At 37.0% G+C, this 64,963-nt stretch overlaps 2 protein-coding genes across 2 annotated transcripts; one reads left to right on the forward strand and one right to left on the reverse strand.

Moving 5' to 3' along the window:
- The first annotated feature begins 2,153 nt into the window (after positions 1–2,153).
- Positions 2,154–7,701, forward strand: si:rp71-1g18.1 (uncharacterized protein LOC559922 homolog). Its single transcript, XM_062068813.1, has 4 exons — positions 2,154–2,211; positions 2,254–2,342; positions 2,426–2,492; positions 6,593–7,701. Exons 1-4 carry the CDS (start codon positions 2,154–2,156, stop codon positions 7,558–7,560), a joined length of 1,182 nt encoding a protein of 393 aa, XP_061924797.1. The 3' UTR covers positions 7,561–7,701.
- Positions 7,702–23,262: 15,561 nt separating this feature from the next.
- LOC133665116 (TOX high mobility group box family member 4-A-like) lies at positions 23,263–59,340 on the reverse strand. Its single transcript, XM_062070331.1, has 9 exons — positions 58,821–59,340; positions 58,698–58,763; positions 54,998–55,279; positions 42,233–42,475; positions 39,444–39,743; positions 34,872–34,952; positions 31,255–31,923; positions 24,292–24,431; positions 23,263–23,543 (listed from the first exon to the last, which is right to left on the reverse strand). The coding sequence occupies exons 1-9, from the start codon at positions 58,926–58,928 to the stop codon at positions 23,486–23,488; spliced, it is 1,947 nt and encodes a 648-aa protein (XP_061926315.1). The 5' UTR covers positions 58,929–59,340; the 3' UTR covers positions 23,263–23,485.
- Positions 59,341–64,963: the final 5,623 nt, after the last annotated feature.

The following is a 64,963-nucleotide window of genomic DNA, read 5'->3' on the forward strand; positions in this document are numbered from 1 at the left end:
ATATATACTGTATATATATATATATGCATACATACTAGAGATGCGCGGTTTGCGGACACAACCGCGGAGTAGGGATGTGCGTATCGATCCTGTGGTATCGATATATCGATACTCACACGCTACTCATTTGGCATCACTTTTCTGAAAAAAGTATCGACATGAACCAAAAAAACGGCGTGTGGGGGGTGTATATTTCAGCCAGGAAGAGTTAGGACTGCAAGGTGTTCTGGGTATTTGTTCTGTTGTGTTTATGTTGTCTCACGGTGCGGATGTTCTCCCCAAATGTGTTTGTCATTCTTGTTTGGTGTGGGTTCACAGTGTGGCACATATTAAGAGTGTTAAAGTTGTTTTATACGGCCACCGTCAGTGTAACCTGTATGGCTGTGGACCAAGTATGCCTTGCTGTCACTTACGTGTGCAAGCAGAAGCCGCACACAACATGCGGGTGGGCTGTCATGCTGTCTGTACATGTTGTAGAGGGTGATAAAGGCAGTCCATCACAGCACGCCCTAATTATTGCTATTAGGGTGCGACCCCGGGTCTATATTGTATATATAACAACGGGCGGGTGGCTGTGGTTTTGATAAAATGTTAGTTCGGTTGGATGGCGGGTGGATGACGACTTTTGTGATGCGGATGAAATAATTGCCTATCCGCGCATCTCTAATACATACGTATGTATATATATATATATATATATATATATATATATATATATATATATATATATATATATATATATATATATATATATACACACACACACACACACACACACACACACACACACACACATATATATATATATATATATATATATATATATATATATATATATATATATATATATATATATATATATATATATATATATATATATATATATATATATATATATATATATATATATATATATATATATATATATATATATATATATATATATATATATATATATATATATATATACACATATATATTAGGGCTGCAACTAACGATTAATTTGATAATCGATTAATCTGTCGATTATTACTTCGATTAATCGATTAATAATCGGATAAATGAGACAAACTACATTTCTATCCTTTCCAGTATTTTATTGGGGAAAAAACAGCATACTGGCACCATACTTATTTTGATTATTGTTTCTCAGCTGTTTGTACATGTTGCAGTTCATAAATAAAAATAAAACATTTAAAAAGAAATAAATAACATTGCCTATGCGCATGGCATAGATCCAACGAATTGATGACTAAATAATCGCCAACTATTTTTATAATCGATTTTAATATACTATATATATATATATATATATATATATAATAAATAAATACACAGCATGAACTCTGCTTCACTATACAAACTTTTCGGTTGGCGAACATTATCGAAGAATCGTATTCATATATATATATATATATATATATATATATATATATATATATATATATATATATATATACATACACACACGCATATATATATCTATCAAACCAACATAACAAGGGAGTAATAGCTCAACAATCTATTTTTTTATCCAAACAACATTACAGCAAGCTTAAATGTCAACACTGAATGCGCGCACACATACACGTCTTGTTAGGGCGCTCCAAAAAAAAAAAAAAAAGGGAAAATAATTTTACGTCGTGTCTACAATTATTTGAGGTGTTGTTGAACACTTTGGGAGTTTCGGACGAACAAACGAGCAGTAGCCTCACGTAGTCTCCGCTAGCGTTTGCACAAAGTAGCCGTGTCAGGTGATCCTTCATCGTCTTGTGTCCCGGTAGTGCCTTCTCCTTCGCTGCAATAAATGTCTTTTTCGGGCCCATCACAATTAAAAACTTGCTGCGGAACATAGGCCCCTTTGCTGATAAAAAATCCTCGAAGTGAAGGTGCCGGACGCTAACTAGCTAAAATGCTAGCTCAGTGGTTGCCTAGCCCACGGGAGCTATGCAGCAAGACTGAGTTTGGACACCTTTTAAAGCGTTTTGGATCACACAAAGTGATCCCTAAGACAGGCTGACAGGCGCAGGGTACGACAATTGTGCCCAAGCCTTGAAGTTCTTCAAAATGTCCGCGTCCGTGTGTACAGGAAGGGATGTCATCAAAAGGCAGCCCCCATAGGGCTTCCAGCGGCACACAGAATGAATGGATAAATGAACGAAGGGTTGGAACGCCGAGACATAGTCCGCTACACCTGTGCAGAGCACCTAAGTCAAGAAATGTGACCATGACTCTTGTCTTTGTCTTTTTCAGATGGAGATTGTTCTTTAAAGTACAAAGAGGAGGAGGAGGAGGCGCACAGAATATTCTGTCCTCTTCGTCCTGCTGGAGACGATACGAAGGTCAGTGGAGTTCTTCTGTACTGTGTAGTCGTTTTTAGCTCGTCTGTACACACCTGACAAAGTTGTGTACTTTTCCTTTGAAGCAGGCAGCGGCAGAGTCCAGCGTCCCTGAGACGGATTGTGGGCAGCAACCTGATTTGACTTTGAATGGTAAGAAACCACAGCAGGTGGTCCTCGGGTCGCAAACGAGTTCCGTTCTGTTCACAGACTGTAAGCGTGAGTCGGGTCTTGCACCTAAAAACGGGGGCTGCGACAATTAACTGAGTAATCTGATTAGAAAAAAGATTTAATAAATAAATAAATAATTTTTATAAATTAATTAATAATAAATTATAATATTATTATAATAAATTTTATAAATAAATAATTTGATTTCTATTTTTGTTGTTTTGATGAATCATTTAATACAGACCTGACAACATAAAGAGAGAACACATCAAATAAAGTGGCGGACCACGTGAAATAATTTAATTGACCACAATAAATAATGCGTGGGAACACATAAAATAATGTGGCGGACCACTTGAAATAACGTGGGGGAGGGGGTCGCTTTAAAACGTGGCCAACCACAATAAATAAAGTGACAGACCACGTGAAATAATGTGGACGACATTAAATAATGTAGCTAATCATATAAAATTAGGTGGCGGACTGCATAAGATTATATGGCTCATTACAATGAACAATGTGGCAGACCACACAAAATGATTTAGCCAGCCACACAAAATAATCTAACCGACCACAATAAATAAAGTGGCGGACCACAATAAATGTAGCTGACCACGATAAATAAAGTGGCGGACCACAATAAATAACGTGGGGGACCACTTTAAATCATGTGTGTGAACACATAAAATAATGTAGCTAACCATATAAAATTATGTGTCAGACCACATAAGATTATATGGCTCATTACAATGAACAATGTGGCAGACCACACAAAATAAAGTGGCGGACCACATAAAATAATTTAGCCAGCCACACAAAATAATGTAGCCGACCACAATAAATAATGTAGCTAACCATATAAAATTATGTGGCGGACCACAATAAATAACGTGGCAGACACAAAATGTAGCCGACCACAATAAATAAAGTGGCGGACCACACAAAATAATTTAGCCGGCCACAATAAATAATGTAACTGACCACAAAAAATAAAGTGGCGGACCACTTTAAATAATGTGTGTGAACACATAAAATAATGTAGCTAACCATATAAAATAATGTGGCAGACCACATAAGATTATATGGCTCACCACAATAAATAATGTGGCAGACACAAAATGTTGCCGACCACAATAAATAAAGTGGCGGACCACACAAAATAAAGTTGCGGACCACATAAGATAATTTAGCCGACCACAATAAATAAAGTGGCGGACCACATAAAATAATTTAGCCAGCCACACAAAATAATGTAGCCGACCACAATAAATAAAGTGGTGGACCACATGAAATAATGTAGCCGACCACAATAAATAAAGTGGCGGACCACAATAAATAACGTGGGGCACCACTTTAAATCATGTGTGTGAACACATAGAATAATGTAGCTAACCATATAAAATTATGTGGCGGACCACAATAAATAATGTGGCAGACACAAAATGTAGCCGACCACAATAAATAAAGTAGCGGACCACACAAAATAATTTAGCCGGCCACAATAAATAATGTAACTGACCACAAAAAATAAAGTGGCGGACAACTTTAAATAATGTGTGTGAACACATAAAATAATGTAGCTAACCATATAAAATAATATGGCAGACCACATAAGATTATATGGCTCACCACAATAAATAATGTGGCAGACACAAAATGTTGCCGACCACAATAAATAAAGTGGCGGACCACACAAAATAAAGTTGCGGACCACATAAGATAATTTAGCCGACCACAATAAATAAAGTGGCGGACCACATAAAATAATTTAGCCGGCCACGATAAATAATGTAACGGACCACAATAAATAATGTGGGGACCACTTTAAATAATGTGTGTGAACACATAGAATAATGTAGCTAACCATATAAAATAAGGTGGCGGACCACATAAGATTATATGGCTAACCACAATAAATAATGTGGCAGACCACACAAAATAAAGTGGCGGACCACATACAATAATTTAGCCGGCCACACAAAATAATGTAACCGACCACAATAAATAATGTGGGGGACCACTTTAAATAATACATAAATAAATGATAAATGGGTTATACTTGTATAGCGCTTTTCTACCTTCAAGGTACTCAAAGCGCTTTGACAGTATTTCCACATTCACCCATTCACACACACATTCACACACTGATGGCGGGAGCTGCCATGCAAGGCACTAACCAGCAGCCATCAGGAGCAAAGGGTGAAGTGTCTTGCCCAAGGACACAACGGACGTGACTAGGATGGTAGAAGGTGGGGATTGAACCCCAGTAACCAGCAACCCTCCGATTGCTGGCACAGCCACTCTACCAACTTCGCCATGCATAATGTGTGTGAACACATAAAATAATGTAGCTAACCATATACAATTAGGTGGCGGACCACATAAGATTATATGGCTCACCACAATAAATAATGTAGCTGACCACACAAAATAAAGTGGCGGACCACATACAATAATTCAGCCAGCCACACAAAATAATGTACAAACCCCGTTTCCATATGAGTTGGGAAATGGTGTTAGATGTAAATATAAACGGAATACAATGATTTGCAAATCCTTTTCAACCCATATTCAGTTGAATATGCTACAAAGACAACATATTTGATTTTCAAACTCATAAACTTTTTGAAAATGATAATTAACTTAGAATTTCATGGCTGAAACACGTGCCAAAGTAGTTGGGAAGGGGCATGTTCACCACTGTGTTACATGGCCTTTCCTTTTAACAACACCCAGTAAAGGTTTGGGAACTGAGGAGACACATTTTTGAAGCTTCTCAGGTGGAATTCTTTCCCATTCTTGCTTGATGTACAGCTTAAGTTGTTCAACAGTCCGGGGGTCTCCCTTGTGCTATTTTAGGCTTCATAATGCACCACACATTTTCAATGGGAGACAGGTCTGGACTACAGGCAGGCCAGTCTAGTACCCGCACTCTTTTACTATGAAGCCACGCTGTTGTAACACGTGGCTTGGCATTGTCTTGCTGAAATAAGCAGGGGCGTCCATGGTAACGTTGCTTGGATGACAACATATGTTGCTCCAAAACCTGTATGTACCTTTCAGCATTAATGGCGCCTTCACAGATGTGTAAGTTACCCATGTCTTGGCCACTAATACACCCCCATACCATCACAGATGCTGGCTTTTACACTTTGCGCCTATAACAATCCGGATGGTTCTTTTCCTCTTTGGTCCGGAGGACACGACGTCCACAGTTTCCAAAAACAATTTGAATTGTGGACTCGTCAGACCACACAACACTTTTCCACTTTGTATCAGTCCATCTTAGATGAGCGCAGGCCCAGCGTTTCTGGGTGTTGTTGATAAACGGTTTTCGCCTTGCATAGGAGAGTTTTAACTTGCACTTACAGATGTAGCAACCAACTGTAGTTACTGACAGTGGTTTTCTGAAGTGTTCCTGAGCCCGTGTGGTGATATCCTTTACACACTGATGTCGCTTGTTGATGCAGTACAGCCTGAGGGATGGAAGGTCACGTGCTTAGCTGCTTACCTGCAGTGATTTCTCCAGATTCTCTGAACCCTTTGATGATATTACGGAGCGTAGATGGTGAAATCCCTAAATTCCTTGCAATAGCTGCTTGAGAAAGGTTTTTCTTAAACTGTTCAACAATTTGCTCACGCATTTGTTGACAAAGTGCTGACCCTCGCCCCATCCTTGTTTGTGAATGACTGAGCATTTCATGGAATCTACTTTTATACCCAATCATGGCACCCACCTGTTCCCAATTTGCCTGCACACCTGTGGGATGTTCCAAATAAGTGTTTGATGAGCATTCCTCAACTTTATCAGTATTTATTGCCACCTTTCCCAACTTCTTTGTCACGTGTTGCTGGCATCAAATTCTAATGTTAATGATTTATTTAAAAATGTTTATGAGTTTGAACATGAAATATGTTGTCTTTGTAGCATATTCAACTGAATATGGCTTGAAAATGATTTGCAAATCATTGTATTCCGTTTATATTTACATCTAACACCATTTCCCAACTCATATGGAAACGGGGTTTGTAAGAAAACGGGTATAAAAACAGGAAGTTGTAAGTAAATATTGTGTGTGCAGGTGCGACTCCAGACGACCACAAGCCTCTAGTCCTCCAGCACGACGCGGTCCCGGCAAGTCAGAAGTTTCCGCTAATCCTGCACTGCGAGTCTCTGGCGCCCGCGGAAGCGAAGCCTCAGCCGTCCCGCGTGAGCACGGCGGAGGGCACGGCCTACAGCCCCTCCCCCAGCGACGGGGCGGCCACGCTCTGGGAGCAAGTCCCCGTGCCAAGGGGCGGCGACAACTTCCTGCAGATGAAGCTGAAACTCTCCTCTCCCGACCAGAAGCTGGCGAGCGGCTGCGTGGTGCGCCTGGTCAACCTGCTGACCGCCGCCGAGATGGAGGCCAAGATGCAGGAGGGCGGCGGCAAAAAGGCGTGGCCTCTGCCCAAAGACCTGCGGCGCCACCAGAGCGTCCACACGGGGCACCGCCTGTGCTGCTTCGCGCCGTGCGGCGACGACGTGTGGCGCCTCCAGAAGGTGGTGGCGCGCTCCCGCGACGGCTACGCCTGCGCCGTCTGCGGCAAGGCCTTCCAGCGCCGCAAGCTGCTCCGCCGCCACGAGCGCTTCCACACGGGCGAGAAGCCCTACGCCTGCGCCAAGTGCGCCAAGACCTTCGCGCTCAGGAAGAACCTCCGCCGCCACCTGCGGTTCCACACGGGCGAGCGGCCGCACAGGTGCGCCAGCTGCGGCAAGAGCTTCCGCCTGCGCGAGAACTTGAAGACGCACCTGCGCTTCCACACGGGGGAGAAACCCTACGAGTGCAGCCTGTGCGGCAAGACGTTCCGCATCATGCAGAACCTGGAGAAGCACAACCTCAGCCTGTGCGGGGACTTTGTGCCCTCCTTCAAGACCATCGCCGGCTTGCAGCGCCGACCACCACCCGCACCACCCGCTACCTCGGACCGGCGGTTCTCAAACCAGGTACCACCTCAGAGAACACTCGGTTCTCCGAGTGCCACCGCAGTGACCAACATTCAGCTACAGTAGCGTAGTAGGCCCACGTGTCCATCAAGAACAAGGCAAGGGTTTTCTTTAACAAGTAACACTATACCCAGTTTGAACAGTCACACTGTGTTAAGTAGGCCCACGTGTCCATCAAGAACAAGGTAAGGGTTTTCTTTAACAAGTTTGAACAGTCACACTGTGTTAAGTAGACCCACGTGTCACTCAAGAACAAGGCAAGGGTTTTCTTTAATAAGTTTGAACAGTCACACTGTGTTAAGTAGGCCCACGTGTCCATCAAGAACAAGGCAAGGGTTTTCTTTAACAAGTTTGAACAGTCACACTGTGTTAAGTAGGCCCACGTGTCACTCAAGAACAAGGCAAGGGTTTTCTTTAACAAGTTTGAACAGTCACACTGTGTTAAGTAGGCCCACGTGTCCCTCAAGAACAAGGCCAGGGTTTTCTTTAACAAGTTTGAACAGTCACACTGTGTTAAGTAGGCCCACGTGTCCCTCAAGAACAAGGCCAGGGTTTTCTTTAACAAGTTTGAACAGTCACACTGTGTTAAGTAGGCCCACGTGTCCCTCAAGAACAAGGCCAGGGTTTTCTTTAACAAGTTTGAACAGTCACACTGTGTTAAGTAGGCCCACGTGTCCATCAAGAACAAGGCAAGGGTTTTCTTTAACAAGTTTGAACAGTCACACTGTGTTAAGTAGGCCCACGTGTCCATCAAGAACAAGGCATGGGTTTTCTTTAACAAGTTTGAACAGTCACACTGTGTTAAGTAGGCCCACGTGTCACTCAAGAACAAGGCAAGGGTTTTCTTTAACAAGTAACACTGTATACCCAGTTTGAACAGTCACACTGTGTTAAGTAGGCCCACGTGTCCATCAAGAACAAGGCAAGGGTTTTCTTTAACAAGTTTGAACAGTCACACTGTGTTAAGTAGGCCCACGTGTCCATCAAGAACAAGGCAAGGGTTTTCTTTAACAAGTTTGAACAGTCACACTGTGTTAAGTAGGCCCACGTGTCCATCAAGAACAAGGCAAGGGTTTTCTTTAACAAGTTTGAACAGTCACACTTTGTTAAGTAGGCCCACGTGTCCATCAAGAACAAGGCAAGGGTTTTCTTTAACAAGTAACATTATACCCAGTTTGAACAGTCACACTGTGTTAAGTAGGCCCATGTGTCCATCAAGAACAAGGCAAGAGTTTTCTTTAACAAGTAACACTATACCCAGTTTCAATCAATCAATCAATCAATGTTTATTTATATAGCCCTAAATCACAAGTGTCTCAAAGGGCTGCACAAGCCACAACGACATCCTCGGTACAGAGCCCACACGTTTGAACAGTCACACTGTGTTAAGTAGGCCCACGTGTCCATCAAGAACAAGGCAAAGGTTTTCTTTAACAAGTAACACTGTACACACACAGTTTGAACAGTCACACTGTGTTAAGTAGGCACATGTGTCCATCAAGAACAAGGCAAAGGTTTTCTTTAACAAGTTTGAACAGTCACACTGTGTTAAGTAGGCCCACGTGTCCCTCAAGAACAAGACAAGGGTTTTCTTTAACAAGTAACACTATATACCCAGTTTGAACAGTCACACTGTGTTAAGTAGGCCCACGTGTCACTCAAGAACAAGGCAAGGGTTTTCTTTAACAAGTTTGAACAGTCACACTGTGTTAAGTAGGCCCACGTGTCCCTCAAGAACAAGGCCAGGGTTTTCTTTAACAAGTTTGAACAGTCACACTGTGTTAAGTAGGCCCACGTGTCCCTCAAGAACAAGGCCAGGGTTTTCTTTAACAAGTTTGAACAGTCACACTGTGTTAAGTAGGCCCACGTGTCCCTCAAGAACAAGGCCAGGGTTTTCTTTAACAAGTTTGAACAGTCACACTGTGTTAAGTAGGCCCACGTGTCCATCAAGAACAAGGCAAGGGTTTTCTTTAACAAGTTTGAACAGTCACACTGTGTTAAGTAGGCCCACGTGTCCATCAAGAACAAGGCATGGGTTTTCTTTAACAAGTTTGAACAGTCACACTGTGTTAAGTAGGCCCACGTGTCACTCAAGAACAAGGCAAGGGTTTTCTTTAACAAGTAACACTGTATACCCAGTTTGAACAGTCACACTGTGTTAAGTAGGCCCACGTGTCCATCAAGAACAAGGCAAGGGTTTTCTTTAACAAGTTTGAACAGTCACACTTTGTTAAGTAGGCCCACGTGTCCATCAAGAACAAGGCAAGGGTTTTCTTTAACAAGTAACATTATACCCAGTTTGAACAGTCACACTGTGTTAAGTAGGCCCATGTGTCCATCAAGAACAAGGCAAGAGTTTTCTTTAACAAGTAACACTATACCCAGTTTCAATCAATCAATCAATCAATGTTTATTTATATAGCCCTAAATCACAAGTGTCTCAAAGGGCTGCACAAGCCACAACGACATCCTCGGTACAGAGCCCACACGTTTGAACAGTCACACTGTGTTAAGTAGGCCCACGTGTCCATCAAGAACAAGGCAAAGGTTTTCTTTAACAAGTAACACTGTACACACACAGTTTGAACAGTCACACTGTGTTAAGTAGGCACATGTGTCCATCAAGAACAAGGCAAAGGTTTTCTTTAACAAGTTTGAACAGTCACACTGTGTTAAGTAGGCCCACGTGTCCCTCAAGAACAAGACAAGGGTTTTCTTTAACAAGTAACACTATATACCCAGTTTGAACAGTCACACTGTGTTAAGTAGGCCCATGTGTCCATCAAGAACAAGGCAAGGGTTTTCTTTAACAAGTAACACTGTACACACACAGTTTGAACAGTCACACTGTGTTAAGTAGGCCCACGTGTCCATCAAGAACAAGGCAAGGGTTTTCTTTAACAAGTTTGAACAGTCACACTTTGTTAAGTAGGCCCACGTGTCCATCAAGAACAAGGCAAGGGTTTTCTTTAACAAGTTTGAACAGTCACACTTTGTTAAGTATGGCCCATGTGTCCATCAAGAACAAGGCAAGGGTTTTCTTTAACAAGTTTGAACAGTCACACTTTGTTAAGTAGGCCCATGTGTCCATCAAGAACAAGGCAAGGGTTTTCTTTAACAAGTAACACTGTACACACACAGTTTGAACAGTCACACTGTGTTAAGTAGGCCCACGTGTCCATCAAGAACAAGGCAAGGGTTTTCTTTAACAAGTAACACTATACCCAGTTTCAATCAATCAATCAATCAATGTTTATTTATATAGCCCTAAATCACAAGTGTCTCAAAGGGCTGCACAAGCCACAACGACATCCTCGGTACAGAGCCCACACGTTTGAACAGTCACACTGTGTTAAGTAGGCCCACGTGTCCATCAAGAACAAGTCAAAGGTTTTCTTTAACAAGTAACACTGTACACACACAGTTTGAACAGTCACACTGTGTTAAGTAGGCCCACGTTTCCATCAAGAACAAGGCAAAGGTTTTCTTTAACAAGTTTGAACAGTCACACTGTGTTAAGTAGGCCCACGTTTCCATCAAGAACGAGGCAAAGGTTTTCTTTAACAAGTAACACTGTATACACAGTTTGAACAGTCACACCGTGTTGGAACATTTCACCAAGTCATTCTTTGGCGTACCACTAGATGGAGCCTACAGTTTGAGAATCCCTGTTACTAAATTCCCTCGTTTAGTATTTCACGACGCGACGACACGGCTGATATCAGACATCAATCCGATATCGGCCCCCCCCAAAAATGATACCGGCTCGCAGCTAAAATGTCTGATACATGTTTACTTTGGCAGATGTCTTCTGATAAGCACACAAGTTTGACCGTTCCCTGTATTTTGGTTAAGTCCTTCTCAAAAGATAAACCTGGTAGGCTAAAAGCTGCGAGCAGCTACACAACAGCTGAGCAGACAATAGCACACAAGCTAGTTGTATGTAACAGATGTCCTTAATTGAACAACATTGCTGTCTAACACAGGACATTTTGTCATAATTATATGACTTAAGTGCTTCACAAAAGGTAAACCTGGTAGGCTAAAAGCTGCGAGCAGCTACACAACAGCTGAGCAGACAATAGCACACAAGCTAGTCGTACGTAACAAGTGTCCTTAATTGAACAACATTGCTGTCTTAACACAGGACAATTGTCATAATTACCGTAGTCACATATGACTTACTTAAGTGCTTCACAAAAGGTAAACCTGGTAGGCTAAAGGCTGCGAGCAGCTACACAACAGCTAAGCATACAATTGCACACAAGCTACTCGTACGTAACAAGTGTCCTTATTTGCCGTCTAACACAGGACATTTGTCATCATTGTGGTCACATATGACTTACGGATTAGCAATTACAAAGTATCCGGTAACAAACGTGTCCGCATCACTGAACTTACTGCGCCATGCCCTTGTTTTTCTGTCCCCAAAACACAAATCAACACTCTACTTGCATTCCTACCATTGTGCTCTTGAGTAATTTCACTTGATTGAACCACTAGAACATTCCACACTACAACATAAAAGTATGTACTTTCATGCATTAAGGTTAATGTTTTTTTACACCCGCCATTGTTCTCTTCACTCAATCATTTCCTAACATTCCACACTGCAACATTTTTGAAAGTATGTACTCTTGATTCCTACTGATATCGTATCGGGTTAATATTGGTATCGGAACACACCAAATGTTCACGTACATTTAATGGGAGAAAACCTTTTCTCCCATATGGAATAATACAAAATGTCATGACAACCAAAAATATGAACACAAAACAAAAAATGTAACATCACTCTGACCTTTTATTGGACATAAAGCGGATTGTAGCTGTGAGTTCTTTTCTTAAAACCAAACTTTCTTTATCAAAGTGCTTTCACTCGCAACTTTTTTGGGCCCCACCTCGGCTTATTTAAACCGACCGAGCCATTCTGCGTTTGGACTGGTCTGTAAATGGACATTTTCATCCCACAGCTCCTATTATCAGCCCAAAGAATATTGTAGGAATCCAATTAAATATGATGTACTAAAAACACTACACTTTATCATCTGTAGTACAACACACATCCGTTCATGTTTCACTTTGTTTTATGTACTGCTAATATACTCAGGTTGTACTACATTGTGTTTAGTACACGTTGATTGAAGTATACAGCATACTGTGTACTCAGGTTGTACTACATTGTGTTTAGTACACGTTGATTGAAGTGTTAAACATACTGTGTACTCAGGTTGTACTACATTGTGTTTAGTACAAGTTGATTGAAGTATACAGCATACTGTGTACTCAGGTTGTACTACATTGTGTTTAGTACACGTTGATTGAAGTATTAAACATACTGTGTACTCAGGTTGTACTACATTGTGTTTAGTACACGTTGATGAAGTATTAAACATACTGTGTACTCAGGTTGTACTACATTGTGTTTAGTACACGTTGATGAAGTATTAAACATACTGTGTACTCAGGTTGTACTACATTGTGTTTAGTACAAGTTGATTGAAGTATACAGCATACTGTGTACTCAGGTTGTACTACATTGTGTTTAGTACACGTTGATGAAGTATTAAACATACTGTGTACTCAGGTTGTACTACATTGTGTTTAGTACACGTTGATGAAGTATTAAACATACTGTGTACTCAGGTTGTACTACATTGTGTTTAGTACATGTTGATGAAGTATTAAACATACTGTGTACTCAGGTTGTACTACATTGTGTTTAGTACAAGTTGATTGAAGTATACAGCATACTGTGTACTCAGGTTGTACTACATTGTGTTTAGTACACGTTGATGAAGTATTAAACATACTGTGTACTCAGGTTGTACTACATTGTGTTTAGTACACGTTGATGAAGTATTAAACATACTGTGTACTCAGGTTGTACTACATTGTGTTTAGTACACGTTGATTGAAGTATTAAACATACTGTGTACTCAGGTTGTACTACATTGTGTTTAGTACACGTTGATGAAGTATTAAACATACTGTGTACTCAGGTTGTACTACATTGTGTTTAGTACACGTTGATGAAGTATTAAACATACTGTGTACTCAGGTTGTACTACATTGTGTTTAGTACACGTTGATGAAGTATTAAACATACTGTGTACTCAGGTTGTACTACATTGTGTTTAGTACAAGTTGATTGAAGTATACAGCATACTGTGTACTCAGGTTGTACTACATTGTGTTTAGTACACGTTGATGAAGTATTAAACATACTGTGTACTCAGGTTGTACTACATTGTGTTTAGTACACGTTGATTGAAGTATTAAACATACTGTGTACTCAGGTTGTACTACATTGTGTTTAGTACAAGTTGATTGAAGTATACAGCATACTGTGTACTCAGGTTGTACTACATTGTGTTTAGTACACGCTGATTGAAGTGTTAAACATACTGTGTACTCAGGTTGTACTACATTGTGTTTAGTACAAGTTGATTGAAGTATTAAACATACTGTGTACTCAGGTTGTACTACATTGTGTTTAGTACAAGTTGATTGAAGTATACAGCATACTGTGTACTCAGGTTGTACTACATTGTGTTTAGTACAAGTTGATGGAAGTATCTCAAGTTGTACTACATTGTGTTTAGTACACGTTGATTGAAGTATACAACATACTGTTTGCCAAGGTTGTACTACATTGTGTTAAAAGTACAAGTTGATGGAAGTATCTCAAGTTGTACTACATTGTGTTTAGTACAAGTTGATGGAAGTATCTCAAGTTGTACTACATTGTGTTTAGTACAAGTTGATGGAAGTATCTCAAGTTGTACTACATTGTGTTTAGTACAAGTTGATGGAAGTATCTCAAGTTGTACTACATTGTGTTTAGTACAAGTTGATGGAAGTACCTCAGGTTGTACTACATTGTGTTAAAAGTACAAGTTGATGGAAGTATACAACACACTGTATGTGTGTAATTGCCAATTACATTAAAAGAATGTGTTAGATTGTATCTGGCAGCTTCTTGTATATTAAAAAAGTACACATTGGAATCCAATATTAGAGCAAATATTATATGTGATATCCTCAAAGAGGTATTTCTGTAATACTATTTTTGGTGTACTTTGCAACCAAACCAACTACTGTAATAATGCTACTTTTTTGATGTTTATCTGTACTTTAAAGCCACTTTTTTGAAACTCATGTTTTTTTGTACTTTTTTTATAGTAATACTTTACAATGTTTTTATAGTTACTAGTTAGCAGTACCACTATTTTGGTGTAGTCTGCAACCAAACCAACTACTGTTTTAAGGCTACTTGTTGATGTTTATTTGTAGTCTTTTTTTGTACTTTAAAGCCACTTTTTTTTATTCATATGTTGTAATATTTTACCATCCGTTTACTTTTCTTTTCCCTCCACTACTGATTGTATGCCAACATTGGGAGAGTTCATGTTCAGGATGAAGGCTTTCTATTGTAACCATTTTATGTCAAAAGTATTAATAAATATTTCTTAAAAGTCCAACTGGTATTGATGTTTATTAAAACGCTCCGCCCGGGCGGTAAATGTACTTTTTTAAATATTTATGTGACCAGTAGATGGCAGTCACCAGAGGTGAGACCAAGTCATTGTTCTGTAAGTCTCAAGTCTTTGCCCTCAAGTCAAGTCTCGAGTAGGGATGATGTTTGATAAGAAATTATCGAGTCCAGATAGGTTGTTGTATATGGAAAAAAACACAATATTTGGTTTAACAAAAGCTCACTTTTATTTTATAAGAAAAAAATAAAATAAAATTAAAGCTGCAAGCAGCGTTGGTCGGGTCCGCATTTTGGCAGGTGCTAGTCCTAATTAAATCGCAATTTCCGCCAGTCCTGATGTGTGTAAAAAGTTTGGTGAGTTTTGAAGTATTTTAAGGCGGTCAAATTACAACTCAAAGAGGCAAAAATTAGTGTTTTTATGAAACTTTTGTTTTGAAGGGGTGATTGCCAACTTCCTGTTGATTTTTGCTGAAGGATGTCAGTGTATGAAATCTAGCTCTAAGTCAGACCTACATAGAGGTTTTTGTTTCATGTCTCTACGCTATTCGTACTGGGAGTTAGAGGAAGTGTTGTCTGTGTTTTTTTCCTAGGTGCCGCTGCACAGTGGTTGTTTTCTTTGAAGGCTCGTAAAAGCAGAGCAGCAGCTTTAGCGCAGCCGGTTTTTGAAAGCTCGTAAAATCAAAACGGTAGCACGTATCAAAACGCTGTCGTCAACTTTTAATCAGAAGGGTTCAATCTCTCTGCTGTAGTAGTTTGAAGCCGAAACGACAAACGCGCTCAGAGGAGATAATGTTTGGTGACCGGTTTTAACAAAAATGTTGTTTTGAAGGAGGGATTGCAAACTTCCTGTTGATTTTTGCTGAAGGATGTCAATCTATGAAATGTAGGTCTAGGTGAGACCTACATAGAGGTATTTGTTTCATGTCTCTAAGACGTTCCTACCGGAAGTTACAAGCAGTTTTGTCTGAGTTTTCCTCCGAGGAGCAGTTTTGTCTCTGTTTTATTCAAAAATAGAGCGCAATTTTGAGTTTTGGGGTTCAGTTTTTTTTTTTACATCGCAATTTCCACCAGTCCCGATGTGTGTAAAAAGTTTGGTGAGTTTTTAAGTATTTTAAGGCGGTCAAATTACAGCTCAAAGAGGCAAAAATGAGTGTTTTTAGTCCTTTTTTGTCTTGAAGGGGAAATGGCCAACTTCCTGTTGATTTTTGCCCGAAGAAATTAATTAATAAAAAGTAGGTCTAAGAGAGACCTACATAGAGGTTTTTGTTTCATGTCTCTACGACATTCGCACTGGGAGTTACAGGCAGTTTTCTTCCTAGGGGGCGCTAGAGCGCAATTTTGACTTTTGGGGTTAGGTTTTTTTACTTAAGTTTTTGGGTCACGTTTTTCTATTTGTGTGTCAAATTTGGTGAGTTTTGAAGCATGTTAAGGGGGGCAAAGTAGTGCGCAAAGCTGCGTAATAATAATAATAAAGAATAATAAAACCTTACAATAACAATAGGTTCCTTTCGTCCCATTGCAAAAGGAACTCCATTGGATTCCTTTGACAATGGACCTGTGCGGACCCTAATAAATAAATATTGACTGTTACCCCCCTATATATGTATATATATATATGTATATATATATATATATATATATATATGTATATGTATATATATATATATATATATGTATATGTATATATATGTATATATATATATATGTATATGTATATATATATATATATATATATATATATATATATGTATATATGTATATGTATATATATATATATATATGTATATATATATATATGTATATATATATATGTATATGTATATATATGTATATATATGTATATGTATGTATATGTATATATATGTATATGTATAAATATATATGTATAAATATATATGGGGCGGCATGGCGTAGTGGGTTGAGCGGCCTTGCCAGAAACCTGAGGGTTGCAGGTTCGCTCCCCGCCTCTTACCATCCAAAAAAAAAAAAAAATCGCTGCCGTTGTGTCCTTGGGCAGGACACTTCACCCTTGCCCCCGGTGCCGCTCACACCGGAGAATGAATGATGAATGAATGAGTTGTAAAAATGAATGATGGGTTCTCACTTCTCTGTGAAGCGCTTTGAGTGTCTAGAAAAAGCGCTATATAAATCTAATCCATTATTATATATATATATATATATATATATATATATATATATATATATATATATATATATATATATATATATATATATATATTGACTGTTGTTACCCAAAGTATATTAAGTGGGATTTTTCAGAAAAACAAATATATACAGTAACACAAAAACAACCTGTCTCTGTGATCACTATAGGTGTATAAATAATAATATAGTGTTAAATAAAATCAGTCCCTTGGGCACAAAACTGAAAATAATACAGCTCTCCAAAAAGTGCACTTCTGCTGCTATTGGAACATACTAACACTATAACACTAAGAACACCACAGTCATCAGTCAACAATTCTTCCCCGCTTACATGAGAGCGAAGCCTGGCAATAATTGCATATTGCCTGTTCTGCCCTCACTGTACGTGTTGAGGTTATACAGCTTGGCAGACAGCTAACAAACAATCCAAAGCAGATTCATCCATTTAGGCTCTTTATTGTTGTTGATCTTGCTTTGTCTTTTCCTATATTTACTTTTGTCTTGCACTGGACTGTTATTTTTTTTTAAAAACTGAAATACACACAATGACAAATGTATAAGCTATGTGATTCAATTATGTAAATATTAGCTTCACACAAATACACAGTGCTATCATCAAACAAATACTTCTGAGTGTTGAAACTATTTCGATGGTGGAAATACACGACTGGCAGCCATTTTAAGTCCTCAAAACATCCATTGAAACAGTGCACAAAAATCGTTTATCAATAAACATCTTAGTATCAAACTTAAACACTTTCCACCTTAATATTGAGTTACATAAACAAGTTAAACAGTTTACTTACAGACGTATCTTTTCCAAGGCTTGTAAGAGCTAACACAACTTGTCTACTTCTCAATTGTCTCAACCCGGAAGTGCCCAAACTAATGACGCGTAGTATTTTCATATCGCCACAAGGTGTCAGTAAGAGTCTACAATCAAATGGGCATAACATTGCAGGTCCCACAGGGCATTTCCTGTACCTGGGAAGAGATTCGTTCCCGGGGATTCGAATAAAGAACCAACTCTTTTTCTGTACTATAGTGGCCTCGATAACGGGAACCGGTTCTCAAAAGGGGATTCGAGTCCATGGAATCGGTTCTTTCCTTATCGAACAACCGGGAGAACCGATTTCGAACATCATCCCTAGTCTCGAGTCAAGTCCTGAGTCAAGACTGGAAAGTCTCAAGTCCTGCATTTGGAGTTTCGAGTCCTTTCAAGCCCTTTTAACCGCAGACTTAATATATTTACACAGATTGTGTATGCTTTTAAAACGCTGTATTTATTTATTAAAACAAGTGCATTTGAAATTGCTGACATTGCACTTCATAATAGCACTATTAACCAGTCATTTTCAACATTTAACTCATTCCTTTACAGAATAAACACATTTGAAAAAACAAGTGCAACTGTACTTATTTGCACAAAAGTGCTCACATTGTATTTCCATGGCATATTGCATTGTAACTAGTTCCACAGCAGTTTCTATCCTGTTCTTACCTTATCTCATTGATCTCATCTCATACTGTATGTGTGTTAATGTGTGCGTACACATGAAAAACATAAATACATGAAAATAACAATGAACAGAGTTGTACTTTTTAGATGTCAGGGCCCTATGCAATATGTACACATATTCTTAATATAGTATACATTTTAACTCACCTTTATTTGACTATGTTTGTCTTTTTGTAGGTGGCTAAAATACGCGGTGCTGCTGACCGCCGTCTAACGTTACAATACTGTGTGTGATACATTGACTAACGTAACGTTAAGTATAGGTACCTCATGCAACCCCGCTTAAAAAAAATAAATCGACAAAAAGTATGAATAAGGTAGCGAACTGCAGTGGATGCAAGAGATTGCAGTGTTTGCAATGACGTTTTAACCATAGACATCTTATAAGTAGACGCAGCATTGGCCGCCATCTTGAAGTGGTGATTAGGAGCCGGCGAGCAGCCTAAACTGACAGTTGACAGGTAGAAAACAAAGATGCCGGGCTGGTGTTCAGCGTTTTCCTGCTCAAATGAGCGGACTGTTGAAAATAGGAATCGGGGGGATTACTTTTCACAAGTAAGATTTAAAATTAACGTACTATTGGTTGTATTTTGCGAAAAGAAAATTACCACAGAGTTGAGAAGGAGCAAAGATCCTCAATAGTACTGAAATCGTAGCTGCTAGCAAACAAGAGTATGACCATAATAGAACTGCTTGTCAATGAAATTAATTACATTTAAAAATGTCATACTTGAATAACAAAGTTGAAATAAATGATTAAGATAAAGATTGTAAAAGCCAACAGGGGTAAAAGTTAGGACCACAGTCCAGATTGTGTAGGGGGGGGGAATATAGACTTTCAGGCGTTTATATATGTTTAAGTATTCTGCAGACACTTTTATCCAAAGCGACATACATAAAAAATACATATAAAACTATCATTTAAGGGAAGAATGTAATACAAAATATCAATACAAAGTGTCAAGACAGAATAAACTCTGCTGCTGCAGCAACAGAGATACAGTCTATAAGATATATAGATATCTAATGTATTCATACATTGTTTATGTAGGATATACGCATGTATATATATAACCTAATCATATTGTTTCTTCAATTTAAAAATAGCTGACCGTTTCCCCCCCTTCTCTGGGATTATATTCCCAGTTTTGATCTGGTCACATGTCATATAAGTATATTATATTACTGTTAAACAAACTATGAATAATAAAACACGCCTAAACATGAGTCCTTTATCATAGCTACACGTATGACAAAAAAACCGCGTGAAAATCAGTGGTATTCAGTGAGGTAAGATGAATTAAATGCGCTGACAGTTCATTGCTCCTGCCCAAATGAATTGCACTGAGTGGAGCGAATCACCACTCCAAGATGGCGGCCCCGCGTCTCGTCAGCGCCAGACTCCAGTAGGCAGTAGCGCTCGATGCCTATGTGTATAAGGACCCCCAAATGGCGTCTATTAAAAAACATATTGTGATTAAGGGATTTATAAATAAACTTTGATTGATATTGTCTGGCGTTTTGTTTCGCAATATTACGCAAAACCAAATGTTCTTTAATCCAAACCACTTTATTTAAATAGCACATTTAAACAACAAAAAGTTTTCCAAAGTGCTGCACAAAAATATTAAAAACAAGATTCGAATAATTACCCTTAGCTCCACCAATGACTGAATGAAAACAAAATAAATACATATTATTAAAAACGATATTAAAATGGTAAAAAAAACAATAAATAGGTAAAATTCTTACCTTGAAGTACCTGCTGGGGTGCATTCGGGATCTGTCTAAGTCCTGAAAAATGGCGCGCGTCCGCCATTTTTAGTCCGTGCAGACGCCGTCGTCGATCACTTCTTTTCCCCCCCCCGTGTCTTCTTGTTATGAAACATTCACCCTCCGCTGTTGCCATTTCTAATATAAAGTAGTGTAAAGTTCTGACTTATATCTCACTATGGAAGCGCTAAAACATACCAGTGTCGTGAGTTTGCATAATTCACCCACAGAACTTTTAAGTTATTAGACATCCGGTCGGAGGGTTTTACACGGGACACATTTCCGGCGTTGCTGTTGAACTAGTGAACCACGGTAAAGAGACGCTGCTCCGTTATTGATTGACGTAAAGTCTGAACGTCATTGTGACGTAATGAGCTAGGGGCTATAAGAACTACACTACCCAGCATGCCTCAGCAGTGATGCGCATGCGCGAAAGCCCCGTTGACTGTGTATGTATGTAGCCATGCCGGCAGCTAGAATGTGTTTATGAGAACTCAGCCAACACGCCTCGTCTGCATTTATTACAATTAGACACACGACACCGTTATTAAAACAGTTAGCGCCATCTTTTGGACACTTCTCTGACAGCAAAAATGGCGGGGAGAAGACGCTGTTGAAAACGTAAATAAGACCCGCCCACAAAACGGCGCAACCGGAAACGACTGTCAGAAAACGGCTTGAAGATGGTCTTTAAAACATCATCTATGCAACATTTTGAGCAAAGAACCACCATTACATGTTATGTGTACCACAAGGAAGTCTTTTACATTTAAATGATAAATAATAACTTTTACATTTAGAAAAAAATAAATAAATATGACCCCTTAATGCGCCTTATAATCCGGTGTGCCCTATGGTCCGAAATATACGGGATTTAGTAGTTGTACACAAATATATACACACAAATATGCATACATTTTCACACACACATACTTATTTTTTTACAATAAAGAAACAATTGGGGGAATTAAAAACATTAAACTATCAATTTTGCTAATATTATTGATATTGTTGCTTTTAATAATTTACAAAGTATCCAGTAACAAACGTGTCCGCATTATCCCACACAAATCAACACTCCACTTTTTTTTTTTTAAATAAAAAAAACAATTGGGGGAATTAAAAACATTAAACTATCAATTTTGTTATTATTCATATTGTTGCTTTTAAAATTTTAAAAAGTATCCAGTAACAAATGTGTCCGCATTGTCCCACACAAATCAACACTCCACTTTTTTTCTTTAAAAAAAAAAACAATTGGGGGAATTAAAAACAAACTATCAATTTTGTTAATATTATTGATATTGTTGCTTTTAATAATTGAGAGAGTATCCAGTAACAAACGTGTCCGCATTGTCCCACACAAATCAACACTCCAGCTTTTTTTTTTTTTTATAAAAAAAAACAATTTGGGGGATTAAAAACGTTAAACAACTATCAATTTTGTTAATATTATTGATATTTTTACTTTTAGTATTTTCCTTTTTTTTAGTATTGCATTTTATTTGTATGTTTTTTCAATTGCATTGGGATTTTAGTGTGAGTTTTCTTAATAAAATTGTAAAAAATAAATAAAAAGGGTAAGACATTTTTTTTTTTGCCCCAAAAAGTCGTACGTCAGCAGCCAAGAGGAAATGTAACCGGTTTTAAAAAAGTTTTTTTTTTATATATCATTTATATACCAAATAATATATTACTAGAATTGTGTTGAATCGAATCGTCACCCTAAGAATTAGAATCGGATCGAATTGTAATGTGCCCAAACATTCCCATCTGTAATAAATGTGTAATAATAAACACTGGAAGAAAATTTTAAAAAGGAACAAAATGGTAAACTAATGTTCTTTTGTTGAACAGTCAAAGTCTGGAAGATTTGACAATTTAAAAATTTTTTTTTTTTTTAAACGGTCACAGGTAAATGTTACAGCGTTGGTCTCACTTCCGCACAAGCATTCGCTGATCGCGTACGATTACCACCAGGAATGGGCGCTGCCGCAAGGAGCTTCTGAGAGCCAAAGAGTCCAAAAGTGTTCACAAAGATGGAGGGCAGTCCGAAGAAAAAGGGAATGGATGAAGACGGAAACGCTGGAGTTGTTGTATTCACGGACGAGGGGAATTTTGTCAGGGTGTACAGTACCAGTGTGAAACTTTGGGCACCCAACGACTTGATCCCATTCCTAGGGCTACGATTCCATTCAGAACCGATTGTCGATTCCAGGTGATTATTGGAATGTATTATTTGGTATTATATTTATGAGGTAACAGGTAAGAAAAGCTCCTTGTTGGTTGCATGGAAATGGCCTAAAAACGTTTTTTTTTTAAATAAATATACACATACACATTATATATATATATATATATATATATATATATATATATATATATATATATATATATATATATACATACACATATATATATACATATATATATATATATACATATATATATATATATATATACATATATATATATATATACATATATATATATACACACACACACACACACACACATCTATATATATATATATATATATATATATATATATATATATATATATATATATATATATATATATATATATATATATATATATATATAAGTAAAGTAGGGCACTATTAATGTTCCTAAACTTTTTTTTTTAAATATTTTATCTGTACATATTAGTGCGAAATGTAGTATTTATTACTTTTCTTTTTCATGAGGTTTGACTTGTGCACTGCCACAGTGTAATTCCCCCACAGTTGGACAGACAAAAGTCCATCCTCGCCAAACAGTTTGACTTCAAAGGACATCAACTGCAAAAACATTGTGCAAGTTGTGCTCATTTATTACACAAAAGTGAAGTCTGTGTCGTAGAAAAAAGCAGAAAGTGATACAAAGTTTGCTGAAAGCTAGCTGGGGGACACTTCAGAATGCCATCATATTTACAAAGTCTTGGCTATACTGTATATACACCCTGTAAATATATAACCACTGGAACTAACATGTTTGTGTACTTGACTGAAGTGTGATGTCATGGTCCCTGAGTTTTACTTCACCATTCCCAGAGTCTGGTTCCTGAAGGAGCACCACGCCTTGAATATATCACTAGAAGGAGGAGGTCACCTGTTAATAATGTGTTCATGTGTGACAAGGTGTGTATGAACACTAACTGCAGTGTGTTAATAATGTGTTCATGTGTGACAAGGTGTGTATGAACACTACCTGCAGTGTGTTAATAATGTGTTCATGTATGACAAGGTGTGTATGAACACTACCTGCAGTGTTAATGTGTTCATGTGTGACAAGGTGTGTATGAACACTACCTGCAGTGTGTTAATAATGTGTTCATGTATGAGAAGGTGTGTGTGAACACTACCTGCAGTGTGTTAATAATGTGTTCATGTATGACAAGGTGTGTATGAACACTACCTGCAGTGTGTTAATAATGTGTTCATGTGTGACAAGGCGTGTATGAACGCTACCTGCAGTGTGTTAATAATGTGTTCATGTATGACAAGGTGTGTGTGAATGCTACCTGCAGTGTGTTAATAATGTGTTCATGTATGACAAGGTGTGTGTGAATGCTACCTGCAGTGTGTTAATAATGTGTTCATGTATGACAAGGTGTGTGTGAATGCTACCTGCAGTGTGTTAATAATGTGTTCATGTATGACAAGGTGTGTGTGAATGCTACCTGCAGTGTGTTAATAATGTGTTCATGTGTGACAAGGTGTGTATGAACACTACCTGCAGTGTGTTAATAATGTGTTCATGTGTGACAAGGTGTGTATGAACACTACCTGCAGTGTGTTAATAATGTGTTCATGTATGACAAGGTGTGTGTGAATGCTACCTGCAGTGTGACGCCACACATTCATTACTGCAGTATTCTTTGTCCCAGTCTTGGCTCTCCACAGCTGGGTTGGTGCAGCCCGACCTCACACACACGCACGTGGCCGCGCCGTCGCACAACTCCGTCACCTCCATCTCGTCCTGAAAGAGTTCGGAAATGTGCTCTTTAACCCCTTGTGCCCAAAACAGGTACTGCATGTGTTCCTTAAACGATACCATCGATCAGTTTGAAGGTTAGTCGTCTGAAATTTCACCGGGCAGCTTATTAAAAGTTTCTTTTATAAACTGGAACTGGGTTTTGATTGCAACATTGTTAAAGTAGGACATCAAAATAAAGTAAACACTTTCTCCTAAGGCCTCTTTGGGCCCCGTTGACTAACATTAGAACTGCTTTTTTTTATAACTGTAATTCTGGTACATTATATTTATGCATGTTTTCATTCAAAACCAAATGAACCTCATTCTTTGTAGATTGAAGAACAACACAATATTGTGGATCTAACATAATAGTGAGAGTCCGGTCCATAGTGGATCTAACATAATAGTGAGAGTCCAGTCCATAGTGGATCTAACATAATAGTGAGAGTCCAGTCCATAGTGGATCTAACATAATAGTGAGAGTCCAGTCCATAGTGGATCTAACATAATAGTGAGAGTCCAGTCCATAGTGGATCTAACATAATAGTGAGAGTCCAGTCCATAGTGGATCTAACATAATAGTGAGAGTCCAGTCCATAGTGGATCTAACATAATAGTGAGAGTCCAGTCCATAGTGGATCCAACATAATAGTGAGAGTCCAGTCCATAGTGGATCTAACATAATAGTGAGAGTCCAGTCCGTAGTGGATCTAACATAATAGTGAGAGTCCAGTCCATAGTGGATCCAACATAATAGTGAGAGTCCAGTCCATAGTGGATCTAATATAATAGTGTGAGAGTCCAGTCCATAGTGGATCTAACATAATAGTGTGAGAGTCCAGTCCATAGTGGATCTAACATAATAGTGAGAGTCTCCAGTCCATAATGGATCTAACATAATAGTGAGAGTCCAGTCCATAGTGGATCTAACATAATAGTGTGAGAGTCCAGTCCATAGTGGATCTAACATAATAGTGTGAGAGTCCAGTCCATAGTGGATCTAACATAATAGTGAGAGTCCAGTCCATAGTGGATCTAACATAATAGTGAGAGTCAAGTCCATAGTGGATCTAACATAATAGTGTGAGAGTCCAGTCCATAGTGGATCTAACATAATAGTGAGAGTCCAGTCCATAGTGGATCTAACATAATAGTGAGAGTCCAGTCCATAGTGGATCTAACATAATAGTGAGAGTCCAGTCCATAGTGGATCTAACATAATAGTGAGAGTCCAGTCCATAGTGGATCTAACATAATAGTGAGAGTCCAGTCCATAGTGGATCTAACATAATAGTGAGAGTCCAGTCCATAGTGGATCTAACATAATAGTGAGAGTCCAGTCCATAGTGGGTCCAGCAGGAGAACAAACGTGTAAAAGCCTCGCCCACAAACCAGCCGGTCAGTTGTCATCATGACGAAACCAACAAATCTTGACTTAACTCATTAACTTGTTAGCCAGCTTGGTAGCTATGTTTATTTTCGTATGATATCAAAGACGCGGTCCCGGATGGTCCAGACCAGGGGTGTCAAACTCATTTCGCATCGTGGGCCACATACGGCCTAGGGAGATGTCAAGTGGGCCGGACCATTAAAATTATACCATACTCTGCTATAAATAACCAAAATATCATGTCTTTCCTTTGTTTTGGTGTAAAGAAGCACACGAACATTAGGAAAATATTGAAATTTAATGAACTATCCTTTTACAAAACATTTCATGAAACACCTCATATTTCCTTAGACAAATGTGCAATTTACTTTTATCATTCACAAATATGCATTGCAACTGATCCCACTGATTGTACAAAGGCACAAAACTTTAATTGGTACTGAAAAATATAGTAATGCACTTTAAGATTAAATGAGACTTTTAAAGAAAGGAATTTTTAAACCACTTACACATACGCATATAAAATCTAAATGTAATCCCTGCGTACACCTTACAAACTAAGGAGAGTGATTTTAAATGCGTAATGAAGAAAGTGTTCGCCTGTCCTGTAAATCTGTAAACTTCATACATGAAACATACATACACATACAATACATACTGAAAATGTATTGAGTTGTATGAACAGTAGAATTCCATCACACAACTTTTGTTTTGAAGCTGCTGACTAACATTAAAGGGCACATTTTTTAAATCACCACAGTAAGGATTCATCTTCACAGAGCTGTATTCTTTCAATGCAAACAGTATCTAAGGCAGCATTTTAAAGGTGTTAGTCTAGTCTGGACTTGTATTTGTTCCTGAAACTTCTCGGCTCTGGATGAAAGTTGACTGCTGTTTCCTCAGACCCGCCAGCAATTCGTTAATCTTATCTCTTCTCAGTTGTCCTTGCAAGCCGTCATATTTTTTGCTGTGATGAGTCTCGTAGTGGCGTCGAATATTATATTCCTTCAATACCGAAACTTGTTGCAAACACACCAAGCACGAAGGTTTTCCGTGCATCTCTGTAAATAAATAGGACGTGGTCCATTTTTCTTTGAAAATTCTACACTCCTTATCTACTTTTCTCCGTTTGGATAACGACATTTTGGCTAATGAGGGTGTAGCGGAGAGGTAGAGACCAAGGTATTAACAACGTCGTAACAAGCAGCAGATGGCGCATTGATACCGTCTGCTGTTTTCAGTCTGTCTCAGTGATGCGGCTTGTCTTCTACTCTGATGGAAAGAGTGCGCCCCTTAGCGGATAATCCATGAATTGCAGCGAATTTAAAATATTAATTCCATGTCTTTTATGCATTTTTTCCACTTTCAAATTATCCTGCGGGCCTGATCGAACCTCCTTGGGGGCCGGTTCCGGCCCGCGGGCCGTATGTTTGACACCCCTGGTCCAGACTGTCACCCTCAGATGCGGACAACCACAATGTATCCCCACCATACATCTCTTCTCATCTTCCCTTTTAAAGTCCTCCCATGTTTTTTCGTTCCTATGGAATGTTATCACTGGAATGTGTGAAGTCTGGTCTTCTGTGGACACACCAGCTTTTGACCATCCTCTCAAGCCTGTCATACTTTGTGTGTGTTTCCACACAGCACTTCTTATCTCCATCCTATTAGGGAGTATAAACTATGTGTGTGATTTAGAACAGGATGTACTAGTTGTTTGTTACTTTTAGCAAATCCGGAAAATATTCCTGGACCACAACACCCCAGGTGTTATGATATTTGTGTCATAGGCAAGTACGGCCTGGGGAATGAGACCATGGCACATTTGAACCTTGCTAGCAAACACAGAAAACTGGGGTCCAAACTTGGGATTTATATAACTAAGTGATCTCCTTTGTGGTAGTTTCACTCTTTCCCCTGTAATGGGATTTATGTAACTAAGGTCTAGCTTGTTTAATTCGGATTAGTTGTACTAAGGGCGTACCTCAAGGTTCTAGTGGCCTAGTGGTTAGAGTGTCCGTGCTGAGATCGGTAGGTCGTGAGTTCAAACCCCGGCCGAGTCATACCAAAGACTATAACAATGGGACCCAAGCCGCTACTTTGGCCACGGCCGTGGAGACCAGCTGCTGGGTCTCTGCCACACCAGAGTCCGTTTGGAGAGACCGGAGGAGATGCGGATGAAGAGACAGGGCTGCGGAGCTGGCGCTGATCGCCGGGACGGACAAGCTTGACAGTGTCTTGGCTGAAAGAGCAGGTATCGGACACCTCGGTCTACTTAGACACATCCTCGCTCAGGGTGGAGTTGGCTCTCTTGGTTGCTTTGTTGGGTCTGCTCCTGTCTCTGGCCATGCCCCCCCACCCCAGCAGACGATGGCGTGGAGCACCACAGAGACCACCACTGTTTCCCTCTTACACACATGCTTATGTGTGCTTTGGCTATGAGGTTTTTTCTCCTTGGCCTCAGTCTGGACCGCCTCTCCAGGGGTCCAGGCTTCGACTAAATCTTTTTATCTCAACAACACCCCCCAAGTGTTTACCTGTTTCTCACCTTTTTTGTAAGGGGAAATCGACAGACCCGTCAGCGATCCTGTTCTGTCTCCCTGTAATGTTTGTCTGATCTTAAAAGGGATTGTGCCGAAAATCTTAATTTCCCCTCGAGGATTAATAAAATATTTCTGATTCTGATTTCTTCCTACACTTTGAACCCTGCGGCTTATAAAACGGTGCGGATATTTTTCCCTTCGCAAACGGCCATAACGTTTTGTGTTCAGTAGTTTTCATTACACACAGGCAGACACACTGAAAAGGTGTGTTATTGTTTGTGCTATGGCGCCATCTTTTGGACGAGTTCGCTCACTGCGGGTGTTGCGGGTTTAAGATATCCTTCCTGTTTTAATGCCTTGAACCGGAAGCAGAACCGTCCGTAGCGTTTCTACTCGTACGGATTCTTCGTGAATCTCTCCAAGCAACGTTTGTAAGTTTTACAATATAACTAAAACAATTCTTGCTTACTAAACTGTCCGGTGTGTGATGACTTGTCATGCATATTTTTAAACGCTATCGTAATGTAATCAAGCCATTGTCGTTGGCATGAACTAATATGCTAACTCGTTTACAAATGTATGTGTTAGTATTATTAACTTACAACATTCTTTTTGTATTGTTGTAGTTTGACAAATTCCTCAGTAAATTCCCCACGACGTCACCGTGGAGTTTTTGAGTCTGTTTAGCTGAATGGTGAGCCAGCTTCCCCAGCTAGTGGGTCCATGACCATGACTTCTGTTTTGTTTGATCATCCGTTTTACTGCCATGTTACAGGCACCGTTTGGAAACAATTAAGGTAGTTAAATAAAGATTTACAAAATCTTTCTGTGCAAATAACTCATTTCACAACGTATATATCTGTGGCTTATAGTCCGGTGCAGCTAATATATGGAAAACTGGTGCGCTCTATAGCCTGGAAAATATGGTAGTTAAATATCCCTGAGCACGGTATTGGACTGTAATGTTAGAGTATCGAGTTGTCCATGAAGTCTCTTTTTCAGACTCTTCTCACTGCGGACACAAATCCACAACGGCCTCAAGTTAGGCTTGTTCCTGGTACCAACACATATCCTCAGTATTAGTCACACTGCCCTAAATCAAAGGGAGCAGATCCTCAGCACCTGGGGAGTCTTACTTAGAATGCTTTGTACGGTCTGGCTGGTATCAGCTCTGAATTATTGCACACCAGCGCTGGTTCAAAAAGAGGAGTATTCCACAAACACTTTTATGGCCAAATCCAAAAACCCTCAAGTGCTGTTGCATCGGTTTCTCTTCAGCACTGACATTGCATTTGCACCGATCCACTCTTTTGCGTCATATCTTTTATAAAGTCGGCCCGTACTATCTATCTATCTAAATAATTAATCTAGTATTTTCAAAGTTAGAGCATAAACAATCTGTTTAAGTCCTTTTCAATACAGTTTTGTGCTAAACAGGGAAGAACACCCTCTAAAGGCCTTAGTGGCCACATGCGTGGACAGCACCTTTTAGCTCTTATATCCAAAATTGTGTACACTACTGAATTGGGGTCTTGTGGCCGCTTATGTGGACACTTATACTGCAATCTGGTGGTGTCAGAAGAGTATAACATACAATGGAATTTGGAAAAAAAAAAAGTGTAAAAATAAGAATTAGCATGTCACTAAACATGAAGTACACGTTTGTGTACTTATGGACTAAGTACATCATATCAAAGGATGATTCTTAGTTTTTATTCTAATTAGGGTCCAATAAGCCCAAATAGCAAAGAGAAATAAAAAAAACATGTAAACAAACAGCTTGGGCCTTAAGAGGTTAAATTATAGTCACCTTTACACTGGTTTCACCCATTATAGGGTGATATGTTGTGGATTACAGTACTTGCTGGTAACCCAGAAGATCCTCCAAGTACCATTGCTCTGGTTGTCACTCGAGATGTCCGATAAATGCTTTAAAATGTGATATCGGAAATTATCGGTATCGGTTTCAAAAAGTAAAATGTATGACTTTTTAAAACGCTGCTGTGTACACGGACGTAGGGAGAAGTACAGAGCGCTAATAAACCTTAAAGGCACTGCCTTTGTGTGCCGGCCCAATCACATAATATCTCCGGCTTTTCACACACACACACACACAAGTGAATGCAAGGCATACTTGGTCAACAGCCATACAGGTCACACTGAGGGTGTCCGTATAAACAACTTTAACACTGTAACAAATATGCGCCACACTGTGAACCCACACCAAACAAGAATGACAAACACATTTCGGGAGAACATCCGCACCGTAACACAACAAACACAACAGAACAAATACCCAGAACCCCTTGCAGCACTAACTCTTCCGGGACGCTACAATATACACCCCCACCCCCGCTACCTCCTAACACTCCCCGCCCACCTCAACCTCCTTATGTCCCAAATTCCAAGCTGCTGTTTTGAGGCATGTTAAAAAAAATAATGCACTTTGTGACTTCAATATTAAATATGGCAGTGCCATGTTGGCATTTTTTTCCCATAACTTGAGTTGATTTATTTGGGAAAACCTTGTTACATTGTTTAATGCATCCAGCGGGACATCACAACAAAATTAGGCATAATAATGTGTTAATTCCATGACTGTATATATTGGTATCGGTTGATATCGGAATCGGTGATTAAGAGTCGGACAATATCGGAATATCGGCCATTATCGGACATCTCTAGTGAATAGTCATGAAAATAAAGACAACGCATTGAATGAGGAGAAGGTGTGTCCAAACTTCTGGCCTGTACTGTATGGACTTAGAAAGAAAAATTGCCAAAAAGTCTTAACTTTGTCCGGCAAAGAAAAAAAGAATGCAATGATGGCTGCCACTAAAGTCCTGATCAGTCGTCTACACAAGAAGATGATGAAGAAGATGCAAATACGTACCTCATCTGACGGCAGCGCCTCCGAGATGACCTTCTCTCGCTGACCCGCGGACACGGCGGAATTGACCACACGCACGGTGGCCGCAGGTGCGGATGAGGACAGGGTGGAGTTCACCGTGACGGGGACGATGACGGACAGCAAGTCCTTCTTCTGGAAAGAGGCGGGGAGTATTTTTATTTTAAGCGGAGGCGGCTGGGCCACCGTGATGAACACGGGGGCGCTTCCTCCCTCGCGGGGCTTGGCCTGCAAGCGCGGCGGCGCCGGCGCCATCTGTTGGAGCGGCGGCGGCGGCGGGGCGTTCTGCATCTGCTGCAGAGGTGGCGGCAGGCGGGGCCCGCCGGCTAACAGGAGAGTGGGCTGCAGGCCGTGGACGCCGCCGGGCAGCAGCGTGACGAGCCGCGCCCCCGCCTGGAGCATGTGCTTGGGGATTATGATCTTGGTGATGGCCTGTGTCGTCGGCATGGGTTTATTTGCCCCCGTGCGGGACCGCGTCGCCATCTCCGGGACGTCCAGGATAATGTTCGAGGCGCAGATGTTGGTGATGGTGTTCTGCTCGGCCTCGTTTAGCGGCCGGACCACCTGCTGACCTACGGAGGGGACGGCCGCGGGAGTTTGGGTGACCTCGGGCGGAGGTGGCGAAGGCGACGTCTCCTCTTCGTCGGCGGGAGGCTGGTGGGAGAGAAGATGTCACGTTAACTAGAAGAGGCAAATTCCTGAAGGAATTACGTGGGAATGCTCCAATGCTGACAGATGGTACTATGAATGTAAGAATAGTTTGAATGTCGAAGAGTTTGAATTTCCAGGAAAACCGGAATTTGTTTTGGAACTTGGGAAAGTGTTAGTTTGAATGTTCACCGGACGGTGGAACGGTTGAAAAATGTGAAAGGAGTAGTCGAACTTAATGGTGAAAATAGGTTACCAAAAAAAACGGGAATTCCTGGAAATGGTTTGAATGTTGAAGAGTTTGAATTTCCAGGATAACCGGAATTTGGTTTGGAACTTGGGAAAGTGTTAGTTTGAATGTCCAGGATGAGTGGAATGTGTTGATGTTGCAATGGTTTGAATAGGTTGAAAAATGCGGGAATTGTGCAACTTGGAAAAATGTTCCATTCATTTCAATGGGAACTTCCTGGAAATTTGGGAATTTGGGGATAAGCGGGATTTTTTGGAAAATGATTGGGGGCATGAATGTCCTGAATGAGCTGAATTAGTTGGTGTTGGAATTGTTTAAATCGGTCAAGAAATGTTGAATTAGCAACAGTTTTTAATTGAGAAATTCCAGGAATTTTTCTAGTTTGGTTTTTGTCCTGAATGTGAGGAGTGTTTTGACGGTGGAACGATGGAAAAGGGTTGAAAAATGTGAAAGGAGAAGTCGAACTTAAGGGTGGAAATAGGTTACCAAAAAACGTGAATTCCTGGAAATGTGTTGAATGTGGAAAAATAGTAGTTTGAATGTCCAGGATGAGTTGAATGTGTTGAAGGTGGAATGGTTTGAATGTTGAAGAGTTTGAATTTCCAGGAAAACCGGAATTTGGTTTGGAACTTGGGAAAGTGTTAGTTTGAATGTCCAGGATGAGTGGAATGTGTTGATGTTGGAATGGTTTGAATAGGTTGAAAAATGTGGGAATTGTGCAACTTGGAAAAATGTCCCATTCATTTCAATGGGAACTTCCTGGAAATTTGGGGAAAAGCGGGATTTTTTTGAAAATGATTAGGAGCATGAATGTCCTGAATGAGCTGAATTGGTTGGTGTTTGAATTGTTTAAATCGGTCAAGAAATGTTGAATTAGTGACAGTTATTAATTGAGAAATTCCTGGAATTTCAGGAAAACTGGGGATTTTGGCAGTTCCTTAACCAACTTGTTTTTTGTCCTGAATATGAGGAGTGTTTTGACGGTGGAACGGTTGAAAAATGTGAAAGGAGTAGTCGAACTTAAGGGTGGAAATAGGTTACCAAAAAACGGGAATTCCTGTTGAATGTGCATTTGTTGAATATGGGAAAATGGTAGTTTGAATGTCCAGGATGAGTTGAATGTGGAATGGTTTGAATGCTGAAGAGTTTGAATTTCCAGGTAAACAGGAATTTGGTTTGGAACTTGGGAAAGTGTTAGTTTGAATGTCCAGGATGAGTGGAATGTGTTGATGTTGGAATGGTTTGAATAGGTTGAAAAATGTGGGAAAATCTTGATTCAACTTGGAAAAATCTCCATTCATTTTAATGGGAACTTCCTGGAAATTTTGGGAAAAGCAGGATTTTTTTAAATGATTAGGAGCATGAATGTCCTGAATTAGTTGGTGTTGGAATTGTTTAAATCTGTCAATAAATGTTGAATTAGTGACAGTTTTTAATTGAGAAATTCCTGGAATTTCAGGAATACCGGGGATTTTGGTAGTTCCTTAACCAACTTGGTTTTTGTCCTGAATGTGAGGAGTGTTTTGACGGTGGAACGCTTGAAATGGGTTGAAAAATGTGAAAGGAGTAGTCGAACTTAAGTGTAGAAATAGGTTACCAAAAAACGGGAATTCCTGGAAATTTGTTGAATGTGGAAAAATGATAGTTTGATTCTCCAGGATGATTTGAGAGTGTTGAAGGTGGAATGGTTTGAATGGGTTGAAGAATGTGGGAATAGTGGAAGTTAGAAAAATGGCCAATTCATTTTGAATGGGAAAAATGCAAAAAAATAAAAAAAAATAAAAAAAAGGAATTATGGGAAATCGGGAATTTTTTTTTTTTTAATTGTTGAAGGTGAGCACACAATTCCTGAACAGGCTGAATATTTTGAAGTTGGAACAGTTTGAAACAGATGAAAAATGTGGGAATTGTGGAACTTTGAAAAATGTCCCATTCGTTTCAATGGGAATTTCAGAAAAAAAATTGGGAATTTCGGGAAAAGCAGGAATTTTTTTCGAAATGGTAAAAAAAAATAACTTGACCGGTCTGAATGAGTTGAAATGGTGGGTGTTGAAATTTTTCAAATCGGTCGAGAAATGCTGAAGTAGTAACATGTTGATTTGAGAAATGGTATTACGGAATTCCTGGAATTTCGGGAAAACCGGGAAATTTTCCAGTTCAAAAAACAACTTTGTTTTTTGTCCTGATTGTTTTGACGGTGGAACGGTTGAAATGCGTTGAAAAATGTGAAAGGAGTAGTCGCCAGAATAAAGGGTGGAAATAGGGCTTTGGAAAAGCAGGAGTTCTGGAAAATCCTGGAATTTTTTGCAACTTAGAAAAATGATAGTTTGAATGTCCAGAATGGTGGAATGTGTTGAAGGTGGAATGGTTTGAATAGGTTGAAACATGTGGAAATGGTGAAAATTTGAAAAATGGGCAATTCATTTTGAATGGGGAAAAATGTCCCGGAAAAACCTGGAATTCTGGGATATCTGGGAATTAGTCAAGGGAAAGCCCGCAATTCCTGAACAGGCTGAACAGTTTGAGATTGGAACGCTTTGAATCGGGTGAAAAATGTGGAAGATAGAGCGTGCCAAAATCTGGACAATAATAATAATAAGTTGCAGAATAAATAGATGAATTTTGGTGTAGAAAAGCATAAGTGTGAATGTTTTAGAGCATTCACACAATAAATAAAACTTGTTAGGAGATAAAACAATCTTACCTGTGACAGCTGATTGGCTCGATAAGCTGCAAGCGCTTTTAAGTACTCCTTTTTTGCAGTGTCCGTCTTTCTTTTATACACCTGCAACCACACAGCCAGTAGATTTACTACAACTTGAACAACTACTTTTGGTAGTGCAGTATTTCTTCTTTCAGCTTTTAATTGTCAATATTTTGGAAGGTACAGTCGTGGTCAAAAGTGTACGTACACTTGTAAAGAACATCATGTCATGGCTGTCTTGAGTTTACAATCATTTCTGCAACTCTTGATAGAGTGATTGGAGCACATACTTGTTAGTCACAAAAAACATTCATGAAGTTTGCTTCTTTTATGAATTTATTATGGGTCTACTGAAAATGTGACCACATCTGCTGGGTCAAAAGTATACATACAGCAATGTTATTAACAAGACATCATGGCGGAGCCGAAGCAGAATTTCTTAACATGGAGATATTCTCACTACTTTTCTTTTGTCGAGCACAAAGAAAAGAACATTTTAGTTAAATGTAAGTTGTTTCTTGGATCAAAGATCCTATATACTGCCCAAAACAGCAATTCAAATCTGCTGAAACAGCTACAAAAGCAACATGCTTGGACGAAGCTAGTAGAGAGAGACACACTTCACCTAAGGATTTTAACGGAGGGACTGCTAGCCAGGACAGCATTGATAGAGCCATTGCAGTGTATGTGCTAGAAGACATGCAGGCTATTTCTACAGTGGAGTCACCCGCTTTCAGGCAGCTAATCAGCATGTTAGCGGGCGTCAAACGGCAAGAAAACATTTTCCAAGTACCTGGACACATTGGACAGTGAGCACATAAACATGGAAAGCGAGCTAAAGAAAACTATCCAAACTCTGCCTCTGCTCATCATTCAGCACTGAATGTACACACACTCTGTCAATTCTCTTATATACTATTTAATTCTAGACTTCTAGAGTTTGATTGTCACATCACTCTAAATGTATAGACTATAACATAAAGAGGGATCCTAGTGGGCCAGGCCAATATTTCCTTTTCTCTAAACTAAAACTGGGGAAATGCATAGAGTGTTCTGGGCTTCACTGAAGACATGATTTGATTTCACAATTCCTTGAGAGAAAAAAACGCCTGTTTAGGTGTGTGTACCATACTTGCCAACCCTCACGTTTTTAGCGGGACAACCTCCCGGCAGAGATTTTCTCCCGACAAACTCCCGGTATTCAGCCGGAGCTAGAGGCCACGCCCCCTCCAGCTCAATGCGGACTTGAGTGGGGACAGCCGTTCTCACGTCCGCTTTCCCACAATATAAATAGCTTGCCTGCCCGATGACGTCATAAGATCTACGGCTTTTAGAGAGTAGAGTGCACAACAAGGTTCTTGGTTTCTTATGTGGGTTTATTGTTAGGCAGTTTCATTAATGTCCTCCCAGCGCGGTAACAACACACAACAACAGCAGTCACGTTTAGTCTACCGTAAAGCAGTTCGTCTGCCGTAAACAGCAATGTTGTGACACTCTTAAACAGGACAATACTGCCATCTACTGGATAGCCTGCAGAACACTGAAATTCAAGTATGTCTTTTATTTATATGTATAATAAATAAAAAAAAAGTATATATAGCTAGAATTCACTGAAAGTCAAGTATTTCATACATATATATATATATATATATATATATATATATATATATATATATATATATATATATATATATATATATATATATATATATATATATGAAATACTTGATTTGGTGAATTCTAGCTGTAAATGTACTCTCCTCTTAACCACGCCCCAACCACGCCAAACACGTCCCCCGACCACATCGCCACCCCCCCCCTCCCGATATTGGAGGTCTCAAGGTTGGCAAGTATGGTGTATAGCAGTATGTGTGCTGTATATAGTGACATGACATATAATCATGTCATGTGTGCCTTCCTTGTTGTGACATGTTATTATGCTGTTTGTTACTTATGTATCTTATGTTGCAGCTATTTAAAATAGTTTTGTCAATTTGTTCTGGCCCAAAACAAATTGGCCCCTTGAAACATATCTTAGTCTTTGTGTGTTGTATGTAGAGCACATTGCTTAGCAGAGTTCAGTGATGCAAATGCATGTCAAGTTGATCAACAGATTGTATTATTCTCCAGTGCAATAACAGTACTGAAATGAAGGGTAAAAGGGCTTTAATGGGAGCCTTAAAAATAATAATAAAATAAATAAAAATACTAACTAAATAGGTACTTTTCACAGTAACGCATTACTTTTTGGTGTAAGTAACGGAGTTACTTTTGAGTTTTCAGTAACTAACCCAACACTGGTCAGGAACGACATGGAGCGAAAGCAGCCGTGTGGGTGGGTGTACTAGCTCATAAACACACACATTTAGATAAGCTATAAACAGTGTACGGCAGGGGTGTCCAAAGGGCGGCCCGGTGGCCATTTGCGGCCCGCAGGTCATTTTTTAATGGCCCCACGGCCCATTTTAAAATACGATTAAAAAAATTAAAAACCTAAAAAGTGGTATGAAAGACCAAACAGGTGAAATGTAACAAGAAAATGATGCAATGTTTACTCTAATAACACAAAGCTGCCATGCAGGCTGTTTCTTTCTTTAAAAAATAATAATAAATCAAAATCAATGTTCTTATTAATTATTGACCTATCCGAAGGCTCCAATTACGTCACATTAAATATTGCACTTTGAGATATTTTTTTGGGAAAATGTTGCATATTTTGTGTTTGCCATGTAAAAAATTTAGCTGTTTTTTTTTTTTTTTCAAAGAAGGGCCTAAAACAAACAAAAAACATAAACAACAATACAATTTATAATAGACGGATATATCTGAAGTTGATCTCGAGATTATTGTGTTAAAAGTAAACCGTAAAAAAAATTTATAATTTATTTTTTAACACTTTAATGAGTAGGAACCTTCTGGTTCCCCAATAATTTTTGTGTGATTTGTTTTTAAGCGTCATCGCTCAAAAAAAAAAAAAAGAATTAAAATCAATGGTGTTATGAGTTATTGACCTTTTTAAGGCTCCAATTATTATATAATCTGAAATATTCCACTTAAAAATTTTATTGGGTGAAAATATTGCATATTTTGTGTTTTTTCCATAAAAAAACAGGGTTTTCTTTGACAAAAAGCGCGTACGACTTAAATCTTTAAAAACGTTATATTGACAGATAGACCTAATGTTGATCTAGAGCAGGGGTCACCAAACTTTTTGAAACCAAGAGCTACTTTTTGGGTACTGATTAATGTGAAGGGCTACCAGTTTGATACACACTTAAATAAATTGCCAGAAATAGCCAATTTGCTCAATTGACCTTTAACTCTATGTTATTATTAATAATTAATGATATTTATCTTTGCGGAAACACTGATCATCTTAATGATTTCTCACAATAAATATATATATATACTGTATATAGAAACAGATAAATATCAATATGCAACACTTTATTTTTATATTTTCTCTAAGTGCACATTTTTCAAATTGAACATTTTCAAATGATCACTTCTAAGACAGTCTTGTGAAATCACAATAACCCATTTTAACTAGCTAGCCACTAACATTTTTAAAAAATCATGAATTACTTTGCACCATGTTTGTACAAATAATAACTCATGTAAAATACAAAAGTCAACTCTCAAATTTTTAAATAAATCATGTCACACTTTGAACTGGACACCAAATCTGTTATCTGTTTCTTTGTCAGTTAGAGGGAAGCCTGGCATTGCATAGGTATATGTGTTTACAAATCCTAAAATCATTTTTAAGGTTGTATTTTTTCTCTAAAATTGTCTTTCTGAAAGTTATAAGAAGCAAAGTAAAAAAATAAATGAATTTATTTAAACACGTGAAGACCAAGTCTTTAAAATATTTTCTTGGATTTTCAAATTCTATTTGAGTTTTGTCTCTCTTAGAATTAAAAATGTCGCGCAAAGCGAGACCAGCTTGCTAGTAAATAGATACAATTTTAAAAATAGAGGCAGCTCACTGGTAAGTGCTGCTATGTGAGCTATTTTTAGAACAGGCCAGCGGGCTACTCATCTGGTACTTACGGGCTACCTGGTGCCCGTGGGCACCGCGTTGGTGACCCCTGATCTAGAGATTTAAACCTTGAATAATAATAAAAATAATAATACTGAATAATGACACATTTTTAATATTTTTTTGACCAAAACCCTTTGGGGGGTTGCCTGAGTGGAGGCCTAAATGTATATTTTTTTCATACATATATTGTATTGGTTTTTAAAATAAAAAAATATCAAAATGGCCCCCGCTTGCTTTGATTTTTCAGTGTGCGGCCCTCAGTGGAAAAAGTTTGGACACCCCTGGTGTACAGAGTATATATTTATACATAAATATATATACACACACGCACACATTTCTAAAACCATGCTCAGCACGGTTTTAGAAATCTGTATTTTTTGGTGCGTAAATACAATCTGAGGTTTGGGTTCACGCAACGTTGGAATCTATGCCCACTTAAATGAGGCCCCTGGTCAATCAACTTCTCCGTGGATTAGTCCCTAGACAGACGAGACACAAATGCTGCATATGCCAGAAAGCGTGCACACCTGTTTCTGCTCCTCAGCCAGACTGTCCCACATGGACGCCACGATCTTCGACACCTCTCCAAAAGAGGCGTTCGGATTCTGGCCCTTGATGGCGGCCTGGGTGTCTCTGAAGAACAGGGCGTACGCGGAAACGGGCTTTTGGGGCTCGTTGGGGTCTTTCTTCTTCCTGCCTTTTTTCGCCGCCACTGCGAGCTGTTGTGCCGTGCCGGGGCTCCCCAGGGCCCTTTTGGCTGAGACGGAGGACTGCACAGCTGGTTGGGATGAGGACTGGGACATGGGGGAGTCTACCAGCACACTCCTCTGTGGGAGAAGAACACATCAGTTTGAGTTGCGAGACTACAGAGATGGGATCTTGAGGAGCCATTATTGTTGTTAGTTTTTTTTTTAACAAGGAAACAATCAATTAGGTACACGATAAAATGTACATCAGAATAATGTCAATTCCGGACTATAAGATGCTACTTTTTTCCTACGCTTTGAACCCCGCGGCTTACAAAATGGTGTAGCTAATTTATGGATTGTTCCAATATTTTGTATTCAATACAAGCAGAGGAATTGAAAAGGTGTGTTATTGTTTGTGCTATGGCGCCATCTTTTGGACGTGTTCGCTCACTGCGGGTTGAACAACTACATTATTTCCTTCAGTTTAGTGCTTTCAACCGCAAGTACAAGTGCCGTTCGGTCTTCCGGTCATCCATAGCGTTCTACTCGGAAGGATTCTTCATTCATCACATCAAGCAAGGTTTGTAATTTTTACAATATAACTAAAACTATTCTTACGTACTAAACCGTCCCATGTGTGATGTCTGTACGAGTGTTTTCATGCATATTTGTACATGCTATCGTAATGTAACGAAGTCAGCGTCGTTGGCATTAGCCAATATGCTAACACATTAAAGAGTATCTACATTAATATTATTAACTTACAATGGCATTCTTTTTGTATGGTTTCAGTTTCACAAATTCCTCAGTAAATTCACCAAAACGTCACCGTGGAGTTATTGAGTCAGTTTAGCTGATTGGAGAGCTAGCTTCCGCAGCTCGTGGGTCCATGATAATGACTTCTGTTTTGTTTGATCACCCAGTTTACTGCCTTGTTACAGTCACTTTTTGGAAACAATTAGTGTATGTATATAAACATTTACACATTTTTTCTGTGTAAATGACTCATTTTACAACAAATATACATGCGGCCTTTAGTCCGGTGTGGCTACTACATGGAAAAAAAAATGTATTCTAACATTTTGCGGGTGTGGCTTGTATACAGGTGCGCGCTATAGTCCGGAAAATACGCTAATTTACACAAATATTACTCGATTGGTGAGAATTATTCTGAAATATTGGCTATAATCGTATTTTGTGCTGTGTTTTAATTAAAAACCTTCCAAAAGGTGGTGCCGTATTTCCATGCTTTGGCAGTGACATCAGTAGTTTGAGTTTACCCTAACCTAAAAAAATGTGTAGCAATATAGAAAAAAATAAGTATGAACAAAATAAAAATTAGGACATTATAAAAATGTGAGTACAGAATGTACTACCATACCTGGTGTGTGGAAGCTTGATCTAATACCCTTTAGAATAATTCATCCGCAAAGTGAATTTAAATACAAATAAATACAATAATAAATACCATTAAAAATAAAAATAATTTCCAAAAAATATAGCAAAATTTTATATAGTCAAGTTTTCTGTGGTTTATCCGTTATTCAGTGCTCAATACCGGGGTAGAGCGGAATATACGTTAGGTCAGGAAAAAACACCAGAGGCTATATCATCCCTAAAAGCCTGTTTCACAGGCTTTTAGGGATGATATAGCCTCTGTGTTTTTTTATTTAACTTTTTTTTAATTAAAAAAATACATATTCAATTTTGTACGTTAGGTCAGGAAAAAACACAGAGGATATATCATCCCTACAAGCCTGTTTCGCAGACTTGTAGGGATGATATAGCCTCTGTGTTTTTTGATTTAACTTTTTTTTTATTAAAAAAATATGTATTCAATTTTGTACGTTAGGTCAGGAAAAAACACAGAGGCTATATCATCCCTACAAGCCTGCGAAACAGGCTTGTAGGGATGATATAGCCTCTGTGTTTTTTTAATTTAACTTTCGTGAAATGAAAAAAATACATACCGGTATACAAATTTGTACGTTAGGTCAGGAAAAAACACAGAGGCTATATCATCCCTACAAGCCTGCGAAACAGGCTTGTAGGGATGATATAGCCTCTGTGTTTTTTTATTTAACTTTTGTTAAATTAAAAAAATACATATACAATTTTGGACGTTAGGTCAGGAAAAAACACAGAGGCTATATCATCCCTGCAAGCCTGAGAAACAGGCTTGTAGGGATGATATAGCCTCTGTTTTTTTATTTAGCTTTTGTTAAATTAAAAAAATACATATACAATTTTGTACGTTAGGTTAGGAAAAAACAGGCTATATCATCCCTACAAGCCTGCAAATTAGGCTTGTAGGGATGATATAGCCTTCATGTTTTTTCCTGACCTAACGTACAAAATGTTATATGTATTTTTTTAATTTAAAAAAAAGTTAAATCAAATGCCAAATTTCCTTTAAGTCTGACTCATTTTCTAGTCCAGTTGACAGTCTAATGGCACATTCAGAGTAGGCTGTTGTCGGCGCTAAATGTGCATAAAAACGGCTCCCAAACGAACGGCTCACAACTGGGAATCGGTTCTAATCGTTCACTCAAAAGAGCCGTTCAAAAGCCTCGAATCAGCCACGTCGCTACAGGACTAAAAGATCGGGGTTGTGAAGGGCCTCTCACCTTGAAGTCATCCATGTCCTCGTCTTGTAAGGAGCCACCTGGAGAAGAAGTGGGCGACAGCGGCTTCTGTTCTGAGGTCTCTGCGGAATGTCCGCCTTCTTCCAGGCCCAGCACCAGCTCCGTCTGGTTGATTGTAGTCAGCTGACTGCTTCCCATAAGGCCGTGAGCCATGTCGCCGAGTTGAACGTCGATGGTCATCGGGGACGAACTGCTGAAATGGGAGCCGCTGCTTTCCCCCAACTCCTGAGCACAGATTCAAAGTAGAAAATGAGCAGAATATGAATAATACCTCCAAATTCTTCAGGACAAGCTAAAATCATCAGCACGGAGGTTGGGTCTTGGGCGCAACAGGACAATGACCCCAAACACACCTCAAAAGTGGTAAAGGAATGGCTAAATCCAGGCTAGAATGAAGGTTTTAGAATGGCCTTCCCAAAGTCCTGACTTAAACGTGTGGACAATGCTGAAGAAACAAGTCCATGTCAGAAAACCAACACATTTAGCTGAACTGCACCAATTTTGTCAAGAGTGGTCAAAAATTCACCCAGAAGCTCGTGGATGGCTACCAAAAGCGCCTTCTAACTTGGATTGTTTCCCTGGCTTGGAGACTCTCCCGAAGGACAGTGCGGAGAAGACACAACAAACTCCCTTCTTGTCTCTCACGGACACACTCCTGTTGTTGTTGACTTTGGACTAGCGACTGCACAAGATCAAGGCCGCGGAACAAGAGACACACTGCAGGCTTACACACAAACATGCATTCCAAAAAATATACGCCACACATACACCCCCCACCTCCAACCCAACGCCCTCGACGCAAATCCCATAGGGGTGATGAAAGGATGGTCAGCGCCTGAGAGCTGCGGCCCACCACCGTGACCCCGCACTCCCTTCCCTCTGTTGCTAGATATATCGAGATGTATGTTGTAATATGTATATGTGCTTTGCTATGGAGGTTTTTTCCCACTCCATACTGGGCCCCCTTCGGAGGCCAGCCTAGATTGTATTTTTTTACTCATCCTTCCCCAGCGCTTTACCTTTTTACCATCTTTTACGGGAACCCTGTACACTGTTTGTCTGTCTAATCTTGAACAGGTTTCTGCTGAAAACAAAGTTTCGTTGTACCGGTACTTGTGCAATGACAATAAAGACCGACCGACCGACCGACCGACCGACCGACCGACCGACCTACCTACCTATCTTATTGCAGTGAAACTTGCCAAGGGACATGTAAGCATATATTAACATTGCTGTATGTATACTTTTGACCCAGCACATTTGCTCACATTTTCAGTAGACCCATAATAAATTGATAAAAGAAGCAAACTTCATGAATGTTTTTTTGTGACCAACAAGTATGTGCTCCAATCACTCTATCACAAAAAAATAAGAGTTGTAGAAATGATTGGAAACTCAAGACAGCCATGACATGATGTTCTTTACAAGTGTACGTACACTTTTGACCACGACTGTATATTAGTCAGATCTAGTCTTAGACTTAGATTGGTCCGATGTAGTCTCTAGTAGGGTTGTCCCGATACCAATATTTTGGTACCGGTACCAACATTTATTTTGATACTTTTCTCAATAAAGGGGACCACAAAAAATAGCATTATTGGCTTTATTTTAACAAAAAATCTTAGGGTACATCAAACATATGTTTCTTATTGCCATTTTGTCCTTAAATAAAATAGTGAACATACGCGACAACTTGTCTTTTAGTAGTAAGTAAACAAACAAAGGCTCCTAATTAGTCTGCTGACATATGCAGTAACATATTGTGTCATTTATCTACCTATTATTTTGTCAACATTATTAAGGACAAGTGGTAGAAAATTAATTATTAATCTACTTGTTCATTTACTGTTAATATCTGCTTATTTTCTCTTTGAACATGTTCTATCTACACTTCTGTTAAAATGTAATAATCACTTTTTCTTCTCTTGTTTGATACTTTACATTAGTTTTGGATGATACCACAAATTTGGGTATAGGTCCTATACCAAGTAAATACAGAGTCATACAGCCATGACATTATGTTCTTTACAAGTGTATGTCAACTTTTGACCACGACTGTAAGTCCATGAGCATGAAGTGATGAAGCCTATTTGGATGAGAGGCAAAACATCTTCTAAGACAAACCAAACAGTCCAGGTGCGATAGACTGAATGCCCTGAACCAGTGGTTCTTAACCTGGGTTCGATCGAACCCTAGGGGTTCGGTGAGTCAGTCTCAGGGGTTCAGCGGAGGTCAAAACACACCCGACTCATCGTGTAAATAAAAACTTCTCCCTATCGGCGTATTACGGCTACGGCAACAGCAGAAGTCAGACTGATTTGCAGGTGTGTAATTTGTTGTGAGTTTATGCACTGTGTTGGTTTTGTTGTTTGAACAAGGTGATGTTCATGCACGCTTCATTTTGTGCACCAGTAAAAAAACAAGGTAACACTTTAGTATGGAGAGCATATTCACCAGTAATTAGTTGCTTATTAACATGCAAATTAGTAACATATTGGCTCTTAACTAGTCATTATTAAGTACTTATTAATGCCTTATTCGACATGGCCTTATTATAACCCTAACCCTCTAACCCTAACCAAATAACACTAAAGTAAGTCTTTGTTACTTAGAATATGTTCCACTAGTGTCCAAAAAACTCTAAATTAAGTCTTTGTTACTTAGAATATGTTCCCCTAGTGTCCAAAAAACTCTAAATTAAGTCTTTGTTACTTAGAATATGTTCCCCTAGTGTCCAAATAACTCTAAATTAAGTCTTTGTTACTTAGAATATGTTCCCCTAGTGTTCGAAAAAACTCTAAATTAAGTCTTTGTTACTTAGAATATGTTCCCCTAGTGTCCAAATAACTCTAAATTAAGTCTTTGTTACTTAGAATATGTTCCCCAAGTGTCCAAAAAACTGTAAATTAAGTCTTTGTTACTTAGAAAATGTTCCCCAAGTGTCCAAAAACTGTAAATTAAGTCTTTATTACTTAAAATATGTTCCCCTAGTGTCCAAATAACTCTAAATTAAGTCTTTGTTACCTAGAATATGTTCCCCTAGTGTCCAAAAAACTCTAAATTAAGTCTTTGTTACTTAGAATATGTTCCCCTAGTGTCCAAATAACTCTAAATTAAGTATTTGTTACTTAGAATATGTTCCCCTAGTGTCCAAAAAACTCTAAATTAAGTCTTTGTTACTTAGAATATGTTCCCCTAGTGTCCAAAAAACTCTAAATTAAGTCCTTGTTACTTAGAATATGTTCCCCTAGTGTCCAAAAAACTCTAAATTAAGTCTTTGTTACTTACAATATGTTCCCCTAGTGTCCAAAAAACTGTAAATTAAGTCTTTGTTACTTAGAATATGTTCCCCTAGTGTCCAAATAACTCTAAATTAAGTCTTTGTTACCTAGAATATGTTCCCCTAGTGTCCAAAAAACTGTAAATTAAGTCTTTGTTACTTAGAATATGTTCCCCTAGTGTCCAAAAAACTCTAAATTAAGTCTTTGTTACTTACAATATGTTCCCCTAGTGTCCAAAAAACTCTAAATTAAGTCTTTGTTACTTAGAATATGTTCCCCTAGTGTCCAAATAACTCTAAATTAAGTCTTTGTTACTTAGAATATGTTCCCCTAGTGTCCAAATAACTCTAAATTAAGTCTTTGTTACTTAGAATATGTTCCCCTAGTGTCCAAATAACTCTAAATTAAGTCTTTGTTACTTAGAATATGTTCCCCTAGTGTCCAAAAAACTGTAAATTAAGTCTTTGTTACTTAGAGTATGTTCCCCTAGTGTCCAAAGAACTCTAAGTTAAGTCTTTGTTACCTAGAATATGTTCCCCTAGTGTCCAAAAAACTCTAAATTAGGTCTTTGTTACTTAGAATATGTTCCCCTAGTGTCCAAATAACTCTAAATTAAGTCTTTGTTACTTAGAATATGTTCCCCTAGTGTCCAAAAAACTCTAAATTAAGTCTTTGTTACTTAGAATATGTTCCCCTAGTGTCCAAATAACTCTAAATTAAGTCTTTGTTACTTAGAATATGTTCCCCTAGTGTCCAAAAAACTCTAAATTAAGTCTTTGTTACTTAGAATATGTTCCCCTAGTGTCCAAAAAACTCTAAATTAAGTCCTTGTTACTTAGAATATGTTCCCCTAGTGTCCAAAAAACTCTAAATTAAGTCTTTGTTACTTACAATATGTTCCCCTAGTGTCCAAAAAACTGTAAATTAAGTCTTTGTTACTTAGAATATGTTCCCCTAGTGTCCAAATAACTCTAAATTAAGTCTTTGTTACCTAGAATATGTTCCCCTAGTGTCCAAAAAACTGTAAATTAAGTCTTTGTTACTTAGAATATGTTCCCCTAGTGTCCAAAAAACTCTAAATTAAGTCTTTGTTACTTACAATATGTTCCCCTAGTGTCCAAAAAACTCTAAATTAAGTCTTTGTTACTTAGAATATGTTCCCCTAGTGTCCAAATAACTCTAAATTAAGTCTTTGTTACTTAGAATATGTTCCCCTAGTGTCCAAATAACTCTAAATTAAGTCTTTGTTACTTAGAATATGTTCCCCTAGTGTCCAAATAACTCTAAATTAAGTCTTTGTTACTTAGAATATGTTCCCCTAGTGTCCAAAAAACTGTAAATTAAGTCTTTGTTACTTAGAGTATGTTCCCCTAGTGTCCAAAGAACTCTAAATTAAGTCTTTGTTACCTAGAATATGTTCCCCTAGTGTCCAAAAAACTCTAAATTAGGTCTTTGTTACTTAGAATATGTTCCCCTAGTGTCCAAATAACTCTAAATTAAGTCTTTGTTACTTAGAATATGTTCCCCTAGTGTCCAAAAAACTCTAAATTAAGTCTTTGTTACTTAGAATATGTTCCCCTAGTGTCCAAATAACTCTAAATTAAGTCTTTGTTACTTAGAATATGTTCCCCTAGTGTCCAAATAACTCTAAATTAAGTCTTTGTTACTTAGAATATGTTCCCCTACTGTCCAAAAAACTCTAAATTAAGTCTTTGTTACTTAGAATATGTTCCCCTAGTGTCCAAAAAACTCTAAATAAAGTCTTTGTTACTTAGAATATGTTCCCCATACTAAAGTGTTACCAGAAACATATAACTTTGTCTTGAATTTGAAAAAAAAAAACAACATTGTATTTTTCACTATAGAAGGGTTGGGTGAATGCGCATATGAAACTGGTGGGGTTGGGTACCTCCAACAAGGTTAAGAACCACTGCCCTGGATGAATGAGAACATTCATAGAACTTAACCTCTTGATAATAATGAATTATTTTTTTTATTAATCTGCCGAGGCCAATAACAACGAGCAGCGGGCTGAAATTGGACCCCAGGCAGCACTTTGGACATCCCTGATCTATAATCAGGAGACCATAAGATTAGAGGAGGTCAGAGAGAAACCGAGGAGACAGAGTATGTCCTGTTTGGACTTGTTTAGGCTACACGCCCTGCCCCCCAACACACACGCAGAGCTTTTACGCAGCTGCAACGACTAACGACAGGATGAGGCTGTCCCACATGCCCACCTCTTTCTGCCAAGATAAGCCCCCCCCCCCTGATAAATCAACGCCACTGTAAGACACGGGGGCTCACTTTGTAAGAGCAGACATTTTTGTGTGTGTGCTAGTAATTTGAGACCTGTACCAGGTTCTTGAAGTGACCTTGTAAAAAACAATAATATGTTAACTATCTCATCGGCCTGATAGAGAGAGAGACTTAGACTTCCTTTTATTGTCATTCAAATGTGAACTTTGCAGTACAGATAAGAACCAAATGTTCTTGCATTAGCTCATGGTAGTGCAGGATAAAAGAGCAATAAGGTGCAGATATAAATAAATAGATTACTGTACAGATAAATATATTGCACTTTTGCATATGCATCCACGTTTATGGATATGATCCAGTGTTTCCCATAAACTGCCAAGATACCTGTGGTGGTGGGGGCGTGGCTATGGGCGTGGTCACCATGACATCATTGCGTAATTTGCATAATGTACTACAATGATTTGATTTTCTCTAAAAAGGCTAAAAAAATGTATACTTACTAATTAATAATAACAGTTTTGTTTTAAACGTCCATCCATCCATCCATCCATCCATTTTACAATATAATTACAACACTTTATGTACATATTTATATACAGATTTGAACAATAAGTTATTCACTGAAATGTATTTATTAATTGTGGTTCTTACAAAAAATATATCTTATAAAATATAAAAGCTAAAATGTCTCAAAGCTCTGCCCCTTTAATTAGTGCATACTTTAGCCTACTACTACAACCATATTATTTACCAGCAACATAAAGTGAAACAGAGGCAAAGGTGTCCTGCCACAGTCAGTAACAAATAAACAGAAAACAGTAGTGGTGGTAGATAGACACAGAGCTTCATCAAACATCTGATCCACTGAACAAAGAGCTCCAAAAATCTTGAACTTTAGACTGCCATCAGTTTTACTCCCTACACTTAACCATGTGTTTCCTACTGCCTGCAGACTTTGCACCCTTTGTTATATACACATGTTGTGTTTCTAATATAAATACATTTAATAAAGTCAAATACAAATAAGGCAACAAGAGAAGTATCCTACACTTCTCTTTTGTAAAGTAAATCTGAACAGCCGATATGGGCATCTACGTCAACTATATGATTTGCCGGAGAAGCTGGAGAGGACAAAAAATAAAAATAAAAAAAATAAATTTTTTAATTTTAATTTTTATTTTATTTTATTTGTGGCGGACGTAATTCTTTCGTGGCGGGCCGCCACAAATAAATGAATGTGTGGGAAACCCTGTGATCCTTGGAGCTGTTCAACAAAAAGAACGGGGTCTCAACAGTATTAACACTTCATGGTATTTCTTTGCCTTAGGGTCGTCACCATACCAGAATTTGAGTAGCCTATGCTAGGGATGTAACGATAAACTGTATTAATGATAACCCCGGTAAAACTCCCGATGGTTGGTATTACCGTTTTAAATTAGAATTACCAAAAAGAAAGATTGATAATTGATTGATTGATAAGTTTATTGACATCTTAAAGAATTGAATCCATGTAATGCTTTAAAAAGGCTAGTTTCCATTGTGGTCCATTAAATCCATCCATCCATTTTCTACCGCTTGTCCCTTTTGAGGTCGCGCGGGGTGCTGGAGCCTATCTCAGCTGCATTCGGGCGGAAGGCGGGGTACACCCTGGACAAGTCGCCACCTCATGGCAGGGCCAACACAGATAGACAGACAACATTCCCACACTAGGGACCATTTAGTGTTGCCAAGCAACTATCCATTAAATATGCATCACTTTTGATACATTCAATAATAAAAGATATATAACACTCCGATAAACTCATGGACTGACTGGCGCCAGCTCGCTAACCTAAATGCTGACATGAAAACAAGAACATTAACGTATTTCCAGTGAAGGCCATGTTTACACTGCACACCAAATCTGAATTTTTTTATCCACCCTTTAAGTGACACTCAAGAGGTAGTCACCCGAAATGGTTTTCACATTCACGGGTGTGCTTGAAGCTCATCCAGAGAATGCCAAGAGTGTGCAAAGCAGCAATCAGGGCAGAGGGTGGCTATTTTGAAGAAACTAGAATATAAAACATGTTTTCAGTTATTTCACCTTTTTTTGTTAAGTACATAACTCCACATGTGTGCATTCATAGTTTTGATGTGACAATCGACAATGTAAATAGTCATGAACATAAAGAAAACTCAATGAATGAGGAAAAGGTGTGTCCAAACTTTTGGCCTGTACTGTACTGTACTGTATTTTTCAGAGCATAAATCGCACCGGCCGAAAATGCAGCGTGCGACACATAGTCATTTTGATAGTAGGCTATTATAGCTAATATAGACACTTACATCATGTATTGTCTTCATTATAACACTTATATAAGACTATTAGTCATTTTGATAGTAGGCTAATATAGCTAATATAGACACTAACATCATGTGTTGTCTTCATTATAACACTTATATAAGACTGTTATTCATTTTGATAGTAGGCTAATATAGCTAATATAGACACTTACATTATGTGTTGTCTTCATTATAAAACTTATATAAGCCATTTTGATAGTATGCTAATATAGACACTTACATAATGTGTTGCCTTCATTATAACACTTATATAAGACTTTTAAAGTCATTTTGATAGTAGGCTAATATAGACACTTACTTCATGCGTTGTCTTCATTATAAAACTTATATAAGCCATTTTGATAGTATGCTAATATAGACACTTACATCATGTGTTGTCTTCATTATAAGACTTATACGAGTATTTTAAAGTCATTTTGATAGTAGACTAATATAGACACTTACATGATGTGCTGCCTTCATTATAACACTTATATAAGTATTTTAAAATCATTTTGATAGTTGGCTAATATAGACACTTACAGCATGTGCTGCCTTCATTATAACACTTATATAAGACTTTTAAAGTCATTTTGATAGTAGGCTAATATAGACACTTACAGCATGTGCTGCCTTCATTAAAACACTTATATACAACTTTTAAAGTCATTTTGATAGTAGGCTGATATAGCTAATATAGACACTTACATCATGTGTTGTCTTCATTATAACACTTATATAAGACTGTTAGTCATTTTGATAGTAGGCTAATATAGCTAATATAGACACTTACATCATGTGTTGTCTTCAGTATAACACTTATATAAGACTTTTAAAGTCATTTTGATAGTAGGCTAATATAGCTAATATAGACACTTCATGTGTTGTCTTCATTATAACACTTATATAAGACTTTTGAAGTCATTTTGATAGTAGGCTAATATAGCTAATATAGACACTTCATGTGTTGTCTTCATTATAAAACTTATACAAGCTATTTTGATAGTATGCTAATATAGACACTTACATCATGTGTTGTCTTCATTATAACACTTATACGAGTATTTTAAAGTCATTTTGATAGTAGACTAATATAGCTAATATAGACACTTACATGATGTGCTGCCTTCATTATAACCCTTATATAAGTATTTTAAAATAATTTTGATAGTAGGCTAATATAGACACTTACAGCATGTGCTGCCTTCATTAAAACACTTATATAAGACTTTAAAAGAAATTTTGATAGTAGGCTAATATAGCTAATATAGACACTTACATCATGTGTTGCCTTCATTATAACACGTATATAAGACTTTTAAAGTCATTTTGATAGTAGGCTAATATAGACACATCGCGTGATGCCTTAATTATAACACTTATATAGGACTTTTAAAGTAATTTTGATGTAGGCTATTAGAGCTAAAATAGACAAGTCATGTGTTGTCTTCATTATAACACTTATATAAGACTTTTAAAGTCATGTTGATAGTAGGCTAATATAGACACTTACGTCATGTGTTGCCTTCATTATAACACGTATATAAGGCTTTTAAAGTCATTTTGATAGTAGGCTAATATAGCTAATTAGCCACTTACATCATGTGTTGCCTTCATTATAACACTTATGCAAGTCTTTTAAAGTCATTTTGATAGTTGGCTGATATAGACACTTACATCTAGGGATGATACTCGAAACCGGTTTTCCCGGTTGTTCGATAAGAAAAGAACCGAGTCCTCGGACTCGAATCCCTTTTTGAGAACCGGTACCCGTTATCGAGACCACTATAGTAAAGGAAAAGAGTTGGTTCTTTATTCGAATCCCTCAGAACGACTCCCGTCCCAACCAGATATGCCCGGTGGGACATCACAAGAAATGACGTCACGTAGCTCAGTCATTAGGCGCAGATAGGGAAAGCAGGAAAAACAATGGACCGGAAAAAGCGCTCCAAGGTGTAAAAAAGTTCAAAACAAAAAGGTATAATCCAATGAATAACTTTACTGAGAGATTTGAGCAGGGTACAAACACATGACCAGCACTTTTACGACCAACCGGAAACATAGCAACCAGGCTAGCAACGCACCTCCTTTACGGCAGCTGTCACAACGTTCTTAAAGCAACCGCAGCACATACGTATATGACATCTCCCTTTTTTAACTTTTGTTTTTCTTTCCTTGTAAACAAAACAAAATCACACTGTATATGTGTTGTCTGTCTAATTATAAATGATGCAGACGAGGCGTGTTGGCTGAGTCCTTGACATTTACTTTCGCAGCGTGCTCATAACCTCATTCTTAGCTACCGGGTGGCGACATGCAACAACACTTTTCGGGGCTACCGCGCATGCTCGTCACTCCCGTTGCATGCTGGGTAGTGTAGTTGTAATATTCCCTAGCCTAGCTCATAACATCACATCTTTCCCCCTATAAAGAAATAATGTTAACTCAATAAAGTGTAGTTCTTTTTTTAGCTTTAACTTTTCATTTTTTAGCATTGTAACCACATTTGCAAACACCTTTTCTCTTCATAGAATTGTTTTTCAATAAAGAAATAAAGTGCAAAAATGTCAAAGCATCATAACAAACAGTTATGTCAAATAGCAGCAGAAGTGCACTTTTTGGAGAATATCGGAAATTATCGGTATCGTTTTTTTAATTATCAGTATCGTTTTTTTTTTTTTTTTTTATTAAATCCACATTAAAAAACACAAGATACACTTACAATTAGTGCACCAACCCAAAAAACCTCCCTCCCCCATTCACACAAAAGGATTGTTTCTTTCTGATATTAATATTCTGGTTCCTACATTATATATCAATATATATCAATACAGTCTGCAAGGGATACAGTCCGTAAGCACACATGATTGTGCGTGCTGCTGGTCCACTAATAGTACTAACCTTTAACAGTTAATTTGGCAAATTTTCATTAATAACTACTTTCTATGTAACTGTTTTTATATTGTTTTACTTTCTTTTTTATACAAGAAAATGTTTTTAATTTATTTATCTTATTTTATTTGATTCATTTTTTAAAAAAAGTACCTTATCTTCACCATACCTGGTTGTCCAAATTAGGCATAATAATGTGTTAATTCCACGACTGTATATATATCGGTTGATATCGGTATCGGTATCGGTAATTAAAGAGTTGGACAATATCGGCATATCGGATATCGGCAAAAAGCCATTATCGGACATCCCTAATTATAACCCTTATATAAGTCATTTTGATAGTAGGCTAATATAACTAATACAGACACTTAATGTGTTGTCTTCATTATAACACTTATAGAAGACTTTTAAAGTAATTTTGATAGTAGACTAGTATAGCTAATATAGAAACCTATATAAGTGTTATAATGAAGACAACACAATGTAAGTCTTTTAAAGTCATTTTGATAGTAGGCTAATATAACTAATATAGACACTCAATGTGTTGTCTTCATTATAACACTTACACAAGTATTTTAAAGTGATTTTGATAGTCGGCTAATATGGCTAATTAGCCACTTATATCATGTGTTGTCGTCATTATAACATTTATATAAGACTTTTCTTTTGAAGTCATTTTGATAGTAGGCGAATATAACTAATATAGACACTCAATGTGTTGTCTTCATTATAACACATATACGACTTTTAAAGTCATTTTGATAGTAGACTATTATAGCTAATATAGACACTTATACATGATGTAAGTCTTTTAAAGTCATTTTGATAGTAGGCTAATATAAATAATATAGACACTGAATGTGTTGCCTGCATTATAACACTTACACAAGTATTTTAAAGTCATTTTGATAGTCGGCTAATATGGCTAATTAGCCACTTATATCATGTGTTGTCGTCATTATAACATTTATATTAGACTTTTCTTTTAAAGTCATTTTGATAGTAGGCGAATATAACTAATATAGACACTCAATGTGTTGTCTTCATTATAACACATATACGACTTTTAAAGTCATTTTGATAGTAGACTATTATAGCTAATATAGACACTTATACATGATGTAAGTCTTTTAAAGTCATTTTGATAGTAGGCTAATATAAATAATATAGACACTGAATGTGTTGCCTGCATTATAACACTTACACAAGTATTTTAAAGTCATTTTGATAGTCGGCTAATATGGCTAATTAGCCACTTATATCATGTGTTGTCTTCATTATAACATTTATATAAGACTTTTCTTTTAAAGTCATTTTGATAGTAGGCTAATATAACTAATATAGACACTCAATGTGTTGTCTTCATTATAACACATATACGACTTTAAAAGTAATTTTGATAGTAGACTATTATAGCTAATATAGACACTTATACATGATGTAAGTCTTTTAAAGTCATTTTGATAGTAGGCTAATATAACTAATATAGACAATCAATGTGTTGCCTGCATTATAACACTTACACAAGTATTTTAAAGTCATTTTGATAGTCGGCTAATATGGCTAATTAGCCACTTATATCATGTGTTGTCTTCATTATAACACTTATATAAGTCTTTCAAAGTAATTTTTATAGTAGGCTAATATAGACACTTACATCATGTGTTGTCTTCATTATAACATAAATCTTTTAAAGTAATTTTGATAGTAGGCTAATATAGACACATCTTGTGTTGTCTTCATTATAACACTTATATAACACTTTTAAAAATAATTTGGATAGTAGGCTAATATAGCTAATTAGCCACTTACATCATGTGTTGCCTTCATTATAACACTTATAAGTCTTTTAATGTTTTGCTGCTCCAGACAGACTACTTTTTTAGTAGTTTTCAACATTTCGGGTTGCCGACCCCTGCCCTAGAGCAAGTTGTGTAAACTACAGCCCCCCCTAGCAGCAACAATAGAACGGAGCAGATGTACTTACCAGTGACGAGGAACTGAGCAGGGCTCCTCCATTGGCCTCCGCCGTGGCTCCCATGTCGAGATGCTCCAGGCTGGGCGAGCCGCTGCTCACAAAAGTGGCCGCGAAGGACGGATCGTTAGCCGCCTCCGCCGCCAAGTTGCTCGCCGGAGGTCCCTCGGCGGCCCCCGAGCCGTCCACTAACTGGAAGTGGGACACGGCCTCCGTGAGCGAGGAGTCCGGGTCGAGTGAGATGGGGGGGATCTCGAACACTTCATCCCCGAGGCTGGGGGTGTGGAAGGTTTGCTGTGCGTGGGAACATAACGCCTGTTGTTTTGTTTACAGCAAATATGGCGTCTTTCCGGGTGGAAATGCGGAAGTTGCAACAACTTGGGCCGTGTTTCAATTCGCGCACTTATGTACTCAATTCGCGCACTTACGTACTCACATTTTCATTGGAAAAAAATCCAATGAAAATGCCAAACTTGTCACTTATTAGCAATCTAAGCTTAATAATACACCAAAATAAAGCTTATTGTCTTTTTCCTGCCTTTTATTCCCGCTCTTACTTTTTCCACTTCCGGGTGTCCGACACACAACACATGTCATCATATCCTGTGTCCCCGCCCTTAAGTTTCCCTTACAATGGTTCCGGTATTGTGCCAAAACCCGAGTTTTGATTGATAGATTGCAACTTTTATTAGTAGTGTAACCTATTTTTTTATGGACTTGCCTCTTTGTGACGTTAAGTTCCTGTTATTATATACACAGTATATGCCTTGAGCTCTTATTTTTGAAGGCGCGAAGAGCGGAAGTGGTGACACATTGTGGTGGAGCGGAGTTTTGAATACAAACGAAATAAATTGGCGCTGCTTTGTACTGTTTTTGTACTTACTTCTTACTTTGATTATTATTTCTCAACTGTGTGTAAATGTTGAAATTTATAAATAAAGGTTTATAAAATAAAAAATAAATAAAAAGTTGATAAGATATTGGTACATTATATATATATATATATATATATATGTATACATATATAGTATTCTATTTTAGTTGCTTTTTTGAGTTTACAACTATAGCATATTATAAAGGTTTATATAAAAAAGCATTTTAAAGTACAGTTCTAATTCTTTTTTTAAAAGCACAAAAAAAGAGGTCGGGTATAGAGAAAATTACATTTATAAATATAAAACATAGCCAATAGTATAATATTGTCTTTTTCTGCCTTTTAAACCCGTTCCTACTTTATCTACTTCCGGGTGTCCGACACACAATACATGTCATCATATCCTGTGTCCCACCGCCCTTAAGTTCCCCTTACAATGGTCCCAAGTAACCAATACGTCAGTGTTTTTCAACCAATGTGCCGTGTGAAAATTATGCAATTTCACCTAATTGGTCGGAAAAATATTTTTTTTGTAAATCAATAATTATAATCCGCGAACAATGTGCCGTTGTAGAGTGTCTGTGCTGTCTGGAGATCAGCAGTGACCATGTCATACTCTTCACTACCAGTAGGTGGCAGCAGGTAGCTCATTGCTTTGTAAGCCTATTTTGAGACAAGATAATTAATGATGCTTATGGTTCGAAGTCATTTTTTATTTTATTTTGTTTTTTAACAACAATATATTTTTTATTTGTCCTCCATAGTAAGTATTATTTTAAAAATGTTTTAATTTTAATTGAACAAACATACATTTTTAATTCATACAAAAGTCAAGGCACTTTCAACATCAAGGGGGAAAAAAAGCAAATACAGAGAGTTATAATACAAAAAAATAATTAAAAAAAAGGGCTACCTAAATCACTTTAAATGTTTTCAACACGGATATAAATTTAAGGGCTTTTGTACTCTTAATCATTCTCCAAGATTTTATTGATTCTTGTAACGCATTAAGTCAATTAGAAACTGTAGGCCTTACTTTCATAAATCGACATTTATGTAGGAAAAATGTTGCCTGGAGCATAATAATGTTGACAAACATTTCTTTGTTGCAGTCGTTTAGAAAAATACCAAGTATGATCTCTTCTATAGAGAATGGGGACATCTCCACACCCTTGTTTTGGCCCCTAAACCAGTGTTTTTCAACCTTTTTTGAGCAAAGGCACATTTTTTTCATTGAAAAAATCCAGGGGGACACTATCTCCCCTAACCCCGCCCTTAAGTTCCCCTTACAATGGTTCCGGTGTTGTGCCAAAATGTGAATGCCTGCCAAAAATGTATTTCAAGCAATATTTGGATACTGACAGATCTCATCTCTGCATATTCTACAAGAATACCCTTATGAGAATTACATATATCAAAATGAAGTACCTGCTGTACTGTTTACTACTTAATTTTCTGACATTTGTAGGTATATTCTTGCTATTGTTTACATTTTCAGAATGTATAACATTGTTTTTTAGAGAAATGCTTTGACATTTTGTTATTATTATTATTATTGTTGTTTTCCTACATAAAGGCCGACAGTTTCTAATTGGCTTAGTGGGTTACAATCACCAATCAAATCTTGGAGAATGATTAAGAGTACAAAAGCCCTTAAATCGATATCTTTGGTAAAAATATTTAAAGTGATTTAGGTCCAATCAATCCAATTCACTTTATTTGCACAGCACATTTTAACAACAAAAATGTGTCCAAAGTGCTGCACAACAATATTAAAAACAATATTCAAATATTATCCTTAGCTCCACCAATGACTGAATAAAAACAAAAAATAAAGACATATACAACCAATATAAAAATAAATATGATTAAAAACGATTTTAAAGGGTAAAACCATAAAACAATAAATACAATTCTAAATTTAAAAACACAGAGGACCACACAACTCACGTAGTGTTAGAAGCCAGAGAATAAAAGTGGGTCTTAGGTAGCCCTTTTTGTCTTTTTTTTAATTTTTAAATATATTTATTTTTCATATTTTTTAGTATTATTACTCTCTGTGTATGCTTTTGTTTTCTTTCATTGATGTTGAAAGTGCCTTGACTATTGTGTGAATTATAAATTTAAAAATTAAATTTTAAATAAAATAAAAAAATAAAAAATAAATTAAAAATTTTAAAATAATTACTAACTTTTAAAAAATTAAATTAAAAAATTAAAAAAATTTATGTAAAAAATTAAACATTTTTAAGCAAAAAATTAAACATTTTTAGATAAAAAAATTAAACATTTGAAAATAAAAAATACAAAATTTAAAAATAATAAATAAAAAATAAAAACATTTGCAAGCCAACGACCAAGTGTTTTTTTTTTTTAAATATTTTGATGACTTCCATTTCTCAATGAACCCCAAGGCTGTTTCTTACCAAAAGCACTAAAAACTGCAATTTATGTATTTTTATTTTGCAACCCTTTTTTAAATGTTATTTCCTTTTTAATTGAACTACTTTAACCTTTCATCTTGTTGTTCTGTATTGTTGCGGTCAATTGAGTATTAAATTAAAAAAAAACATTTTGGGGCGTGTTAAGTGCAACATCCGGGCACTAGCAGCGCACTACACTATACGTACAGTATTTCCTGATCGCCGTACCCTCCGCCATTTTGGGGCGTGTTTAAGTGCAACATCCGGGTCCTGGCAGCGCACTACATTCTACGTAGGGTATATCCTGGATCTTTATGGTGAACGCACTTACGCACTCGGTGTGCTAAGTGCGCGAATTTGAAAGACAGCCTTTAATTTAAAAAAAAAAAAAAGTCGAAAACGTTTACACTCTTACCTCAGCATTCAAAAAGTGATGAGGAGTGCCGTCTATGGTTAGATAACTACCGCCGCCTTCCGTAAACTGAAACATAACGTTCATTAAAGGAAACATTACATTTCATTCAGGATTTTAGCATACCTTGTTTCCTTCAGAGTATCCGCCATATGCTTCTTGGCTGTCCATAAACTCCGCGTCCACACTTTGAGCACATTCATCCGGCAGCCCGGTGTAGAAATTAATGTCCATTTTTAAAGCAGCAATGTTCTTAAAACTAGCTCAGACGTGTGTCGACCATTCAAACAATAAGGGGAATGCTAGTAGCATGCTAACGAGCTAACACCCTTTGAGGAAACATAAGCCTGTTCTACTACAGTGGGATAGCGTGGAATGAGAGCATTTACCCAAAAATGTTCATTCAATATTGTAGAAAGTGTCTAAAACTCTTAAATAGCACCAACTTTTGTGTAAAGATGAAGTCTAACAACAAACCCATTCAATCGAACGTGTAGCGGATACGTTCAAGGACCGTCGGAAAAGAGAGTGAAAGGGGAACGCGTGGTCACGTGTTCCAGTAAATAATCGGACTATTGTTATATTTTAAAATGCATTTCATTGTCCTATACCTACAATTACAATATTAAATGTAATGCAAAACAATAGGCACTGTGTATTTTTAGATTATATTGTTTAGAATAAGTAGCAGTACATTTTCCTAACAATAAAATGCACGTGAACGCAACCTACTTTCTGACGTTTACACAGGCCAAGCAATGTGTTAAAAAAAAGTCTAACAACAAACCCATGCAATCGAACGAGTGTAGCGGACACCTTCAAGGACCGTCGGAAAAGAGAGGGAAAGGGAACGCGTGGTCACGTGTTCCAGTAAATAATCGGACTTTTTTTTTTCTTTTAAAATGCATTTAATCGTTTTATACGTATAATTATAACAAGCTTATAACTGTAGCAGGCGGTTAAAAAAAAAGGACTAGAAAAGACACATTTAAAAAAAAATAGTTTTTTTTATTTTTACACTAAAAGTAAACCAACAAAAAATAAAAAGGCTTTTACGTCGAATTTTTTAAAACTCAATTTTTATTTAAAAAATAAATTAAAAAAATTAATAAATATATATATATATAATAATGCATTTATGTCCAATTTTTTTACAACTCTATTTTTAGTCTAAAAGTAAAAAACTATTAAGAAAAAATTGTAAAATGTTTTATTGTTACTCTAAAAGTTGTTTTAATCAACAAAAATGCATTTATCATTTTTGAGCTTTATATTTACGCTAAAATACAATAAAAAAAATGGCTTTGTGCCCAATTAAAAAAAACAAACTTATTTTTACTTTAAAGATTTAAAAAAATATGCATTTGTCAATTTAAAAAAAAATATTTGTACTCTCAAAGTTAAAAACAATTCGGAAAAATACATTTAATTCCAATTTTTTAAAACTATATTGTTATTGTAAAATTAGTTTTTAAAGTAACAAAAATGCATTTATGTCCAATTTTTTTACACTTTATTTTTACCCTGAAAATAAAATAAAAAATAAAAAAATGCATTCACGTCCAATTCTTTTAAACCCTATTTTTTACCTAATATGAAAAAAATCAAGAACATTGAATTTATGTCCAATTTCTTCAGTAACAGCAAGTTTTCTGAACAATAAAATGCATTTGAACGCAACCTAATTTCTGACGTTTACACAGGGCCAAGACGTCGCGTGGTCACGTGTTCCAGTAAATATTCAGACACATTTTTTTTCTTTTAAAATGCATTTAATTGTCTTAAACGTATAAATCCAATATTAAATGTAATTCACAACAATGGCCGCGCTGTTTTTTTTTTACATTATATTGTTTAGAATCAGTAGTGTTAAGTTTTTCGAACAATAAAATGCACTTGAACGCAACCCAGTTTCTGACGTTTACACAGGGCCAAGCAATATGTAATATGAAGTCTAACAAATAAACCCATTCAATTGAACAAGTAGCGGACACGTTCAAGGACGTCGGAAAAGAGAGCGCAAATAAATAATCAGACTATTTATTTTTCTTTTAAAATCAATTCAATCGTCTTGAACGTACAATTCCAATATTAAATGTAATGCACAACAATAGCCGCCCTGTATTTTTAGATTATATTGTTTAGAATCAGTAGCAGTAAGTTTTCCGAACAATAAAATGCACTTGAACGCAACCTAATTTCTGAAGTTTACACAGGTCCAAACAATATGTGTGTAAAGATGAAGTCTAACAACAAACCCATTCAATCGAACAAGTGTAGCGGACACCTTCAAGGACCGTCGGAAAAAAAGAGTGAAACATTGAAAAAGAAACGCGAATCGTACTACTTTTTTTTTCTTTTAAAATGCATTTAATCGTTTTATACGTATAATTATAACAAGCTTATAACTGTAACAAACGGCAAAAAAAAAAAAAGGATTAGAAAGGACACATTAAAAAAAAAGTTTGTTTATTTTTACACTAAAAGTAAAAAAACAAAAAAGGCATTTACGTCCAATTTTTTTAAAACAAAATTTTTACTTTAAAAAAAAAAAAAAAAAATCAAGAATAATATATTTATGTCCAATTTTTTTTACAACTCTTATTTTTAGTCTAAAAGTAAAAAAAAAATTAAGAAAAAATTGTATTTTTTTTAATTGTTACTCTAAAAGTTGTTTTAGTTAACAAAAATGCATTTGTCATTTTTGCACTTTATTTTTATTATTTCATTTTATTAAAAAAAAAAAATGCATTTGTCAATTTTCTTAAGACTATTTTTACTCTAAAAGTTAAAAACAATTTGGAAAAATACATTTATTTCCAATTTTTTTTCAAACTATATTATTGTAAAAGTAGTTTTTTAAGTAACAAAAATGCATTTATGTCCAATTTTTTTACACTTTATTTTCACCCTGAAAGTAAAATATATATAAAAAATGCATTCATGTCCAATTTTTTTCAAACCCTATTTTTACCTAGTATAAAAAAATCAAGAACATTGAATTTATGTCCAATTTTTTCAGTAGTAGCAAGTTTTCCGAACAATAAAATGCACTTGAACGCAACCTAATTTCTGAAGTTTACACAGGTCCAAACAATATGTGTGTAAAGATGAAGTCTAACAACAAACCCATTCAATCGAACAAGTGTAGCGGACACCTTCAAGGACCGTCGGAAAAAAAGAGTGAAACATTGAAAAAGAAACGCGAATCGGACTATTTTTTTTTTCTTTTAAAATGCATTTAATCGTTTTATACGTATGATTATAACAAGCTTATAACTGTAATAAACGGTAAAAAAAAAAAAAAAGGATTAGAAAGGACATTAAAAAAAAAGTTTGTTTATTTTTACACTAAAAGTAAAAAAACAAAAAAGTAATTTACGTCCAATTTTTTTAAAACAAAATTTTTACTTTAAAAAAAAAAAAAAAAAATCAAGAATAATATATTTGTCCAATTTTTTTTACAACTCTTATTTTTAGTCTAAAAGTAAAAAAAAAAGTAAGAAAAATTTTTATTATTTTTATTGTTACTCTAAAAGTTGTTTTAGTTAACAAAAATGCATTTGTCATTTTTTTACTTTATTTTTATTATTTCATTTGATTTTTAAAAAAAAAAGCATTTGTCAATTTTCTTAAGACTATTTTTACTCTAAAAGTTAAAAACAATTTGGAAAAATACATTTGTTTCCAATTTTTTTCAAACTATATTGTTATTGTAAAAGTAGTTTTTTAAGTAACAAAAATGCATTTATGTCCAATTTTTTTACACTTTATTTTCACCCTGAAAGCAAAATATATATAAAAAATGCATTCATGTCCAATTTTTTTTTAAACCCTATTTTTACCTAGTATAAAAAAATCAAGAACATTGAATTTATGTCCAATTTTTTCAGTAGCAGCAAGTTTTCCGAACAATAAAATGCACTTGAACGCAACTTAATTTCTGACGTTTACACAGGGCCAAGCAATATAAAAACGTGAACCAATAATGCACTTAATTACAAAATCAGTGTGATTTATTTCCATTGTTCTGAAAGTATTTTGTCCAATGACGTAATGACTGTTTTGTGTCATTTTATAAACGGATGGTGCGTGACAGGTTGGAATTTCGGTTTCAAAGTTTGTCCAAAATGGGACTATGATACAAATGGCCATTACATTTGCCAGGTTTTTGAGATTCAGAAAACTAAATTTATAGTTGCTAACATTTATGGATATAACTCGGTGCCTGACAATACTCAAATAGAATTTGAAAATCCAAGAAAATATTTTAAAGACTTGTTTAAATAAATTCATAAATTTTTTTACTTTGCTTTTTATAACTTTCAGAAAGACAATTTTAGAGAAAAAATACAACCTTAAAAATTATTTTAGGATTTTTAAACACATATACCTTTTTACCTTTTAAATTCCTTCCTCTTCTTTCCTGACAATTTAAATCAATGTTCAAGTAAATTAATCGTTTTTATTGTAAAGAATAATAAATAAATGTTCATTTAATTCTTCATTTTAGCTTCTTTTTTTTTTCGACGAAGAATATTTGTGAAATATTTCTTCAAACTTGTTATGATTAAAATTCAAAAAAAAAAATTCTAGCAAATCTAGAAAATCTGTAGAATCAAATTTAAATCTTATTTCAAAGTCTTTTGAATTTCTTTTAAAATTTTAGTTCTGGAAAATCTAGAAGAAATAATGATTTGTCTTTGTTAGAAATATAGCTTGGTCCAATTTGTTATATATTCTAACAAAGTGCAGATTGGATTTTAACCTACCGTAATTTCCGGACTATAAGCCGCACCTGACTATAAGCCGCACCAGCTAAATTTAGGGGAACATACAGATTGCTCCATATATAAGCCGCACCCGACTATAAGCCGCAGGGTTTTGATGTGTAATTAGCGTAGTATATAGGGGTTCCTGCTACCACGGAGGGGATTGTCGGGACAGAGATGACTGTTTGGGAACGCAAAGCGTCCCATTTATTAACAATAAATCTTTCAATCATTCAATCAAACTTTCACATCTTTGACATGGCGAACAGCATTCGTGCAGAGTACAAATAATACAACGGTGCAAAGTAATACAAAGTGCTCGCCTGTACGTTATCAAAATAACCAGCCTACCGGTATATGAAAAGTCAGTCTTTAATCATTGTGTCATCGTCTTCCTCCTGCGTACTAAAACCACCGAAATCCTCTTCGTCGGTGTCGGAGAAGAACAGGCCGTAAATAAGCCGCACCCTTGTATAAGCCGCAGGGACCAGAACGAGGGGAAAAAGTAGCGGCTTATAGTCCGGAAATTACGGTATTTAAAACATGTCATCAAAATTGTAAAATTAATCTTAATCAGGAAAAATTACTAATGATGTTCCATGAATTCTTTTTTAAATTTTTTCAAAAAGATTCGAATTAGCTAGTTTTTCTCTTCTTTTTTTCGGTTGAATTTTAAGATAAACTATGTTTCAAAATTTAATTGTCATTTTTTTCGTGTTTTCTCCTCTTTTAAACCGTTCAATTAAGTGTAAATATCATTAATTATTAATAATAACATAGAGTTAAAGGTAAATTGAGCAAATTGGCTATTTCTGGCCATTTATTTAAGTGTGTATCAAACTGGTAGCCCTTTGCATTAATCAGTACCCAAGAAGTAGCTCTTGGTTTCAAAAAGGTTGGTGACCCCTGGCTTAGAAGATAACATTATTTGTAATGGAACAAAACATTTTTAGGTGAGCAAAAGTATTGGAACATATTCACTTAAAAAATAGATGAAAGTGAATAAGACTTCATATTTAGTTGCAGGTCCTTTGCTTTCAATAACTGCATCCATAACTGAGCCATTGACATCACCAAACTTTTGCATTCTTATTTTGTGATGCTTTTCCAGGCTTTCACCGCAGCCTCTTTCAGTTGTTGTTTGTTTTGGGGGTTTTACTCCCTTCAGTCTCCTCTCCAGCAGGTAAAATGCATGCTCTATTGGGTTTAAGTCTGGAGACTGACTTGGCCAGTCTAAAACCTTCCACTTCTTGCCCTTGGCAGTATGTTTTGCGTTGTTATCTTGCTGCATGATGAAGGATCTCCCAATCAGTTTGGTTGCATCTTTCTTTAAATTAGAAGACAAAAAGTTTCTGTAGACTTCAGGGGCCGTACTTATCAAGCTTCTTAGAGTGCCATTTTACACTTAAGTCCTGAGAATTTGCGAAATTTAGTCCTACTCTCAAACTTAAGAATAAAAGCTTTTTATCAACGTTCTTAAGTCTAAGAATCACTCCT

Source organism: Entelurus aequoreus, linkage group LG14 (assembly GCF_033978785.1).
Source record: "Entelurus aequoreus isolate RoL-2023_Sb linkage group LG14, RoL_Eaeq_v1.1, whole genome shotgun sequence".
NCBI lineage: Eukaryota > Metazoa > Chordata > Actinopteri > Syngnathiformes > Syngnathidae > Entelurus > Entelurus aequoreus.

Excerpts from the sequence above, each read along its gene's own strand:
- si:rp71-1g18.1 (XM_062068813.1), top strand. The coding sequence starts at position 2,154 with ATGAACGAAGGGTTGGAACGCCGAGACATAGTCCGCTACACCTGTGCA. Across the intron at positions 2,212-2,253 it reads CACCTGTGCAGAGCACCTAA|ATGGAGATTGTTCTTTAAAG; the intron begins GTCAAGAAATGT and ends TGTCTTTTTCAG. Across the intron at positions 2,343-2,425 it reads CTGCTGGAGACGATACGAAG|CAGGCAGCGGCAGAGTCCAG; the intron begins GTCAGTGGAGTT and ends TTTCCTTTGAAG.
- LOC133665116 (XM_062070331.1), bottom strand. The coding sequence starts at position 58,928 with ATGGACATTAATTTCTACACCGGGCTGCCGGATGAATGTGCTCAAAGT. Across the intron at positions 58,764-58,820 it reads GATACTCTGAAGGAAACAAG|TTTACGGAAGGCGGCGGTAG; the intron begins GTATGCTAAAAT and ends GTTATGTTTCAG. Across the intron at positions 42,476-54,997 it reads TGCTCAGTTCCTCGTCACTG|GAGTTGGGGGAAAGCAGCGG; the intron begins GTAAGTACATCT and ends ATCTGTGCTCAG.